This window comes from Amblyraja radiata, chromosome 3 (genome assembly GCF_010909765.2).
Source record: "Amblyraja radiata isolate CabotCenter1 chromosome 3, sAmbRad1.1.pri, whole genome shotgun sequence".
Classification (NCBI taxonomy): Eukaryota; Metazoa; Chordata; class Chondrichthyes; order Rajiformes; family Rajidae; genus Amblyraja; species Amblyraja radiata.
Window position 1 is genome coordinate 64844851 of NC_045958.1, and position 72089 is coordinate 64916939.

Consider the following 72089-nt stretch of genomic DNA (forward strand, 5'->3'; position numbering starts at 1 on the left):
CAATATTGGTGGCCAGTGGGGGGGGGGGGGGGGGTTCTGGAGCGCTAGTATGGGTGTTGTGGGCTGAAGGGACTGGTTTCCAGAGGGTTAGTATGGACATTGTGGGCCGAATGGATTCTTGGGCTGGCAGCTCAGTCACTCAGGCCTAGTGGGCTGGCAGCTCAGTCACTCAGGGCTGGTGGGCTGGCAGCTCAGAAACTGGCAAAAATTCTGCCCAAAACAGGTGAGAGACTGTGAGAGAGAAGGGGGAGAGGGTGGAAAATCAATTTTAGACATTTTTCCATATTTCTTTGCAGATCACAGCAATGAAGGAGGAATGTCTATCCTGGTCTGGATCTCACAGGGAGCCAATGAAGGGAGGGAGAAACATACTAGGGTGAGATTTAATACGTGCAGAAGGAATACTTACTGATGGGCCGAAGGGACTCCTCCTGGACTAGTACAGGCCTGATGGGTCGAATGGGATATTTAAAATTAAAAATCTGTGAAATCTCAGTGAATGGCACTTTTTCTGGACTTTTCCTTGCCTGGCATGGGCGTTTTGGGCCAAAATGCTCCTCCTGGGCAAATAGGGGCATATTGGGCAAAAGGGACTGGTTTCTTGGCTAATAGGGGCCTTGTGGGCCAAATTAGTCATTTCAGGTAGGCCAAACCACTCATTTCATTTCATTTCCATTTCAATTTCAAGCACAAGGCAGGCCAAACAACTCATTGCATTTTCATTTCATTTCATTTCATTTCCATTTCCATTGCAGTTTCTAGCACAGGGCAGGCCAAACAGCTCATTGCATTTTCATTTCCATTTCCATTGCAGTTTCAAGCACAGGGCAGGTCAAACAGCTCATTGCATTTTCGTTTCATTTCCATTTACATTGCAGCTTCAAGCACAGGGCAGGCCAAACAGCTCATTGCACTTTTGTTTCATTTCCATTTCCATTGCAGTTTCAAGCACAGGGCTGGCCAAACAGCTCATTGCATTTTCATTTCATTTCCATTGCAGCTTCAAGCACAGGGCAGCCCAAACAGCTCATTGCATTTTCATTTCATTTCCATTTCCATTGCAGTTTCAAGCACAGGGCAGGCCAAACAATTCATTTCATTTTCATTAAGGACTAACAAATCATTTATTGCAAGTACATTGCGGACTCACAGTTCAGTTGATTCACAGCTTAGAATCACAGTTGTGGCCTCTCCCTCGTGATCTTCCAGAGTGACTGACTCACATCCAGTCATCCAGGGTTTTATAGTCCTGCCCCCCCCCCCCCCCCCCGTAAGGGCCGTTACCTTCATCGTGGCGACTAACAGGTGAGTGGACCAATCAGCTGATCTCAAGATTTTTTTAACACTCATAACTTTTTTTTTTTTCATCGATCAGACAAATCCTCAGGGCTGCCTCAGCAGAGGAGGACTGTGAGTAAGATGGTCAAAAATCATAGCAACATAGTGTAGCGTTATTTTCTAAAATCAATATACAAAACAGACAGGAAGTGGTCAAGATGAGACTTTTAGTTATATAGATATCCTTTCAACCTGCAGTTTGTCATGACCCTGAATTTTATATCTTCAGCTGAATTTTAAATTGCATCTGCTTATATCAAAGTTTGAATCATTTGTGCATGTACATTATTATTGATCCCTAGATCAACACACATTTGATATCAACCTATCCATCTGAAAAAAGTTAAATTAACCACAACTCTTTAGGTCTGTTTTCCAGTTTCCTGCTGCTGAATACGTTTTAGCTTTTCTATCAGTGGAGATTCTTCTCTCAAATGAGAGCCATGTCTCGGTATCACTCCCACCCCTAAATCATTGGGATTGAATTCATTTACCTTTTGCAAACACTATTGTAGAAAGCCACCTGTGACTACATACTTATGGCTCAGATACATTCCTGACAGAAGTCAGATGTGGCTGGTGGTCAGGAGGTCACAAATCTGACCTCTGGCTCCCACCACAGTTTTGATTCGAGGGGCTGAGTCTATCAACATTCTGAGTCACCAGTCTAAATACATTACACCTGAAAAGGGTTGCAAACCTTGAAGGAGATAAGTACAAGTTAAGTTGTTTCTTTACCATTTTTATCATATTCGATAGTTATCTTTTTAACTACTTTCTCGTACTTTAAGAGATTTTAAGTACATTTTTCTTTGTTTAAGCTATTCAAGAATTTCACTTTTGCTGCTAAGTGATTTCATATTTACTTTTTTGACTGAGATCATGAAATTGTAACAGTGGGGTGCAGTGGTGCAGCGGATAGAACTGCTGCCTCACAGTGCCAGTCCTGGGTTCGATCCTGACTTCAGGTGTTGTCTGTGTGGAGTTTGCACATTCTTCCTTGGACCACATGGGTTTCCTCTGGGTGCTCCAGTTTCCTCCCACATCCCAAAGATGTATGGGGTTGTATGGCTTCTGCAGATTGTCCCTTGTGGGTTGGGAGTGGATATGAAAGTGGGATAACACAGAACTAATCGGAAATAGGTGATTGCTAGTCTGCATGAACTCAGTGTACCTGTTTTCATGCTGTAGGTTTCAATCAAGTGTTGACTACGACAGTTGATGTGGGGAATGTCAGGAAGATGATGGGGAGAGTTCAGAGGCAGGAATGGTAGTTTCAGGTTTGCCGGATGTTTGGGGATAGGTTGGGGGAAAGGATGGATGGGCTTGGCAGCCAATGGAGGATCAGATGACATTTTGTAAGAGGTTGGGCAAATGATTGTTGGGCTGATGACTGGGAGAGGAGTCTGACGACTCTGGCGGAGAGCTGAGTGAAAGACGATGGAGACACAGGAGACTGCAGATGCTGTAATGTGGAGTCAAAAACAAACTCTTGGAGGAACTCAGTGGGTCAGGCAGCATCTGCAGCAGTAGAGGGATGGCTGGCATTGGGATGTTGACCATCTTTCTGCCTCTGCAAATGCTGCCTGACCCACTGAGTTCCGCTAGTAGTTTATTTTTTGAGTGAGGGAGAATGATCATTGGCAGTCACAGACCAAAGAGGAAACTTGTTTGGTAGGGAATTGAAATCTCACCCTCAATACCTCAATAGAATGTTAGAGCATTCTCCTTATGCAGGCCAAAGCAAGACTCTTTACAGACCAGATAATGGCAGGCAATGGTTTGTGCATCAGGGTTCTTGGTGGAAGAGATTGTCGTACAAGGAAATTGTGCCACAAAAGCTGACAAGTTGCTTCATGGTGAATTATGAATGGCACATATTACAGCCTCTGAAGGTAAACAGAATGATTGTTCAGTATTATATGATACATATGCAGCCAGAACACTTATTCACTTTTAGATCACCCAGGCTCTAAAGTAGGTAATTAATAGTGTTATTTGCTGAATGTCCTAATGCTTCCATCATAAGCTTTGAAGATCTTGCTCATTTTTCTGCTCCTTAGTTTTCTTAAACAAATCTGATTTTTGCCTGAGCACCGTATTTGTCCAAATGCATTCCCTGTGGCATTATCTCCCCAAGCATGTGGCTGGCAGCTTGTGTGCGGGTAAAGAGAAAAATAGGCTATTGTGCTAATGTGCTGCACCATAACAGTATGGAGCAAACTTGTTTGTGTAATTATCTCACAGTTATCATTCTTTTAATATTGTTGCAATTAGTGCTTAAATTTCCAAATGCACAAATCAAGATAAAAGATTGATTAAATGTAACTGCAAAGGTGAGGAAAGCAACTGCTTCTGCAAACTCTACATGTGGCTGTTGTTGAAATGTTTTTTTTTCCGACTGGATTCATGTACTGGGTGACAACTAACTTTGAATGTAAGTTATTGATATTCTGACCTACTTTCCACTGTTCTGTGACAGTGAAGTCCATTCAGAAGCAGTCAGTATGATAGTTCTGCTGGCGTTTCAAAAAACATTCTGGGAAAGCTCTACATTGTATTACAAAATTTTCTTCAACCTTTTAGAAAAAATAGCCACTATAAATCATTGCAATGTAATATCAGTTTGTCCTCATGTTCTGACATTTGCAGGGTTTCTAAGGACAGAATGATAGAAACAATATTTTTATGGTGACGTGCTGATCCATCTATGAGGATGATTTAAAGGTTTATAAACCTCTCTTGTCTTATATACTGTAAGTGGCAACTAGTGTAATCAGTGGAAATAATGAACAGTTATTCCATACAGCATGGACACATTCTCTTCAGCACAATGCCTTTGCCCAACATAATGCCGAGATATATTCAAAAGTGCCTGCACATAATCCATATCGCACTATTCTGCATATCTATGTGCATATCCAAAAGTGACACTATTGTATCTCCCTCTCCATCACCCTCAGCAGTGTGTTTCAGCCCCCACCACCATTCTGTGCAAAAACCTGCCCTGCACATCTCCTTTACATTTTGCTTTTCTCAAGATATATTCTCCAGTGCTTTATATTTTCATCCTGGGAAAAAAGTTCTGACTGTCTCTCATAATTATATACATCTACCAGGATTCTCCTCAATATCTGACATTTCAGAGAAGATAATCCAGTTATCTAACCTTTCCCAGTAGCGAACAACCTCTAATCCAGACATCATTCAGGTAAACCGCCTTTGCACGCTTTCCAAACCCTCCTCATCCTTCCTGTATTGGGTCGACTAGAAATGCACACAATGCAGCCAAATGCAGCCTAACCAATTTTTTATAAAGCTGCATCATGACTTCCTGACTCTTATACGCAATGCCCTGACCAATTAAGGCAAACATACCATACATTTTCTTTACCATTCTGCGTACATGCATTGCCACTTTCAAGGAGTTATGGACTTGTATCCAAAGATTCCCCTGTACAATGCTGTTAAAGGTCTTGCCACTAATTGTATATTTCCTCCTTACATTCAACCTCCCAAGTCCAGCACCTCGCTCTTGCTCCAATTAAACTCCATCTGCCATTTCGTTGCTAATTTCTGTAGATAATCTATATCCCATTGTATACTTTGATACTCTGTCCACAACCCCAGCAATAACAGTGTCATCATCAAAGTTACTAACCAATACATCTACATTGATGTTCAAGTCAATTATATAGATCACCAACATTTATATAGATCATCAAAATCAGTAGAAATCCCTGCTGGACCACTGGTCACAGCTTGAATGACTCAATTTACAATTTACTACCTTCGCAAGGCCACCAGCATAATCAAGGATGAGTCTCACCCTGGTCACTCCCTCTTTTACCCTTTCTCATCAGTCAAGAGGTACAGAAGTGTGAGATTCATGGACAGTTTCCTTCCAGCCATTATCAGTCAACCGAGTAATCCTATGAACAACTAGAGAGCAGTCCTGAGGTACTACCTACCTAACTGGAGACCCTCAATCTATCTATAATTGGACTTTATCTCGCACTAAACATTATTCCCTTCATGGTCTTTATCTATACACTGTGAATTGCTTGAATGTAATCATGTATAGCCTTTCCGCTGACTGGTTAGCACACAAAAGATTTTCACTGTACCTTGATACATGTGACAATAAACAAAACTGAACTAAACAGTTGGTCTTCTATCAATGCCAGTTCTGAATCTAGGTCACAGGGAGAACGTTCAAACTCCATACAGACAGCATCCGTAGTTGGGATCAAACCTAGGTCTCCAGCGCTGTAAGCAGTCATCAAATGAGTTACTGAAATCCACTGCCCTATCTTTATTGATCACCTTCAACACCTCCTGAAAATACTATTGGAAGGAAAATGAAGAACATATTTCTTCAGGTCTAGGCGATCTGAGACCTGAGCAGGTGCTTGATGTTGGGCCTTCCCAACTTGCCGAGGAATGGTGAAGATATATAACTAACCCACTAGTGTGTGCATGGTTAATATTATTTTTTGCCTTTAATTCTCTGGACAACTACTTGTAAATATAATGATAAGAACATAGAACATAGAAACATCGAAACATAGAAAATAGGTGCAGGAGTAGGCCATTTGGCCGTTAGAGCTAGCACCATCATTCAATTAGCAATGTTACAAAATTTCAAGATTTTAAAAATCAAGTCTGCAATTTATCCCATCAGATAAAGCATAAAAAGAAGTTTAATTTGACATCTAATTCACTTTCATATCTTCAGTATTAAAAAAGTTATGACCATTTTCATACTCGGAAATTAGCATCTTGTTCCCTATTGATTTTCCATTGACTTAACACAAAAACTATGATCAAGGACAGTGAAATGGCCATAACATTATTAAAAATTAAGAGAACTGAAATAAATTTTCAGTTATTATAGATTGAAGCATTCTGAAACAAATATTAAATAATCTTACTTGGATGACCTGAAATTAAAGCATATAATTAGTTAGTTACCCAATTGTAGCTAATTCCAAAATTCAATTACTAAATCTAAACATCTATCGATTTCTTAAGGAAAGATTAACATTTTTAAATAGCCTAAGTGTCTAAAGAACATTCACACAAGAATTCACAATAAAACATGGTTTTTAAATCTCATTGACATTAATTTATAGGCCAAATGGAAGGAAATTAGTGTTCAATGCTGTAAATTAATGGCCATTTAAATCAGCTTTTAAGTGGGATCCTGTGGAACGCGATGGTTTGGAACGTTTCCATTGCAGTGAATTTGTACCCCATATGCCCAGAAAAATACTGCGGGATTTAATGGGCCCCCAAATCAGCTACTCGCAACATAGAATTTTGTATAAAGGGATCTTAAGAAGCGCTTTTTATTGTAAAAATAAACAGCCTACCTTGCCTTGTCCCCAACATGAGATCCGTCCCGTTGTCGGCGGTCGCGGCTTTAGAGGATGATTTTTAACCTACTATAACAATTAAATAAACCATTTTAGTTTAAATATAGCTGCAGCGAACTAATGTCGCAGCGATTTTTCGTCAGCAACTAAGTAGGCTGAACAACTTCGATTTCAATAGCCGAGAGAAAATCGCGCTTTAAACCCGCCCCCCTCTCAAAGGCGCCAAAGTCGCGCACACGGGCAGCGGCAGAACTGCAGCGCCGCTGAAGGTAAGTTTTGCAACATACCTAATTCAATATAATCAGTACCCAGTTCCTGCTTTTTCCCGAGAACAATACTACACTGGAACAGGCACTTCCAAGAGCCTATCCAAATGTCACTTAAACGCCACTATTGTATTTTCCTCTATCACCACCCCTGGCAGTGCGTTCCTGGACCCCATCACTCGCTGTGTAAAAATGTTTTTAATTACCTTAAAAACCTTATAACTATGCCCTTCAGTGTCGAACATTTCCACCTTGGGGAAAAAGGTTCTGACTGTCGATATCTATGCCTCGCATTATTTTCTATACATTCATTACGTCTCCCTTCAACCTCCAACAATCCAGAGAAAGCAATCCAAGTCTATCCAACCTCCCCCCTTTAGCTGAAACTAATCGAGGCAGCATTCTGCTAAACATCCTCTCCACCCTCCAAAGCCACATCTTTCCTGTAACAGGGTGAAAAAAATTGGATGCAATAAAATGCAGCCTAACCAAAGTCCTATTGAGCCACATTATGACTTCCTGACCTTTGTATTCAATGCCCGAACAATCAAGGCAAACATACCATATGCCATCTTAACCACCCTATCACCTTCAGTGACCCCGACAGTCCTTTCAGGTTAAGCAGAGGTTCACTTGCACCTCCTCCAACCTTATCTACTATATCCATTGATCAAGGTGTGGACACTTATACATCAGGGAGCCCAAACATAGGCTGGGTGATTGTTTCGCTGAACACCTTCGCTCAGTCCACCTGGACCTACCTGAACTGCTGATTGCTGAACACTGTCATTCCCCTTCCCATTCCCACTCTGAACCTTCTGCCCTGGGCCACTTCCATTGTCAGAATGAGGGCAAATGCAAATTGAAGGAACCTGTGGCTAGAGAAGAAACAAAGATACTCAACAAGGCCTCCGCAAACACCTTCCTCACTAACCTGCAATAGATCCAATCAGACCCTGGGGACTTATCCACCTTAATGTTCTTCAAGAGACTTAGCACCACCTCCTTCTCAATCTCAAACTGCCCCAAGCATATTTGTGTTCTCCGCACTGATCTTGCTATCCTCCAAGTCTCTTCCCTCAGTGAATACAGATGTAAAGTACTTGTTTAGTACCTCAACATTTGAAACAAGATGGACACAAAAAGAGGAAGATGTACCTCACCTGCATCCTCCGACTCCAAGCATAGATTCCTTCCTTTATCTTTGAATGGCCCAACATTCTCCCTGCTCACCCTCATATTTGTAACGTGTATAAAAAGACATGGGATTTTCCTTAATTTGACTCAGCAATTACATTTCCAGGCCCCTGTTGGCTGTTGGCTCATGGCCAGCTTGAGTTCTTCCCTACTCGCTCTATATTACTCATAAACCCCATCTGATGCCATCTTCTGGTCTGACATATGCTTCCTTTTCCTGACCAAGTGTATAACCTCCTTGGTCGTCCACAGTTCCCTTGCATTGCAGCCCTAATCCCTCCTCCTGCTCAACATGCTGATCCTGCACTTTGATCAGATGGCCTTTAAACGACTTCCACATATCATCTGTGGACTTTCCCAAAGTCAACTGCTCCTAATCTACCCTCCTTAGCTCCTATCTAATAACATTGTAATCTGCCTTGCAATTGTAATTAAGTACCTTCACCCAACATCCAGACCCAGTCCATATTAAAAACAATCTTAAAACATATGGAGTTGAGATCACTATCTCTGAATTATTTTTCCACTACAACACCAGTGTCCTGGTTCACCAGTCACCAGCGTGTTTCCCAACACAAGGTCCAGTATGGTCCCTCCTCAAGTCAGACTATACACATACTGTTTAAGGAAACCTTCTTGAATACATTTAACAACCCTGTGGTTCTTGCATGCTTCCATAATCTATCTACATATCTGATCCTGTATCTCCCACTTGGGTGGCCTGTAATATAATCTCATTGTACCTTTCTCATATTTAAGCTCCACCCCTTAATGTTTAGTAGACGTGCCCTCCAGTTTATTCTGTCTGAGAACTGCCGTGATATTCTCTCTGATTAGCAAAGCAACTCTTCCACCTCTTACCTCCTTCTCTATCATGTCAGAAACATTGAAACCAGGCACAGTGATCTGCCAGTCGTGTCCCCATTGCAACCAAGTTTCCATAATGACCACAACATCATAATTCCAAGCCCTGAGCCAGGCTCTAAATTCATCAGCTTTACACACAATACACCTTGCATTGAAGTAAACACAGTTCACCCCTTCATTATCTCAATGTACATGGATCTCCCCCTGCCTGTCTTTCCTTTGGGACTTACTTATTATAACATCCACTTTCTTATCAATCCTTCCGTTGCTGACCTGCTGCTCTGGTTTCCACCTCTCTGCCATTCTATTTTAAACGCCCTCACGAGTACCACAAGCAAACCTCCCTACAAGGATGTTGGTGCCCTCCACTTCAGGTGCAACAATCCCTCTTGTACAGGTCACCTCTGCCCCAGAAGAGACGCAATGGTCCAAAAATTGGAATCCCTGTCTCCTGCACCAACTCCTCCACCACGTTGTCACATGCTACCCTCACTAGCACATGGCACTGGTAGTAATCCAGAGATTACCACCCTCGAGGTCCAGCATTTTAACCTTTTGCCTATCGCCCTATATTTGCTCGGCAGGTTCTCATCACTTTTCCTACATATGTCATTTGTGCTGATGGTTGTTCACATTCCCCATTGAGAATGTTCTGCAGCCACTCCAAGACATCCCAGACCCTGACACCAGGGAGGCAACAGACCATCCTGGAACCCCGCTTGTACCACAGAATCTCCTGTCTGTTCCCTTAACTACCAAGTCCCCTATCACTATCACTCTGCCTGACTTCACCCTAACCTGCCTCCGAGCCAGGCTGGACACCACAGTCCTGGCTGCTGCTGCTCTCCCCTGAACAGTCATCCCCCCACAGCAGTATCCAAAAAGGTACACGTGTTTAGTAGGGGAATGGCCACAGGAGATTCCTGAACTCTTTTCCTACTCCCTTTCCTGGTGGTCACCCGTTTATTCTCTGTCTGCACCTTAGGAGTGACCACCTCTCGAAAGCTCCTATCTATGACTTCCTCAAACGCCCAGATAAGCCAGAGGTCATCCAGCTGCAGCTCCAGTTCCCTAATGTGGTCTTTAAGGAGCTGCACCTGGACGCACCTCCTATAGAGTAGTCCTCAGGGACATTGGCTGTCTTCCTACATTCCCACATCTCAAAGTCAAGTTGGACTCTGGGATAAACTGAAACTGACAGACCAAAACGTATCCTGAAATCACCCTCGCCAAAGACTCACCACGCCAAAGCCTCAATGTCCCACTCTTACTGTCTCCTCTACCACTATGGCCACTTCACTTAAGCTTGCCTTCCTTTCATTGCCAGTTGTTAATTACTCAATGGAGAGAAGGAATAGGCGACATTTCAGGTCGAGGCCCTTCTTCAGTCTGAAGAAGGGTCCTGACACGAAACATCGCCTATTCCTTCTCTCCATAGATGCTGCCTCACCCGCTGAGTTTCTCCAGCATTGTTTGTTTAACTTCGATTGTTCCAGCATCTGTAGTTCTTTCTTAAATATTTAGTAAATTACTGAGATTGGCATTCTCTTATCTTTCATTTTCAATACTGCAGCACTTCTTCACCGCACTATTTTGTCAGCAAATTTCTGTAATTAGGTCATTGGATTTGATGATTTAAACCTACAACCATCTGACCAACATTAAGCACATGCATCTGAAGTGGCGCCTGACTTTTTTTGCAGTGTTATAAAAGGGCTTTTTTCTATTTCAAAGCAGAGATGCATCTTCACCACTCAAGCTGTTAATTTATCTTAATTTACTTCCAAAGGACCTATTTCCCATTCTGCTAAATTTTATCTGGCTGTGCTTTTGAAATTTCCTAACGTCCTTCCCACAGTAAGTCTCACTTTCCATGTTTTCTCTACATGCAAATTTTGTTTTTGTGTATTGTATATTCATGTCCAACTCTCTACATAAATATAGAAGAGAAAAATCCATCTTATATAAAACATAGATACATCTCATTTCCTCCAGTCTGGAAGCTATCCATTGCCCATGCAGATCTGCCTTTGATCTTTTATCCATCTTTCCAAAAATACTTGCACGATTCTTTAATAGTTTTATAAAGAAAACTGCTTATATTACTGACGAATATGAAATGCACTGCATAATATATCAAAGTTTTCTATATTAAATGATATAAGCTTTGAAGAGCAGACACAATTATAACATGGAAAATACTGCAGCCAATATGTGCACCACAAAACTCACAAACAACAATACGATAATGAAGGAGATGTTGGTTGATGCAAGAGTATTATCTCGGGCACAAATTGACTCTATTCCTTTCCTTGGATTTTGCTGACCTACTGAGTTCTTTCAACACTTTCGGTTGGACAGGCTAGATGCAGGAAGATTGTTCCCGATGTTGGGGAAGTCCAGGACAAGGGGTCACAGCTTAAGGATAAGGGAGAAATCCTTTAAGACCGAGATGAGAAAAACATTTTTCACACAGAGAGTGGTGAATCTCTGGAACTCTCTGCCACGGAGGATAGTTGAGGCCAGTTCATTGGCTACATTTAAGAGGGAGTTAGATGTGGCCCTTGTGGTTAAAGGGATCAGGGGGTATGGAGAGAAGGCAGGTACGGGATACTGAGTTGGATGATCAGCCATGATCATATTGAATGGTGGTGCAGGCTCGAAGGGCCGAATGGCCTACTCCTGCACCTATTTGTCTATGTATCTATGTATATGGGCCAAACACAGGCAGGTGGGACTAGTGTAGCTGGGAAATGTTGGCCGGTGTAGGCAAGTTGGGCCAAAGGGCCACTTTCCACACGGTAAGATTCTATGAGTCTAGGACAGACACAAAGTAGGTATATCATTTCTATGCGACTTTATAATTATAAATTTTCTAATGTTCTCCAGTAAAGACCTTCGCAAGTCTTTTCATATTTACATACTTAGCAAATATATCTCAGTCTGTTTTCAAGTTTCTTGCCGGTCGGCCCTCACATTCTGTCCTGCTTTTTTATATCTTAACTTCTATTTGTCCTTTGCTGAATTCTGAAATGGTCCCAATCCGCTTGTCTACTGAAATTTCTGACAACTTTGTAAGTCTCTTCCTTTGATTTGTTGCTATCTTTAATTTCTCGTGTCAGCCTTGGGTAAATCACTTTTCTTTTTGGGTGTTCAAGAAGGAACTGCAGATGCTGGAAGATCGAAGGTACACAAAATTGCTGGAGAAACTCAGCGGGTGCAGCAGCATCTATGGAGCGAAGGAAATAGGCGACGTTTCGGGCCGAAACCCTTCTTCAGACCCTTTCCTTTTGGCTTATAGTTTACCTTGAAAGATTTTTACAGTTAATTCCATGTCTCTTCAAAGCTAGTCTTTGCCTGTACACACATCAAACATTTCCACGTCCAATTAGCCATGGCCAACTCTTCCCTGATCCTTCCCTTGTTTTCTTTCTTAAGGTTTAAGACTCCAGTTGCGAAGGAATCAAATGAAATTGATAAGGCATGTAGAAACAGTAGGGCAGAGAGAATTGGGAAGATGATGAATAGTGGATTGATCTGCAGAGACACAATGGGCCAAATGGACTTCTTTGTTGTAATAGGTGATGTAATGATTGAACACCACTCTTAACCTCAGTAGAAAATTTCTTTGTTTTACAGTCACTCTTCCGTTTAAGATCCCTTTATAATAAGATTTCTCGTTGCATAAAACAAAATCTAAAATTGCTTCCATCTGTTGAATTTTCAACAAATGAATCAGGCATCAACAACAAGTGACTGATCCAGGTCCAGATTTGATCCCGCCAAATAGCACTAGCAGACAGATATTCATCTAATTCTGTTGAACAATATAAATCATTTGTAGAGCGAGCCGTAGATGCTGATTTACAAAATAAGACACTGGAGTAGCTCAGCACGTTGGGCAGCATTTCAGGAGAATATGGACAGGCGACGTTTTGGACCCTAGTTCAGACTGATTTTGGGAGGGGGCGTCGGGGTGGGAGGGGAAAAGTGAAAGCTGAAAGACTTGTGGGGGATGGAAAGAAAGCTGGATGATTTGGGTGGAGGGGAAGGGGGGGGGGAGAAAGCTGGTAGATATAAATATAAATCATTTTCCTGAACTGTGCAAAACTTTTGATTTTAACCCAGCAGGAAAATCTGACTGCTTGTAACCCTGCAGCAACACTATCACACCAGCAACCTTAGACAGCCATAAACTCAATACAGGGCTGCCAACTCTCACGCATTGAGCGTGAGAATCATGCATTTGATGGAATGCTCACGCACTCATGCTGATGACATAAGTTCTCATGCTCAAAAAATATTTAAAAATAAATACAAATAATTTAAAAAATAACGCCACACTCATCAATGAGAATAGTTTTCTGTCAGCGGGTTCCCCTAAAGAACGAGCAATTTGGCTTAAGCCCGTGGTACACTATTTAAAATGACAATGTAGACAAAAATGCTGGAGAAAATCAGTGGGTGAGGCAGCATCTATGTCTGAGATTTACTCTTCTTCAGACTCAAGCATTTCTCCAGCATATTTGTCTACCGCTCCATAGATGCTGCCTCACCCGCATTCACATTCCCATATAGATGGTGTGATAGGTGAGACACGGCGGTGGTCCCAGAAATGACCATCCCCCCCGGGGCACTGCTCACACCTCCCTCCCTCACCTCCGGCGGCCGCTCTGCCCACACTGCATGGAGTTTTAACCCCGGAGCCAGGAGAGGACCGTGTGAGTGGGGGCGTCGGTGCCGCCTCCGGAGCCGCGGGGATGAATCTCGGGCTATAGCTCCGCTCTGATGCCCGACCCCCAGGGCACTGTCCCTCACCTCCCCTGGGTCACTGACCCTCACCTCCCCCGGACCCCAGCTGGACGCAGAGCACCTGGGCCGGTCCGCATTCCCGGGGAGGGGGCGGGGAGAGAGGGAAATGCTCCCCCGACATCGCCAAGTCTCCGTTCACTCTGGGTGTTGTTGCCGCTCCACTGACACACACTCTCACACACAACTTAACACACACCCTTACACACACACTGGCACACATAAGGTTTAAAGGGATAAGGGCCAAATGTGGATAAATGGGACTAGTTTAGATGGGGCATCTTGATCTGCATGGAAAAGTAGGGATGAAGGGCCTGTTTCCATGCTGTAAGACTATGACACGTTTTAGAAAGGGTGCAATTGCTCTGGAGAGGATCCAGGGGTGGTTTATGAACATATTGGCAGGGCTGGAATTTTTTTTTCACTTTGAAGAAAGATTTGATAACTGGGATTGTATTCTCTGCAGCAACGGAGGTGAAGAAAGGACTAGTTGAGGTGAATAATATTATGAGAATAGGACCTGTTTCGCTTAACAAAGAGTGTAGGAAGGAACTGCAGATGGTGGTTAAAACTGAAGATAGACACTAAAAGCTGGAATAACTCAGCAGGACAGGCTATACTTTCATCACCTATACTTTCTGGAGAGAAAGTATAGGTGATGTTTCGGGTCGAGACCTTCAGACTGAAAAGGTTGAAAACCAGCCATAAAACAGAATGAGTGGACATGTGTGTTATCCAACTAAGGGTAGAAATCAGAAACATGTGTTCATCTTTATAGACGTGACACCATAATGAATATATAACAGAAAAAATAATTTAATGGGGTGGCACGGTGGCGCAGCGATAGAGTTGCTGCCTTGCAGCACCTCAGACCCAGATTAGATCCTGACTACGGGTGCGTCTGTACAGTATTTGTACGTAATCCTTATGACCACATGGTGTGCTCTGGATATTCCGGTTTCTCCCACATCAGAATCAGAATCACACTTTATTCGCCAAGTATGTTTTGCAACACACAAGGAATTTCATTAGCCAGATCAGTCATGCAATTAAAAGTAACAGATCACTTCAAAAACACATTTTCGAAATGTAACAGATCACTTCAAAAACAACATCCGAAAGAAGTATAGGTTTGTAGGTTAATTGCCCTGGCGTGTAGGATACAACTGGTGTATGGCAGATTGCTGGTCGGTGTGGACATGGTGGGCCAAAGGGCCTGTTTCCATATATATGTTTTACATATATGTTTTACATATATATCTTAATTCCATTTACCATATATGGTTGAATATGTGGCATTATTTTTGTCTTGTTTCTATAGTCAAAGGGTGATTGATTTATGTGTGCAGAAGAGTGATGGAAGTCTGACTCCTCTGGCCTTGTTCTTATGTTTTTCTTTCCCTATATATACAGTGGCTTGCAAAAGTATTCATACCCCTTGAACTTTTCCACATTTTGTCACGTTACAACCACAAACGTAAATGTATTTTATTGGGATTTTAGGTGATAGACCAACACAAAGTGACGCATAATTGTGAAGTGGAAGGAAAATGATACATGGTTTTCAAGTTTTTTTACAAATAAAAAACTGAAAAGTGTGGCGTGCAAAAGTATTCAGCCCCCTTTACTCTGATACCCCTAAATAAAATCCAGTGCAACCAATTGCCTTCAGAAGTTTGTTAGAGAACATTAGTGAACAAACAGCATCATGAAGCCCAAGGAACACACCAGACAGGTCAGGGATAAAGTTGTGGAGAAGTTTAAAGCAGGGTTAGGTTATAAAAAAATATCCCAAGCTTTGAACATCTCACGGAGCACTGTTCAATCCATCATCCGAAATTGGAAAGAGTATGGCACAACTGCAAACCTACCAAGACATGGCCATCCACCTAAACTGACAGGCCGGGCAAGGAGAGCATTGATCAGAGAAGCAGCCAAGAGGCCCATGGTAACTCTGGAGGAGCTGCAGAGATCCACAGCTCAGGTGGGAGAATCTGTCCACAGGACAACTATTAGTCGTGCACTCCACAAATCGGGCCTTTATGGAAGAATGGCAAGAAGAAAGCCATTGTTGAAAAAAAGCCATAAGAAGTCCCGTTTGCAGTTTGCCACAAGCCATGTGGGGGACACAGCAAACATGTGGAGGAAGGTGCTCTGGTCAGATGAGACCAAAATTGAAGTTTTTGGCCTAAATGCAAAACGCTATGTGTGGCGGAAAACTAACACTGCACATCACCCTGAACACACCATCTCCACTGTGAAACAGGGTGGTGGCAGCATCATGCTGTGGGGATGCTTTTCTTCAGCAGGGACAGGGAAGCTGGTCAGAGTTGATGGGAAGATGGATGGAGCCAAATACAGGGCAATCTTGGAAGAAAACCTGTTAGAGTCTGCAAAAGACTTGAGACTGGGGCGGAGATTCACCTTCCAGCAGGACAACAACCCTAAACAAACAGCCAGAGCTACAATGGAATGGTTTAGATCAAAGCATATTCATGTGTTAGAATGGCCCAGTCAAAGTCCAGACCTAAATCCAATTGAGAATCTCAGGCAAGACTTGAAAATTGCTGTTCACAGACGCTCTCCATCCAATCTGACTGAGCTTGAGCTATTTTGCAAAGAAGAATGGGCAAAAATTTCAGTCTCTAGATGTGCAAAGCTGGTGGAGACATACCCCCAAAAGACTTGCAGCTGTAATTGCAGCGAAATGTGGTTCTACAAAGTATTGACTCAGGGGGGCTGAATACTTTTGCACGCCACTTTTCAGTTTTTTATTTGTAAAAAAATTTGAAAACCATGTATCATTTTCCTTCCACTTCACAAATATGCACCACTTTGTGTTGGTCTATCTCATAAAATCCCAATAAAATATATTTACGTTTGTGGTTGTAACATGACAAAATGTGGAAAAGTTCAAGGGGTATGAAAACATTTGCAAGCCACTGTATATAGCAGCATGAATATAATCTGATTTCCATACATGAATATACTAAGGTCATTCATGTGCTGCACCTGTTGATCAGAGGCTGGCTCTACTGTGGAATGTAATTAGGAATGTAATTTAGCCTAGCCTTACTCATATCTAATCCAATTTGAAGCATAAATGTTGCATTCAAGTGTTAGTTAAAAGACTCGCTACAGTATGCACCAGATTGCACAATTTCAAGCTGAAAAATGCAAAAGCTCCCTACCGTGGGAGACATGTCCTACCGATGCTATCTGACCTATTGACTAAATCCTGCAGTTTGTGTTTTGCTCATGATTCAAGCATCTGCAGATACTAGTTTCTCTAGCACTGTACTGTTCTTTGTCCAGCTCAATCACAATAGATTAAATATATTACATTACAATACCGTTTATTTGTAATTTGAACCTCACATGAAGTTCAAACGAAATTTGGTTTCTGCAGTCATACAAGAAAAGAACCAAGACACACACCAACACAATTTACATAAACATCCATCACAGTGAATCTCCTCCTCACTGTGATGGAAAGCAAAGCCTTGTCTCTCCCCTGCTCTCCATTCCTCTCCCGAAGTCAAAGTCAAAGCCCCTGGCGGGCGCTAGCAAGTCCCACGGCCACTTAAAGCCGCGCCGGGCGATGTAAGGCCCTGCTCCGGGTCCCGATGTCGGAGCCCCCGGCGGGCAGTGGCAAGTCCGCGGCCATTTAAAGTCGTGCCGGGCGATGTAAGGCCCCGCTCCAGGTCACTCTCAACCCCGCAATTCGAGCGGGAGAAGTCGCCGTTGCCGGAGCCCCGCAAAGCGGTCTCCCACCGGGGACCCGCGAGCTCCCGGTATCACCATCCACCGGAGTCGGGTCGCAGCAGCGCGCCACCACAGCTCTCCACGCTCCGAAGCCGGCCAGCTCCACGATGGTAGGTCCGCAGCTCCGCCGGCTCCGTGACTTGAGCTGTCGTTCCGGTTGGAGGCCGCTCCACGGTTCTAGGCCCCAACGGCAACGGAGACCCGACAGGGAAAAGGTCGGGTCCCCATACAGGGAAGAGAGCTAAATGTTTCCCCCACCCACCACCCGCCCCCCACACATACACAGTCAAAAACCCACCACAAACTGTACACTCAACAGGATTACAACGGCATAAGGAGCTCGTCGTAGATAATCAAAAGGCTCTGATCTCATTGTGAACGCAATTCACCAAGCATGAGACAGGATACAACAGTCTGATCTGACCCATAGCAGGCTTGTCAAAAGCAGGCAACATTATCAAACAAATTCCATATTAGAAGTTGATCAATCCCAACAACATGTTAGCTGATTCCAATCTGGACTCAAGAGCAGATGAATTAGACAAGTAAACTAATCACAGTGGTAATCTAATCACAGTGATAAACATGCATAGCCAAACCTCTATAAGGAGAAGGTACACAAAATTGCTGGAGGAACTCAGCGGGTGCAGCAGCATCTATGGAGCGAAGGAAATAGGCGACGTTTCGGGCCGAAACCCTTCTTCAGATACTGTACATGGTGTTATATTTAAATCAGATATAGATTACTTATGTCTAGCTCACTGTTTGCAAATTATGCCAATTTTTAGCTTATTTTTCTTTCTCTCTATGCAATCTGCTGCATACAAATCAACATTGTTTTTGAATATACAGATAATTATGCTGCAATTTTTTAGGTTATTGGAGAAAAGAGTAAACAATTGTGTTTCATCTTTTATATTAACCGGACAGCTTTGTAAGGTAGAAACATTGATTCAATTTATTTTTTACATGTGAAGACGGATTTGTCTGCAGTTAACTATGTCTATTTTTTATTTTTTATAACTCTTTATGAAAATAGGCACGACTGTTTCCAATAGATAACAGCTTTTCCCATACTCTCTCAAGGAGAAAAATGAAATTAAGTTGTTAGGAAAGTGCAGAGGACTAATTGAATGCCACTATCAAACAGGCAGGACAGGCATGTTGGGTAGATATGCTTCCTAGATGCCTGATTCGAGATTCCATGCATTTGGCCATTGGCTGACTCTGACCCATCAGAATATTTTATCTTGCCCCTGATTTGCTTCTCATGTATCTTGAAGTACCTTCCATGGGGATTTCTTTATTAATGGTAAAATAGAAGAAAATAATTCAAGGCTCTAAACCAGTCCCTTTTGATCCATTAATAATGTCTGTGTAGTCAGTGTGACTGCAGTGAAATAGTTACATAAAATCCCATTGGTGAGTTGCCGCAGGCTAATAGGCTTCCTTCTCTGAGGCGGAGAATGTTATCTGTCTTTCACTCACTCTGATAGTTTCCTCTGACACGTTTAGCTCCTCTAAATATATATTTTCAAATAAGTCAACAACTTCAATTGACCTCATTATTTGGGTCTTGAAGTGTCTGCTAGTTTCCAGAATACGGTTGTACAATATTTTGTTCAATTTGCTGCCAACCGATAATCCAATCAAGCTAAGATCAGCTATCATTTGCTTTAATGAATTCAGTACGTGACTTTAGACTTTAGAGATACAGCACGGAAACAGGCCCTTCGGCCCACAAAGTCCACACTGACCAGAGATCACTCCGTACACGAACACGATCCTACACACTCGGGACAATTTTACAATTTTTACCGAAACCAAATAACCTACAAAACTGTACATCTTTAGAGTGTGGGAGAAAACCGGAACACCCGGGGAAAAACCCACACGGTCATAAGTTCATACATTCTTGGAGCAGAATTAGCTCATTCAGCCCATCAAGTCGATTCCGCCATTAAATCATGGTCGATCTCTCTTTCTCTCTCAACCCCATTATCCTGCCTTCTCCACATATCCCTTACTAATCAAGACACAGGGAGAGTGTACAAACTTTGTAAAGACTGCACTGGTAGTCAGAAAGAAACGACCTTCATTGACTTGCATTCATAGAATAGCTTGAACAAGGAAGCAGCATAAACAAATCATCTGTGAAAAGAAGTACCTACTACATCATGTGTAGGAAGGAACTGCAGATGCTGTTTTATACCTAAGATAGACTCAAAATGCTGGAGTAACAGGCAGCATCTCTGGATAGAAGGAACACTTCATGTGGAGACCCTTCTTCACACCTCAGGCAACATCTATCACCAAGGATTCCCAGCACCCACTGAAATGTACTATGATGTAGTAACTTGTCTGGAAAGAAGGAATGAGTGACTTTTCGGGTCAAGACCCTTCTACAGACTGAGGGTCTCAGACCTTCTTCAGACCTCAGTCTGAAGAAGGGTCTTGACCCAAGACATCACCCATTCCTTCTATCCAGAGAAGTTACTACATCATAGTTCATTTAAGTGGATACTGGGAATCCTTTGTGATGGATGTTGCCTTTGGGAGGCATCGCCTCATGTAGTTGCTTTTGATGGTGGGAAGGGCTGTGCCAAAGATAAAACAAACTGAGACTACCACTCTCTGCAGTCTCAGCCTGCGTGCTGCAATTATTCAGGACCAAGAGGCCCTATGTAAACTAGTCCCACTTGCTCATCTTTGGCCCATATCTCTCAAAAGCTTTTCTATTCATGTGCCTATCCAAATGTATTTTAAATGCTGTTATAGTACCAGCCCAGCTACTTCATCTGGCAGCTTGTTCCATATACCCACCACTCTCTGAGTGAAACAGTTGCCTCTTAGATTCCTATTAAATCTTGCCCCTCGCAACTCATCTATGGTTGAAGGTAGCAACTCTCTGTAATCCAGCCATGTGTGCTACAGCCTTGTGTAAAGTCTTTCCATGTGTCATGTGTAACTCGGTTTTCTAATGTATTTGTGCATTGTCAATACTTCATTGCCATACTATAGCCATTATACCAGTGAGCTCTGTCAGCCACATATATGAATTCTGTTCTGGGGTGAAATGAAAAATACTTAATTTAATACTTACCCTTCTTCCCCATTGCTTAGACTTCTGCACTAATCACCTCTTTCATACCTCCTTCCCAGAGGAGCTGCCCCATACTCTTACTCTTAATTCAGTCCCAAGCAGTTATTCCATAATTGTTCTTCATTTTTTTTTGCATTGTTTAAGATTACACCACAATCTTGCACCATTCTGCTTTTTTGCACTCATCGCTGTATTTATTGTTGTATTTATATTAGTGTTTGCATACTGTTTATTCTGTGAGCTTCATTTGAGCAAGAAATGTCATTGCATCCTGGTGTAGATGACAATAAGATAATCTGAATACGAATCTGAATTCCCATCATCTGTAGTGTTGCTTTTGTGTTGGTGATCTTCACACACGCAGTGAAGATCAATCTTTATTCCATAGGCAAACAGGAATGTTTAAACAGCCAGCCATTCTCATCTAGCTCGGCGTGGCTTGTGAGCGAGAGAGAGAGAGAGCCGACTGACCTTGCTAGTGTAAAGCTGTGTAGTACTGTAATACCATGTAAAGGGTGGCATGCACATTTTTGTAATGGAGATTATAAATGGCATGGATTAATAAGGGTTAATTTACATCCTTCCTCTTAAAGAAGCAAAGCGTATATAGAGTGGTTAGTGGAACATATTGTAAAACACCTGCATAAGGTGCGGCATTTATTATTTTACGTGTACATGCTTGTGCATATATGAGCACATAAAACAAGACAGATCATGCACAGTTCAAGTGTAGCCGGTGAATTTTCCAATGAGCGGGTTTGGCTTGCAGACACGACCTGCACGTGTACGGTAGTAGCCGTCATGCGCCTCATCCTTTTCTGAGGGAGCAAGTCCCTTATCGGGTGAACGCGGAGGAAAAGACACAGATGGAGATGGAGGCACCGGGGAAGGCAGGGATGGTGCTGGCACTGGCTGAGGAATCACTGGAGTGGCATTCGTGGAGCAAGAGAGAAGACCGGCGGGCTGGTCCGGGTAAGGATGTGGAGGTGCCGGTTCATTAACCGGGAGGAGGTGTTGGAGGGTTCGCTGATAGATGCCATTGTCAATACTGACCAAGTATGAGCGTGACTCTGCGTTTGACCCCAGAATGACTCTGAGGCAGTCATAACCTTGGAGTGACCATAAGCGGACAACTTGTCCCTTGTTGAGCGGTTGAAGCGGAGAACTGATTTTATCGTAGTATTTTCTTTGTATGTTGCAGCGGCATTAGAGCTGGGATTGGATCACCAATGGTGCACGAACTTGTGGTTCTAGTAGTTGCTTGGCCAGCGGCAGGGTGGTGCGGGTTTGCCATGACATAAGCCGCTCGGCTGCTGGTGATGTGGTGAAAGTCCCAGCATTTCGCGAAATCCCTGAAGAGCTGACTGGAGAATTGAACCTTGCATGACCCGTCTTGTTGGCTACGGGGAAAAAACTTGTGGAGCTCCATGATAACGTTAGTGCGGAGTTTGCACAGGTCTCTGAACTTTCGGAGAAGGCAGTCGGGGTCTCTGATGGACTCTGCCGAGGTCACAACATGTGTTACCGCATCGGTATGTTCTAGGGCGTAGAGGGAGGCCTGGTGCCCCAACACAACCCGTTCCCCAACATAATATTTTACCACTCACCCATAGGTCCCACAGGAGGTCTGGTCCCCCAACACAACCCGTTCCCCAAAGCAATATTCCATCATTCACTAATTTCACCAACGCAACCCATTCCCCCAAAGTGACATTCCACCACTCTCCCATAGCCCCCAACTGCACAGGAGCTGCTCATTTCACCTTATTCACCCTCCCTCCTTTTTAAACAAAAAAAAAATACAATTGCACTTGCTAGCTAGCAGAATTCAGTGTACTGTGACGTTAAGAAAAATGCATTTGCACCTGCTAGAGCTAGCAGGACTCAGTGTACTTGGATAGCAACAATGTTGTGAGCAGGGCTACAATCCCATTGTGACGTCATAGCTGTAAGCACAGGGAAGACATTTTTCCCAAATTGGGGTTTTGTAAATCTAAAAATGTCAATAACCTGAAATATAGCATCAATCTGAAGGAAACTGGAGGCGAACAGCCACAGGACAATTGTGATTAAGTTAGTGCAAAAATTTTAGCGCTATCGTGTATCGTCTTGATGTAGGTCCAGGATCACAAGGGGGATAGATAGATAGATAGATAGATAGATAGATAGATAGATAGATAGATAGATAGATAGATAGATAGATAGATAGATAGATAGATAGATAGATAGATAGATAGATAGATAGATAGATAGATAGATAGATAGATAGATAGATAGATAGATAACTTCCGGTGGCGCTATGGAGGCTTGAGTCCAGCGCCAACTAGCTCCGTGCCGAAGAAATTAAAAACGGGAGAAAATCGGGTTTTACCTGCAGCGATCGCGATCTGAACGGCTGCCTGCGTGACGTCATCAGGCGCGCGACTTTATGGTATGTCGTCGCTACAACGTACCCCCCCCCCCCGTGGGACACAAAAAAAAACCGGTAAAGGGAAACCGCAGATGGAAGAGGAAGGCCCTACAGAGGCCTCGGCCTCAGTTACACCGACGGCCCAGGAAGACCCTCTGAAGAAAATGAAACAGAAAAGGTCTGAAATGGAGGATCTTAAGATCTTTCTCGCTGCCGAAATGAAAACCTTTCGAGAGAAGTTTGGAGAGAAGTTTAAAGAGGAACTCGACTCTTTTAAGGTAGATTTTAAAGCAGAAATGCTTTCTACCGTTCAAAAAATGCTGGAAATCTGGAAGAGGACGAGGGAGGAAGAGATCAAGGATCAGATGGAAGTGCTGGAATCCAGGCTCGTTTCGGTGGAAACGAAGGTTAAAACGGAGGTGGACCCCATTCATCACGAACTTGATCAACATAGAACAGCGATAACCGAACTTGAGAAATGGGCGACGACAAGTGAGGAAACTGTAAGTCGACTCCTTACTGAAAACCAACGCCTCTCCGATATGGTGATCAAATTAAGTGATAAGTGTATTGATTTGGAGGGGCGTCAAAGACGTAAGAATCTAAGAATTGTAGGGGTGAAAGAAGGAAGTGAGAAGGAAATGGGCACTCGGGATTTTGTGGCAGACCTATTACAAAAAGCCTTAAAATTGGATCACAAACCTTCACTCGGTCGAGCTCATAGAGCGCAGCAACGTCGTACACAAGATGATGTCCGTCCAAGACAAATTATCGTAAAGGTGCAATTGGATCATGAATTTGATGATATAATGAAGAAAATTGTTCGAGGCGGACAGCTCCTTTTTGAAGGTATGAGATTCAGTATTTACCGAGATTATCCGGCAGAAGTCTTCAAGAAAAGAGCGCTGTTCACTGAGACAAAGAGAATACTGAAGAATGTACCTGATTTGAAATACAGCTTGTTTTACCCCGCAAGACTAAGAGTCTTCTACAAGTCCAAGGAGCACTTTTTTACAGACCATGAAAAAGCACTGGAATATGCCAAAGAAGTCAGTAACATGACCATAGACTGAAGAATTTACATTACTCCTTAGGAGTCAAGCCAGATCTAAAAGGACCTTTAAAGTTCTTTTAAGAGCTTTAAGGACATTCGGAAACCGAAATGGACGGAGGACATTGGATAAAACCATGATCTTTGTATTTTTGTTTATTAATCAATATTATTATCTGTATATTCATGCCTAACTATATATGTAACAACTAATACTTATTAAATATCTATATTACCACTAAAATTATTAACATTAACATTTCTCATAAAAATTTAATACTGTATATGATTGATAACAATGATTAATAATTAATAGTCTTCGATTAACGTAGAAATGAATTACATACTTATATTATATAGGAAGATATGCAAGAGGTAAATTAGCTTACGTCATTAAAAAAGTTTAACGGTTTTTCTCTTTTTTTTTTTGATTTAAAATTAAATTTATAGATTTAGCGAAAAAATTAATATGATATGTGAGAATAATAACGTTGTGAATTTTTGCTGTTTTTGAACTTTTCTGCAGGGTTGCGTGCTTATGTATGTATACATATGGGTATATATATATATATATATATATATATATATATATATATATGTGTGTGTGTATATTGTGTGTATATTGTGTGTATATTGTGTGTGTGTATGTATGGATATGTAAATAAGTTTGTTACTCCCAAAGAAGTTATTTGAATGTTAGAAATAATCTTTTTTTTTTTTCTTCGGGCACGGAGCTGGAAATTTTTTTTTTACAAAGGCTACGGAAGTCTTTAGAATTCTAGCCACGTTAGTGTGGCTATCACTAACTACACTAATTGTAGATGTAGTTCTTTTTCTTTCACCCTATACTAACCAACTCTATCACTTTTTTCACTTTAAATATTTTTATAACTTAATGTTTGAATGGAAAAATAAGACTAATACAAGGAGATGTGTTCGGAAGAGCGATGTATATGATTTTAAATTCATCTATTTGAGGTTCGGGAGCAGGGTCAGGTACTATGTGTTGTACCTTCTGCTCGGTTATAGACCACCTTAGAAACAAGATGCAAGATGTTAATATGACAAGAGGGGGTCAGGAAATAACATTTTGTAGTTGGAATGTCAAGGGAATTAATGAACCAATTAAGAGAGGTAAAGTTTTGGCACATCTAAATTTAATCAAAACAGATATAATATTTCTGCAAGAAACACACCTTAAAAAGGAATCTCAACATAGACTTAAAGCTAAGTGGATCGCTGAATCATATCATTCCTCCTTTTCCCATAAGTCCAGAGGAGTTGCAATACTAATTCGTAAAGGAATACCTTTTAAGAACTCTTCAACAATAGTGGATATTGATGGTAGATATATTATATTAGTTGGAGAGTTAAATGGAGAAAAAGTGATTCTTCTTAATGTTTATGGGCCTAATTTTGATAACCCCAAGTTTTTTAATAAAACATTTAATAAAATTCCTGAATTTACACAATATAAATTAATAATTGGAGGAGACTTCAATTGTACATTAGATCCATACTTAGATAGATCATCAAGGCAAAAAAAAGTAAAATCTCAATCAAGTGTATTTCTAAATTCATTTATTAATACCACTAATATTAAGGATGTCTGGAGAATAGAAAACCCAACTGGACGGGAATATTCATTTTACTCACCAGTACACAAAACATACTCAAGAATAGATTATTTTTTAGTTGACTCTATGTTTATCCCATTTATTTATAATTCAAAATACCATAACATTATAATCTCAGATCACGCACCTGTAACATTCATGATTAAATTAAATGGAATGTCCGAGAAACAAGCATATTGGAGATTTAACCCACAAATTTTGAACGAAAGATCATGCCAGGAATATATTATTAAACAGATTCAAATATTTTTTGAGGTAAATGACAACCCTGACACACCTACTTCTCTTATGTGGGAAACGTTTAAAGCGTATGTTCGAGGTACATTAATTTCTGCTCAAGCATTTTATAATAAAGAGAACAGGATTAAGCAACAAACATTGGAAATTGAAATCAAGCAACTAGATATAGAAAATGCGAGAATGCCATCTACTTTAAAACATAATAAAATTGCTGTATTGAAATATAAATTAAATAAAATGTATTCAGAACAAGTAATAAAACTTTATCAAAAAACCAAACAACTACATTTTGAATTTGGAGACAAACCACAAAAATTATTAGCACGTCAGTTACGAAAAATGGAAGGGGAAAAAACAATTCATAAAATTAGAACAGAGACAGGAGAATTATTAAAAATGCCCAAGGACATAAATGATAGATTTCTCCAATACTATCATAACCTTTATTCAACTAAAACCGTAGCACAATCAGAAGGAATAGCAGATTTTTTAATAAAATGTAATTTAAAAGGTTTAGATTCAAACGATAGAGAATTATTAGAAAGGGAGATTACGATAAAGGATATTGAGGAGTCTATTGGCTCTTTAAAAAATGGTAAAGCAGTAGGACCAGATGGTTTAGGTTCCGAATTTTATTAAAAAAATTATGATTTGCTTAGCCCACGTTTACAAAGACTGTATGAGTATATATATACTCAACAGAAACTTCCAGACACTTTAAATGAATCAATAATAACACTTATTCCTAAAGCTGATAAAGATCTGGAAGACCCGGGATCATACAGAGCAATTGCACTTTTAAATACAGATCAGAAAATTTTAACTAAAATACTAGCGTATAGATTAAGTACAGTGATGAATAAATTAATACACCCTGACCAAACAGGCTTTATTCAGAAACGATACTCATATTATAATCTAAGAAGATTATTTAATATTATATATTCCAAGAGAATTATTAATGAAGATCTAGCAATAATTTCACTTGACGCTGAAAAAGCATTTGATCAGGTCGAATGGCCTTATTTATTTTCGGTGATGGAAAATATGCAGCTAGGGGAGAAATTCTGTACATGGATAAAACTGTTATATACAAATCCCACGGCTAGAATATTTACAAACCAAAGGTTGTCACCTAAATTTAGCCTATCTAGAGGTTGTAGACAAGGATGCCCATTATCTCCATTATTATTTGCGCTTGCTATTGAGCCACTGGCAGAAAGAGTTAGGGGGCATCCGGAAATACATGGGTATAACACAAAGGACACAGTGAATAAAATTTCTCTATACGCAGATGATGTATTAATTTACATTACAAAACCAGAAATTAGTATTCCAAACTTATTAAAGCTAATAACCCAATTTGGTTCACTTTCAGGATACAGAATAAATTGGAATAAAAGTGAAATTATGCCAATAAGGGAACTTAACAAACAGATAATACAACAATTTCCATTTAAAATAGTAAATGAAAAATTTAAATATCTAGGTATTTATGTAACTAAGATATATACATCATTATTTAAAGCAAATTTCCCCCCATTACTGAACAAACTACATAAGAATATTCAATACTGGAAAACACTTCCTATCTCAATGGTAGGCAAAATCAATGCCATAAAAATGATTTTTTTACCGCAAATATTATATCTTTTTCAGACAATTCCGATATATCTGGCAAAAAAATTTTTTTTTAAATTGGACTCTATTGTTAATGATTTTATCTGGGATTATAAGAATCATAGGATAAACAAAAGACACTTGTGTAAATCAAAAATAAATGGAGGCTTGGTTTTACCCAATTTTTTGTTTTATTTCTGGGCAGTTAACATTAAAAATATGAATTTCTGGTTGGAAGAAATAGATCATCAACCAGACTGGTTAAAAATGGAAAAGGAAGATTGTTTACCTTTTGATATCGGTTCGATATTATTTGCTACGTCTAAATTAAACAAAAAAATTTATAGGGAAAACCCTATAATATTTAGTGCTATACGAATTTGGAAACAATTAAAAAAGACATTAAAATTAGATAATTTATCACTTTTTCTTCCAATTGTGAATAATCCTTTGTTTAAGCCTTCATGGTTGGACAGGGGTTTTACACAATGGAAGAATTATGGAATTAAAAATATGGGACAACTTTACAAGGAAGGCACTTTTCTGACATTTCAGGAATTGCAACAGACTTATGGACTTCGAGGAAATGATTATTTCAGATATCTTCAACTTAGAGATTATGTAAAATCGAACTCCCAAAATTTTCGAATTAGAAATTCAGAAATTCTTGATGAATGTTGGAACAAACATCCTAATACAGAAAAATTAATATCTTATATATATAATATCTTATTAGACAGTGACATTCCTTCGACGGACTTACACAGACAAACATGGGAAAAAGAATTAAATCAAGTAATAACGAAAGATACTTGGGAAGAAAGTTTGCAACACATACATCAGTGTTCACTAAACGCCAGACATTCTCTAATACAATTTAAAGTAATACATAGGTTACATTATTCAAAAACAAAATTACATAAAAATTTTCAACATATCTCACCTATATGTGATAAATGTCAACATTTAGAAGCTACATTATCTCATATGTTTGCAAACTGTATAAAAATTAAAAAATTCTGGGTAAATATTTTTAGTATAATATCTAAAGTAACCAGCACACAATTGGACCCAGATCCAAAATTAATAATACTCGGAATATTAGAATTAAATCAAACACTTAGAACAACACAAAGAAACTTTATTGATTATAGTTTAATAACAGGAAAAAAATTAATTCTAAAATTTTGGAAAGGCCCTACGGCCCCCACAATCAAAATGTGGATTATAGAAATGACGGAGACCTTAAACGTGGAAAGAATCAGATTTTCCCTGTTGGACAAACAGGAATTATTCGTTGGAACATGGTCTCCTTTTATTGATTACTTAAAGGGTCAGAATGGTTCAGCACAGGAACCTGACTAGCACGCGGGCTAAAGAATGGATGAAATACTATACTCTGAAATGTACGAATATATCTCGAATGAAGTCTTTTTTATTTTAATAAATGTTTCCATTCTTCTTTAACTATCTTTTTCCCTTTTTTTTTTTTGTTTTTTTGTTTTTTTTTTGTTTTTGTTTTTGTTTTTCTTCTCTTTCTTTTCTTTCTTTACTTCATCTATCTCTTTAGTTCTATCTAGTTTAAAAAAAAAAAAGGCAAAAAGTATTGGAGACAATGTAATAATAATTGACAATATTATCAATTTAAAAATGTAAGACTATGTAATGATGTAATTAGGTTATGTACCTATCTCCAATAAAAAATATTTTCAAAAAAAAAAAAAAAGATAGATAGATAGATAGATAGATAGATAGATAGATAGATAGATAGATAGATAGATAGATAGATAGATAGATAGAAACAAACAAACAAACAAACAAACAAACAAACAAACAAACAAACAAGATGAGAGCTTTAGTAATATATAGATAGATAGATGTGAATCGACACCCATTTGTCAAAAGAAAAAGCACTGGCTCAGCCAACAGTGTTAAAAATAGTAATTACTGTTTTTAGGGAGTATTTTAAGGGAATATGCTGAGAGCAAAGTGGTAGCTATTGTGCTTTAATGATTGCAGTTACAGAACTTCAAAACCACTTTCAGTGATTATTCAGCTTTTTGGGGCATGATGTGATCTTTGAAGATGAGATCGTGCTTCTCGGAAATTGCTTGAGTTTAAGAGTTTCAATAAAGTGACTAGATTAAAGTAACGTACGTTTGTTTTTAAATTGGTAAATAGAACATAAAATTATTTGGTTCATGTGGTTCGTTTGGATCGGGTTTTCTTCCACCAACCTGCACAAAAGTCAAAGCCAATAAGGGAATAACATTAAGCAATGCGACTGTTAGTTTAGTTTAGATTATTGTCACATGTACCGAGGTACAGTGAAAAGGTTTTGTTGCATGCTAACCAGCCAGCTGAAAGACAATACAAGTTTACAATCGACCCATTCACCTAGTGTACAGATACATGGAAAGGGAATAATGTTTAGTGTAAGGTAAAGCCAGCAAAGTCCGATCAAGGATATTCCGATGGCCCCCGATGAGGTTAATAGTAGCTCAGGACTGCTCTCTGGTTGTAGTAGGATGGTTCAGTTGCCTGATAACAGCTGGAAGAAGATGTCCCTGAATCTGGAGGTGTGCGTTTTCACATTTCTATACCTTCTGCCCGATGGGAGAGGGGAGAAGAGGGAGTGGCCAGTGGGCGACTTGTCCTTAATCATGCTGCTGGCCTTGCCGAGGCAGTGTGAGGTATAAATGGAGTCAATAGAATGGAGGTTGGTTTGCATGATGCTCTGGGCTGTGTCCACAATTTACTGCAATTTCTTGCAGTTTTGGATGGAGCTGTTCCCAAACCAAGTCATAATGCTTCCTAATAAAATGCTTTCTACGGCGCATCTGTAGAAGTGGTGAGACTTGTTGGGGACATGCCAAACATCCTAAAGCCTTCTTAGGAAGTAGAGGCGTTGGTGTGCTTTCTTGGTTATTGCTTCAATATAGATGGTCCAGGAGAAGTCAATGGTGATATTTGCTTCTAGGAATTTGAAGTTTTCAACCATCTCTACTTTGGCACCGTCAATGCAAACTGGGGTATGTGTACCGCTTCACTTCCTGAAGCCGATCACTAGCTTTTCTCGACACCAGGACACGAGGTTCTCAATCTCCTTCTTATACGCCGACTCATCATTATTTGGAAATCTGGCCCACAATGGTGGTCATCTGCGAATTTGAATAGTTAATTAGATTTATACATGGCTACACAGTCTTGGGTGTACAAGGAATGAAGCAGGTGGGTACCCCAGAACGGAGTAGGGTGACATGAAAGATGTCAGTGAACCGCTAGTTGGTCCATGTAGTTTCTAAGGACGTGGCCAGAGACTCCGTCCAGACCAGTTGCTTTCCAAGGGTTTTCCTTCAGAAAGGCCGATCTAACATTTGCAAAAGGGATCCTGGGAAGAGACACGCTTGAGTTTGACGGAACGGATGGTATCGCCCTGTTGGCCTTCCACTCAAAGCGAGCATAGAATGCACTAAGTTCATCAGGTAGGGCCGCACTATCACCAGTGATGTCGCCTGACTTCGCTTTTGCAACCAGTTATATTATTCAGACCTTGCCACATTCTGCATGTATCTCAATGATTATACTAGAACTCAAGTTTGTCCCGGTATTGTCTCTTGGCACTCTTGATGGCTTTAAGATCATAGCGAGCTTTCTTGTGCCACTTGGGATTGTTTGATTGCATGCAGCAAACCAGGCCTTCACCTGTCAATGTACCTCATGGCTCATCCATGGTTTCCTGTTGGGGAACACTCAGATTATTTTCTTAGGTAATCTCCCCTTACATTCATTTTCCCAAATGCCTCATGCTTGCTTGGGTTAAACGCCATCTGCCATTTCTCTGCCTATTTCTGTAGCTGATCTATATCCAGCGGTATCTTCTGACAACATTCTTCATTATCTGCAGCTCCTCCAGTTTTGGTGTTGTCAACAAACTTACTCACCAGCCTATCTATATTTATATCTATGTCATACATACTCACACACATGCATGCATGTATGTATGTATGTATGTATGTATGTATGTATGTATGTATGTATGTATGTATGTATGTATGTACGTACGTACGCACGCACGCACGCACGCACGCACGCACGCACACACGCACACACGCATACACACACACATAATATATAAATCACAAAGAGCAGAGGTTCCATCACAGATCCCTGTGGAACTCCACTAGTTACAGATCTCCAGCCAGAATATCCACTTTTCACCACGACCGTCTGTCGTCTATGAATAAACCAGTTCTGAAGCTTTCCCAGGTTATTGAGAAAGGCAGGAAAGGAGATTGCAGCAGCCTAGACAAAGATCTTTGCATCTTCGCTCGCCACTGGTGAGGTCCCAGAGGACTGAAGAGTAGCTAATGATGTTCTTTTATTGAAGAATCAAAGAAAATAGAACTTAGGGATTTATAGGCTGATGAGCCTCATGTAAGTGGTAGGAAAGCTATTGGACAGGATTCTGGAGTAACTCAGCGGGACAGGCAGCATCTCTGGATAGAATGAATGGATGATGTTTCAGGTCGAGACCCTTCTTCAGACTGAAGTCCATTCTCCCCTATTTTCTATGCTGCCTGTCCCGCTGAGTTACTTCAGAATTTTGTATCTATTTTTGGTGTAAACCAGCAACTGCAGTTCCTTCGTTCACATGGCCTTGTACATGGCACATTGGGACTTACTAATTCAATTGAGTTTTTGAGGAGGTGACGAAGGTCATTGATGATGGTAGGGCTGTGGATGTCTAAATGGATTTTAGTAAGGCATTTGATAAAGTCTCCATGGTAGGCTGTTCCAGAAGATTAAGATAAACCGGATTAACAGTGACTTGGTCGTTCAAAGTCATAATTGGCTTACTGCTAGAAGACAGCCTATTGCGGTGGAAGGACAATATTCAGGCTGGAAGTCTGACCAGTGAAGTTCCACAGGGATCTGTACTCAGACCGCTGCTCATTGTGATATATATATAAATGACTTGGACATAAACGTAGATGTGTTGGGTAGTAAGTTTGAAGATTACACCAAGATAGTAAGATTAAATGAGAACTTACCAGTTTGAAGTTTGATCTTTATTTTATGAGGAGTAACATTGAGGGATTACGTGAAGTCCCCGTCCAGTACGCATGCGTGTCAATCTTCAAAGCAGCGGTGTGAAATCACAGATAACGTCTATAAGGCTCTTAGGAACCTTGACATACTGGTGTAAATGCGTGATCACACGCAACCCAAGGTCCATGGGATATGCAACATCTAGTTTGGTCTTGTGTCCCTGTCTAATCTGCTTGATTAATCATAAACAAAGCATGTTATTATAGCCCGCAGATGTGATCATCCTATCCAGTGTTGCAATGACTGGACCCATAGCGCTGTACTCAGTGCCATGGCGTAATCACTAGTACGTGAGTATGACCATGGACAGGGATGTTGCTGGTGCCCATCGGTGAAGTGACGTAGTACAATGTTAACAACCCATATCTCTGCGTCCCTAAGCCTGGGAGGTTTTAAGCTGATGATACCTTCATATTCTGGATATCAGAGGGTGACCGGACAGAGTGGTTTATGTACTCCTCAGCCAAATGATGAGGAGGTACTTAAGGCACAGTAATGGAATAGTAACTTAATATTATAATCCCATAAAACTGAATTTTAATGTATCAGTCATCCGTGCCGAGTTAAACATAAGGAAGCATAAACAATGCTTCCCATCTACTATGCAGATTGCTGCTATTTGGTGCTATCTCTGCAATCTGTAGTGAGCACTCTTAATGCTTATGGTTTGACAACCCGAACCGCAGAAACGATCTCTCAGAGTCTGTAAGTCTATGAATTGATTTTACTTCGGAGTCACGTGAGTGACTATGTGAAGAACCCCGCCAGGACGCATGCGTGGCTTATCGCTACACGCATTGCAACGAGTCACAGCAGGGGGAACGACGTTCCCTTAGCGGAACAATTTGAAAGCCGGGAACAGCAGGTAAGGAGACTCTGCGTTCCAGAATTTGAAAGTCGGGAACAGCAGGTAAGAAGACTCTGCGTTCCTTCCACTTACCTTTTAGGTGGAGACATGGACCGGATCCACGAAGGCTGCGGGAAAGCTGGCGGGGGAGAACCGCGGAGTTGCGGGCAGCCGGCAGCAGCAGCCATAGGCACGCTAATCTCCCATAATGGGAACAGCTGTGCCCGACTTCGCTCCCGCCGGTGCGGGAGAGGGAAGCAAAAACTAACAGGGTCGTTGACTCCGAGGAGTCCGACTCTGAATAGCCGCGAGCGGCCAGTGCCCGTGCGCATTGGGGCCGGTTGGAGCGGCTTTAGGAGCAGCCGCGAGCGGCCAGTGCCCGTGCGCACTGGAGCCGGTTGGAGCGGCTGGGAGCGGGGAACAAAGCAGCCGCGACGGCCAGTGCCCGTGAGCATTGGAGCCGGTTGGAGCGGCTGCAGGAGGAGCAGCTTCAAGCAGCCGCGACGGCCAGTGCCCGTGAGCATTGGAACCGGTTGGAGCGGCTGCAGGAGGGACCAGCTTCAAGCAGCCGCGACGACCAGTGCCCGTGAGCATTGGAGCCGGTTGGAGCGGCTGCAGGACGAACAGCTTCAAGCAGCCACGACGGCCAGTGCCCGAGAGCATTGGAGCCGGTTGGAGCGGCTGCAGGAGGACCAGCTTCAAGCAGCCGCGACGGCCAGTGCCCGAGAGCATTGGAGCCGGTTGGAGCGGCTGCAGGATCAACAGCAGCCGGGAGTGGCCTATGCCCGAGAGCATAAGAGCCAGTTGGAACGGCTGCTGGAGGAAATACCCCAAAGTGGCAGGAGATGGAGGCTAGCCACAGTGGGCAGGTAGTAAGCCCCACAGCAGTACCTCGTGTAGGGCTGCACAGTGTTTCTCCCTCATCAGAGGGGAACACCGAGGGTCAATCCTGGGCTGACTGCAGGAGCTGGAGCAGGAGCGGCTTCAGGAGCAGCCGCGACGGCCAGTGCCCGTGAGCATTGGAGCTGGGTGGAGTGGCTGCAGGAACTGGAGCAGGAGCGGCCTCAGGAGTAGCGGCTTCAGGAGCAGCCGCGACGGCCAGTGACCATGTGCATTGGAGCCGGTTGGGTGCCCGAGAGCATCGGAGCCAGCTGGAGCGGCTGTTGGAGCAGGTAAGTGGCAGGCTCCGGGAGATGGAGACTAGTCACAGGGGGCAGCTAGTAAGTCCTACAGCAGTACCTCTTGTAGGGCTGCACAGTATTCTCCCTCATCAGAGGGGAGTATAGGGGGTCAATTCTGGGCTGCACCTGAACAGGGGTGTAGAACATACCCCTAGTGCACATGGGGTGCAGAAAACCTATTGGAAGACACTTACCATCAGGGAACTGCAAAACACTGAATGTTCCCAGTATCAACCAGTGTATTTGAAAACATGGCAGGGCAGGGACTTGAAACGAAAGAATGTTCCAAAAGTCCTAACAGCGGGACGGGTTCGCCCGCACAATAAACAAAAAGACATGACACTAGATCACCAGGATGCACTGACCTTATTTTAAAAACTACTTCCTGGGGAATGCGCTAACCCTCAACACAGACCCAACTACAGATCCAGACACCAGCACCTCAACGACCACGGAGGATGCCGAAATAGTAACAAACCTACTAATAGTAACCATGGAGGACTGTATAGCAAGCATATTTTCACTGCGCCGCCACTTCCGGAACTTCAAATTACTGAGCGCAATCATGCGTCACTCAAAAATTATGGGGGTCATTCTGACAGACCCATGAAGCTACCACCAGAGGCCACTATGGTACTAAAATGGTGGAAACATAACATTAGGCATTGTTCCAATCCACACATTAACAGCTACCCGTCTATGGAACTACATACTGATGGGCACTTGGATTGGGATGCTACTAATTCCATCTCCAGCTGTGGGGGAGATGGAATGCACAGGGGGCATCATTACAAACGCTGGGCATAAATACCTGGGGAAGTGAGTGCATGCCATGGATTTAAGTCATATTGTTCTGGGTTATATCACCAGTATGTTAGACTACAAATTGACTACACCACCGTGGTAGCATATGTCAACCATATGGGTGGAAACATATCAACATCATGTGACTATCTGGCCAACACAATTTGGCAATAGTGTATCCAGATAGATATTTGGATATCAGCTACCAACTTACCAGGTAAACTGAATTTAGTGGCAGACAACAGGTCACGCTAAGTCTAGAAACACTGTATGGATGTTGGATAAAAATTGTATTGCTGGAACAGCACGGTATGGAACACCAGATAACGACCTATTCACATCCATGCTCTTACCAGTTATCGAATTATGTTCTTGGGAACCAGAACCTGGGGCAGTGGCTACAGATGCATCTTCGCTGCTTTGGGGGATCATTTATGCATTCTCTCCTTCTGCCTCATCAGTCGGGTATTTAGGAATAAACAGTAGACTCCGCGTCTGGTATTTTGATAGTACCTGATTGGCCTACTCAACCATGGGTCCCGGTGATATCAACATGGTTTTAGAACCATGCATCACCATCCATCATAGACCTAATTTACTGGTTCTTCCCGCTACAAGGGGAGTTACCCATGTCATAATTATATATAAACATTAATTTATAGAGTTGAAAGCACCTCTTCTACACCTGGGACTGACGGACCGAATGTGGAATTATTTCAGCGGGCCACAGACAGTCCACCAAAAAATCAGTACTTGGTGTCATCAAGAAATGGGAAGTACTGTCACAACAATAAACATCACCCACAGATCTAAGCACATCCCGTCTGTTCTGGAATTCCTGGCAAGCCTCCATTACGATGAGAGGCTGAGTCATAGTGCCATCAACTGCGCCAGAAGTGCTCTGTCAACATACCTGTCGCAAGGAACAGAGCGGCATTCTGTTGGGACACACCCTGGTAACCAAATTCATGAGGGGCATTTTAATATTAATCCCCCAAGAACCAGGTACTCCCAAATATGGGATGTGAGCATTGTACTGACCATGTTAAGAAACTGGTCTTCAGCTACAGCTCTGTCCCTACAGAAACTGACTATGAAAACAGTCATGCTGATGGCCTTGGTCATGGCACAAAGGGTCCAGTCACAACAGAAACAAAGGTTGGACAACATGATTATTCATCTGGAAATTTAACTTTTCACATCTATGAAATAGTCAAACAGAACAGACAGGGGTCAGCAGGCCTAAAAACAGAATTCAGGGCCTACCCGACAGATGGTCGTCTCTGTATTGTAACACACTTACTGTTATATATGGAGTATACTAAGATCATCAGAGGGAAGATATGTCACTTTAATCAGCTACAAACAGCCACTCAAAACAGTGACAGTCCAGACCATCTCTAGATGGCTAAAACAGGTCCTAATAAAGGCTGGAGTAGACACTAACATTTTTAACTCTCACTCCACCAGGGTTGCAGCTACATCAGCAGCTATGAAGGTGGACGTTCCTATGGACCAAATCCTCAAGACAGCAGGATGGTCAATGGAGGAATCTTTCCAACGACTTTATAACAAACCAGTCATTGAACCTGGAACATTTGCAGAAACAAATTTAAGTTCTGTAATATCATTTACCCCATAAATAGGGGCAATAATTGGTGTTAATATTTTTATCGATGGGTTCTCAATATCGTATTGATGTCTAATGATGTTAACTCTATTCTCCCCATAATCAAGGCAGATGTGATGCATGGACTCGTTTCCACGGCATGAAATCACAGAGCTTTAAAGTCTTCACGTAGTCACTCACGTGACTCCGAAATAAAATAGTAAGATTAAACGAGAACTTACCAGTTTGAAGTTTGATCGTTATTTTATGAGGAGTAACGTTGAGGGAATACGTGCCCTCCGCTCCCACCCTTGATCATATACTCAACTGGTATCTCTTCTCTAATCTTACTATGTTTAGTCATTACAGTTATCTGTGATTTCACACCGCTGCTTTGAAGAATGACACGCATGCGTCCTGGCGGGGTTCTTCACGTATTCCCTCAACGTTACTCCTCATAAAATAACTATCAAACTTCAAACTGGTAAGTTCTCGTTTAATCTTACTATTATATCATGCAGAGGATGGTTTCAACATCACAACTGAACCAGCATCTTTTTATCCGGAATTAACCATGTAAGGTTTTATGTTAATTCTTCGCCTCAGCAGGAGCCATAGGTATATAACCCAGGCAGGCACTATGAAAACCCGGAAGCGGGAATCTTGCTGAATTTTGCAAGACCCGTCTATTGAGGCCAAATGGAGGAAGACATAAAAGAACATTCCTTCCTAGTGTAGCGAGAATGCACCATTCGCCACTGTATGCCTCGTTCACTGTTGATTGAAACTGGATGCAAGCAACTCAATAGTTAGTGTTCTATCAATCCACATTGTCATTAAATACTTTGTAATCACACATTCATTCTGTGTTGTCATTGATTTTGCATTATAATACACCAGTGCTAAATGCGGTTTGGTAAAACTATCACCGGATACTTTGATTTGATTGTACCTTTGTGATTAACATATACCATCACCAAAGTGTATCACCTTGGACTTGTGCATGCCGTATATGCATATCCACACACCCTTTAATGCACAGAATGCACCTGGTGTCCATTGGCAGTTGATACCATGACTGAACACTTGATAACTCATGCTAATCCTATCTGCCTCCGTAACTAGAGATGGTATTAGTAAATTACCCATCTTTGGGCAATAGCATCAGTTTGAAAATGACTGAAGATTTACGGATAAGAGGTTTTAGTGGAGCAAAGCTGTCCATCATTGTGACTTTGATTGTTTCAGCTAAAAATAGCAGAGGTCTAATTTTTTGTCTCAGAGCTGATCCCAGACCAATAAATGGATGATTGTATCCCAATAATCAATAGTTTCAGTTGGTATCAACTTAATTTAAATTTAACTGGACGGGTGAGAACCAATTCCTCAAATACAGGTGCACAACCTTTTATCCAGAGTTCCGGAAACCGAAAAACTCCGAAAACCGGCCATTTTTTCCAGGATGTCGTCTGCATACCAAAGCTCGCGTTTGGCGCCAAACTTGACCCGAAACGACCCACGGTCAACCCAGGTCTGTACTACTGTAGCGGCTGCCTCCACCCCGGAGACCGGGGAGACACTTAAACATCTGTAAATCATTGCTTAAATGTTAGTCAGTTAGTTTGGAGGGCTTTTATGTGAAGGGGGAAACTTTAATTCTTAGTCCCCTACCTGGTCGGAGAGGCGGGGAGCGGTCAATGCCTTACCGGGTCGCCGTGCAGTAAGCTCCGGAGTGCTGTGGCCGCCGACTCCCAGCTGGGGCTGCGGGCGTTCGGCCGCGGGCGGTGCCGGTTGTAGCTCCGAGCCCGGCAACTCTACCACTGGCTGCGCGGTGCTCCAAATCCAGCGCGGCCCGCGGCCGGACGCCCGCAGCCCCAGCACCGCTGTGGCCGCCGACATGTTGTGTGTCGGCAGCCACAGCGCTCCGGAGCTTACCGCACGGCGACCTGGTAAGGCATTGCCCGCTCCCCGCTGGTATCCCAGCGCTGCGACGCCGCCGACTCCCAACATCGCGGCGCTGGGGCTGCGGGCGTCCGGCCGCGGACCGCGCTGGATTTGGAGCGCCGCGCAGCCAGGGGTAGAGTTGTCGGGGTCGGAGCTCCAACCGCGGCCGGATGCCCGCAGCCCCCAGCTCCGCGATGTTGGGAGTCGGCGGCCACAGCACTCCGTAGCTTACTGCACGGCGACCCGGTAAGGCATTGCCCGCTCCCCGCCTCTCCGACCAGGTAGGGGACTAAGAATTAAAGTTTCCCCCTTCACCCCCCCCACCACATAAAATCCCATCAAACTAACTGACTAACATTTATGCAATGATTCCCCGGTCTCCGGGGAGGAGGCAGCCGCTCCAGACTTTTCAAGCCGCCCGCGCTACCTACCTAATCTACGCTAAAAATCTTCCATTCGGAAATCCGAAAAATTCCGAAATCCGACAAGTGTCTGGTCCCAAGGCTTTCGGATAAAAGGTTGTGCACCTGTATAGCTATGTGGCTGATAAGGCTAATTTAGTAAAATACAGTATGTTCAATATCATCCAGATTGGCCATGCTACTTATTTGTTAGCTCTGTGCAGCCGAAGCACTGATAGTAGTGAATTGGTTAATAATCTGGAAACTGGATTTAGCCCATTTTGTAACGCTCCTGAGTGTATCGTTGCCTCACCCAGTTAAATTTCAAATATCTTCAACCCTGTGAGCGGAAATGATCACATGGAAGTTATTCAGAAAAGTCTATACTGCACATGCGGGTTGAGGCTGTTGACAATGATCAGTCCACATCCCATTCTTGTGAGCCTTTCTTGACAAGCAACTCCAACCATACCTGTGTGCAGTATAAACTAATCTAATGTTATCCCAAACCAGTGTAAATATTCAAACCAGTTTAATATTACCAACTAGTATCCGTGACTGGAGACATCATCGATGAGGTTCCATACCTTTATCCGAATGGGAGGACTTATGTAACCCGACCCAGGAGCTGCCTCAAACATGTGTGCATGATTTTACATCTGCTCCTGGGTAGAGGAGCTCGAGTATGAGGTTGGCACATCTTCCAGGAAGGCCGTTCTAGGCTGTGGCCTAAAAAAGACCTTTGTCCTGGTTGTACGGCCTTCAAGCTTTCACCAGCTTCAGTTCATCGTGGTTTGCTGGTGGGTGCGTAGGGGTGCTGCCGTCGAAAATGTGAGGTCTTGCGTGATGATGTGGCCTTCCTGAACCCGACGGCCACTCGTCGAGCACCTGCTTCTTAAAAGTGTCTCCACTCCTTCTCCCCCCTTCTTTCCCCTTCTTTCCCCTTCTCTCCCCTTCTCACCCCTTCTCACCCCTTCTCTCCCCTTCTCTCCCCTTCTCTCCCCCTCACTCCCCCTCTCTCCCCCTCTCTCCCCCCGCCCCCCCCTCAGATAGCGCTCCCCCGCTTTCCCTGACCCCCGCCTTTGCGATATGTTTGTGTGTGTGTGCGCGTGCGCAGACGGTCAATCCGGCTCGCGGTTTCATCGCTGACGGTCGATTCAGCTCGAGGTTTTTCAGGCAAGTGCCCTCGAGCTTGAAGGTCGAAGATAGTCGCTGAAAAGTCGCGTCAGTGGGACAGTCCCTTTAGTCTTGACATTATGTTCAGCACAGATATTATGGGCCAAAGAACCTGTTCTTATGTTATACTGTTCTATGTTCTCTAAACAACCAGCCACTAACACACATCACCCCAGGTAATCTGTTACCATAGAAACTGAGAGAATTTTGATGATCCATCTGTTCTCTGCACTGAGGAAAAGTGAGAATATTCCAGAATTTTCTGAACTCAAAAAACTGGATATTTACATTGTGGTAGTAATCTGAACCGAGCACAAAAAACGCAGGACCACTAACGGAGAGCAGTCAGTCATAGTGCAGCCAGTCCTAGAGCAGCTTTTCTTTCACTACAATCACTAATTATGTAAATATTAATAAAGGATAAAGTCAAGTCAAGTCAAGTTTATTTGTCACATACACATACGAGATGTGCAGTGAAATGAAAGTGGCAATGCTCGCGGACTTTTGTGCAAAAAGACAAACAACCAAACAAACTATAAACACAATCATAACACACATATACCTTTACATAATAAATAATGGAAGGAAAAACGTTCAGTAGAGTTAGTCCCTGGTGAGATAGGCATTTACAGTCCGAATGGCCTCTGGGAAGAAACTCCTTCTCAACCTCTCTGTTCTCACCGCATGGCAACGGAGGCGTTTGCCTGTCCGTAGCAGCTGGAACAGTCCGTTGCACGGGTGGAAGGGGTCTCTCATGATATTGTTGGCTCTGGAGTTGCACCTCCTGATGTATAGTTCCTGCAGGGGGGCAAGTGAAGTTCCCATAGTGCGTTCGGCCGAACGCACTACTCTCTGCAGAGCCTTCTTGTCCTTGGCAGAGCAATTCCCAAACCAGATGGTAATGTTCCCGGACAAGATGCTTTCCACCGCCGCTGCGCAGAAGCACTGGAGGATCCTCGGAGACACTCTGAATTTCCTCAATTGCCTGAGGTGGTAAAGGCGCTGCCTTGCCTTACTCACGAGTGCTGAGGCGTGTGATGCCCATGTCATATCCTCGGAGATGTGGACTCCCAGATATTTAAAACAGTTCACCCTATCCACAGGATCCCCATTTATCCTCAATGGAGTGTACGTCCTCGGAGTGTACTAAAAATAATAGGTTATGCACCTTCCTTTAATTGTGTTTTAATTCAACAATTTTTCAGAAACCCTCTAAATGAAATTAATTTAAAGATTTAAAAATGAATCCTATGCCAAATAAAATATTCTGATGGGACAGTATCTGTGAATTTACATTGAAAGAGTATGATGATAACAGCATAGAACCAGTTTAGGTGTGCAAGGTTTAGGAGCATAGAATCGCAAAGTTGGAGAGCACAAAGGGGCCATTCATCCTGTTGTGCATGTGCCAGCTCTTTGAAAGAGTTTATTAATCAGTTCCTGTCCTTACGCTTTCATGCAGGCCATGTGTATTTCTGCCCTTCAAGATCCCATTTAACTTACTATGGAAACTGCTTTCTGCACCTTATCAACCAACAAGCATAGCTGCTCATATCAACTCACTTTTTTTAAACAGGATTGTTGTGATTCCTTAGCCACAAGAGCGAAAAGCAGCAAACCTCTAGCTCGGAGAATAGGTCAGAGAATGTGTTCAAAGCAGAGGAGAAACTTTAAGTGATGACACTGGTATAGGAGATAAGGGGAAATCCAGCAGTCTCCATAGCAACTGTTGGGGCAGCACCAGCATGTTATAAGTGAACTCTTATTCTAAACAACTTGCCTGAGTAGGTTTGTTAGCCACCAATGCAACATTGGGCCCATAATGTGGAGCTGGAGACTAAACATTGTTGCGTAACACACCTCCATTCCTGGCCTGCCGTTTAAATTGTAAGTGGTGGAAAGGACATCTGGCAAGGTTATAGTGGAGTAACAGTAACAACAGATTACACAAAAATGAGTGCTGTAGTGGACAGTGAATAAGACGATCTAAAATTACAACAGAATTAAAACAAACAGGACCGTCCACTTTATTTACACCTCATAACTGTAAGGATGTCATAAAGCTGAAAATGGTGCAGAACAGCCTCACAAGAATGTTACCATGACTGCAGGAGTTAAAAGGAGAGGCTGGATAGGATAGGCTGGTGCTCTTTTTCCCTGGAGTGTAGGAGGTTAAAGCAGATACGTTACAGAGGTATATACATTTATGATATGTGCAAATAAAATGAAGGTAGACACAAAATGATGGAGTAACTCAACGGGACAGGCAGCATCTCTGGAGAGAAGGAATGGGTGATGATTCCGGTCGAGACCCTTCTTCAGGCTGAATCGGATCAGTCTGAAGAAAGGTCTCGACACGAAATGTCACTCATTCTTTCTCTCCAGAGATGCTGCCTGTACCACTGAGTTACTCCAGCATTTTGTGTCTATCTTCGATTTAAACCAGCATCTGTAGTTCTTTCCTACACATACTGTAAATAAAATGGATGGTCACAGTATTTTACCCCATGTAGGAGAGTGTAAAACTGGAGAGAGTACAATTAAGGTGAGAGGGCAAAGACTGAAAGGGGACCTGAGAGACTAGTTTTTCACACTAGTAGTACTAAGTATATGCAACAAGCTGCCAGACGAAGTTATAGTGTCATACACAATTATAATATTTAACAGACACTTGGACAGATTTAGAGGGATATAGGCCAAACAAAGGCCAATGTAATAGTTCAGACAGACATCTTGGTCAGCTTGAATTAGTTAGGCTGGAGGACAAATTTCCATGCTGTACAACTCTGTGACACTATGACTAACAACATGAACACTGCATTTAAAACACATTGTTAACATAACAAAACATCCGAAAAAGCATCACAGGAACGTGTCAGCATTTATGATACATGAGGGGGCATTGTCAGTTAGGAAATTGATGACATTTGTTATGAGATTATGACACGTCAATAAAAGTTTAGGTCAAGGAAAGGGATGGAGATGGTGCCCAGAGAACAACTTCAGGATAGGATTCACTCACATTTGTAGTGGGATCATTAGCATGGCTTTGTCAGCATGGCTTTGTCCATGGCAGGTCATGTCTTCATAACTTGATTGAGTTATTTTCAGGTGGTAAACTTGGTAGATCCAGAAATTTAAGATGCATAGGATCCATTGAGACTTAGTACCTTGGATTCAGAATTGGTTTCCCCATTGAAGACAGAGGGTAGTGTGGAAGGCTGCTATTCTGACTAGAGATCTATACCCAGAGGTGTTCGGCAGAGATCTGTGTTGGAACCTCTTTTGTTATGATATTTATAAATGACTTGAATGCAAATGCAGGTGGTTTGATTAGTACGTTTGCAGGCATTATCAAAATTGGTGGAGTTAGGGACAGTGTGGAGGGCTGTCAAAGGATACAATGGGATTTAGATCTGTTATACGAGGGCACGGTGGCACAACGGTAGAGTTGCTGCCCACAGCACTTGCAGCGTCGGGGAACCGGGTTCGATCCCGACTACGGGTGCTGCTTGAACGGAGTTTGTACATTCTCCCCATGACCGCGTGGGTTTTCTCTGAAATATTCAGGTTCCTCCCACTCTCCAAAGACATACAGGTGTGTAGGGTAATTGGCTTGGTGTAAGTGTAAATTGTCCCTAGTGTGTGAAAGATAGTGTTAATATGCAGGGATCGCTGGTCAGTGCGGACTCGGTGGGCCAAAGGGCCTGTTTCCTTGCTGTACCTCTAAAAACAAATATTAGGTGGAGAAATGGCAAATGCCGTTTAATCCAAGCAAGTATGGGGTATTGCCTTTTGGGAAGTCGAATGTAAGGGAAAAGCATACAGTCAATGATAAGAGCTGCAACAGCATTGATGTACAGATCTTGGTATCGAAGTCCACAGGTCCCTGAAAGTGGAAACACGTAGATAGAATGATACAGAGGCATGTGGTGTGCTTGCCTTCATTGGTCGAGGCAATGAGTCTAAGAGTCAGGAAGTTTTGATGCAGCTTTATAAAACCTTGCTTATGCTGCATTTGGAGTATTGTGTGCATTTCTGGTTGCCTCTTTTTAGGAATGATGTGAAGGCTTTGATTAGGGTGCAGCAGAGGTTTAGCAGAATGCTCCCTGCCTGGATTAGTGAATTTTAGCTATAGGCATTTGGATTGTTTTCTCTAGAGCATTGGAGATTGTGGGGAGACCAGATAGATCAAATTAAACGTATGAGAGGTATGAGAGGGTAGTCAGTCAGAATTTCTTTTCCCCAGAGTGAAAATGTCAAAGTCTAGAAAGTGAAGCTTTAAGGTCAGAGGGGCAAGTGTGCAGTGCAGTGCAAGTTTTTTACATAGTGTAGTGGGTGCCAGGGGTGGTGCTGACTGCTGATATGATGCTGGCATTAAAGAGGCTTTTAGGGAGGCACACGGATATGCAGGGGATGGAGGGATATGGATCACGTGCGGGCAGATGAGATTAGCTTAACGGCATCATGGTCAGCACAAATATTATAAGCTGAAGGGCCTGTTCCTGTCCTATGCTCGCAGTTTGTTTTGGGCAATTGATGGGTTGGATGGAGAGTGGGAGTAAAGAATGAGAGAGATTACCATTTAGAAAAGTTCTTGACAAGAGAGCAAACAGTTCTTAATTACTTTGTGATTCCAATCCTACATGAAAACGTGGAAAGAATAATACAGATTAAAATGCAGAACTTTAGCTCCCATGTTGGTTTGCCTATATTCAAGCCTGGGCATGCTTCAGCAACTGGAAGGAAATGGAATTAATCTCCGTAGCTTCAGTTTAAAAAATGAAATAATCAATATGACAGTGTTCATTCACAGCATTACCTGGTCGTTCTGCTTGCGAGCCTTGCGCTGCAATTATGTTTGCGCTAATGCTATCAATTAATAGGAAAGACAGGGCTTGTATTCACTGGAGTTTAGAAGGATGAGAGGGCATCATAGAAACGAATATAAGATTGTTAAGGACTTGGACACACTAGAGGCAGGAAACATGTTCCCGATGTTGGGGGAGTCCAGAACCAGGGGCCACAGTTTAAGAATAAGGAGTAAGCCATTTAGAACGGAGACGAGGAAACACTTTTTCTCACAGAGAGTGGTGAGTCTGTGGAATTCTCTGCCTCAGAGGGTGGTGGAGGCAGGTTCTCTGGATGCTTTCAAGAGAGAGCTAGATAGGGCTCTTAAAAATAGCGGAGTCAGGGAATATGGGGAGAAGGCAGGAATGGGGTACTGATTGGGGATGATCAGCCATGATCACATTGAATGGCGGTGCTGGCTCGAAGGGCCAAATGGCCTACTCCTGCACCTATTGTCTATTGTCGAGAATTTACCATTTTTTAGCTTTGAAAAACTCCTTTGTTGCTTTTGCCGTATGTTTGGGATCATTGTGTTGCTGTAGAATGAACTGCCGGCCAATGAGTGTTGAGGAATTTGTTTGAACTTGAGCAGATAGGATGTGTCTATACACTTCAGAATTCATTATGTTACTACCATCAGCAGTTGCATCATCAATGAAGATAAGTGAGCCAGCACCTTCTGCAGCCATATATGCCCAGGCCACAACACCCCCACCACCGTGTTTCACAGATGAGGTGGTATGCTTTGGATCTTGGGCAGTTCCTTCTCTCCTCCATACTTTGCTCTTGCCATCACTGATATTTATTCTTGATTCTCAGTCTCATAATGGCTTATTTGACTTTCATTGGTACAACTTTCATCCTCACATTGATAAACAGCAATAAAAGTTTCCAAAGGTGATGGAAAGACATAAATGAAGGACTGGGTGCTGAGAGTTCTCTTATACCTGCATTAAGGAGGCAATTAAACGCACCTGAGCAATTGAACACCTGAACGCCTGTGAAGCCATGTGTCCCAAACATTATGGTGCCCTGAAATGGGGGTCTATGTATAAACATGACTGTTATTTCTACATGGTGAAACCAAAATGTATAGAAATGGCCTTTAATAAAATCTGACAATGTGCATTCTATCATAAATCTCAAATTCTGGAGTACAGAGGCAAATAAATAAATGGTGGGTCTTTGTCCCAAACATTATGGAGGGCACTGTAGATAGAACTCTAGGGGCTCGTGGAATCAAGGGATATGGGGAGAAGGCAGGCCCGGGTTACTGATTGTGGATGATCAGCCATGATCACAATGAATGGCGGTGCTGGCTCGAAGGGCCAAATGGCCTCCTCCTGCACCTATTGTCTATATTTCTAAGTGATATTAAATAATGAAGTCAAAACTATTAATTTCATTTTCTCTGAAACGTAATATATTTTACCAAAAAACACTATGTATGAATGCCACATCTATACTTCACCAAATAGCTTTGGAACTAAGTCTACTTTGGAGGACAGTGAGAAGGCAACGTAATTGCTGCTAATTTGGAAATACATGTAGGCTGGACCAGCTAATAAAGGCATATTTCTACCTCTGAAAAAGTGAATGAGTACGGTGGGTTATTGGGACAATCAGCCGCTTCATGGCCTCCATTATTAATATAAACCTTGTTTTCTAAATTAACTGAACTTAAAATTCCCCAGTAGCTAAAGTAAGATTTGTTAGTTTAGGAATCCAGGAGGCAGTCCAGTAATATAATCAGTAAAATACAATCTATATAACTAAAACTCTGATCTTGACTGCTTTTGGCACACTGTGCTGCGATTTCCAACAGAACACCGCCACCTACGGCCGTCATTTTTGGCCACCTCGCTCAGAGCCCCCCTCCGCCTTACGGGAGTGGAGGATTTTTCCCATCAATGACAAATCAGAGAGATATTAATGTTTTTAAAAAATCACCATTCTCTCTGCTGCCCCTGCTGGAGGGAGAGGGGGGGGGAACAAAAAACCAGGAAGTGGTGTGCCTCACACTGTCTCTGCAAGATGGATGAAGCCAAGGGTCACGTCTCTCTGAGCAACTGAACAATTGCTGTGAGGGAGCACCGTCTCCGCCCCGCACCGGGCCGCCCACACGGCAGCGTCTCAGCCCCGCACCGGGCTGCTCCCACAGGAACGCCTTCCTGCCGGGAGCCGGTCCGCCCTCACCGGAGCGCCTTCCAGCCGGTAGCCAGGCCACCCACATGACAGCGTCTCAGCCCCGCACCGGGCTGCCCCCACGGGAGCGCCTTCCAGCCGGGACCCAGGCTGCTCACACGGTGGCTTGGGTGCTTTTGCTTGAAGTTGAAAGGCACTACTTACTGCAAATGGTGGCGGGTGCTTTGGTTTGAAGTTGAAAGGCACTATTTACTGCAAATGGTGGCTTGGGTGTTTTGGCTTGAAGTTGAAAGGCACTACTTACAGCAAAGGGTGGCTTGGGTGCTTTGGCTTGAAGTTGAAAAACACTACTTACTGCAAATGGTGGCTTGGCCGCTTTGGTTTGAAGTTGACAGGCACTACTTACTGCAAATGGTGGCATGAAGTTGAAAGGCACTACTTACTGCAAATGGTGGCTTGGGTGCTTTGGCTTGAAGTTGAAAGGCACTACTTACTGCAAATGGTGGCGTGGGTGCATTGGCTTGAAGTTGAAAGGCACTACTTACTGAAAATGGTGGCATGTAGTTGAAAGGCATTACTTACCGCAAATGGTGGTGTGGGTGCATTGGCTTGAAGTTGAAAGGCATTACTTACTGCAAATGGTGGCATGAAGTTGAAATGCATTACTTTCTGCAAATGGTGGCTTGGGTGCTTTGGCTTGAAGTTGAAAAGCACTACTTACTGCAAATGGTGCCTTGGGTCATTTGGCTTGAAGTTGAAAGGCACTACTTACTGCAAATGGTGGCTTGGGTGCTTTTGCTTGAAGTTGAAAAGCACTACTTACTGCAAATGGTGCCTTGGGTCATTTGGCTTGAAGTTGAAAGGCACTACTTACTGCAAATGATGGCTTGGGTGCTTTGGCTTGAAGTTGAAAGGCACTACTTACTGCAAGTGGTGGCTTAGGTGCTTTGGCTTGAAGTTGAAAGGCACTACTTACTGCAAATGGTGGCTTGGGTGCTTTGGCTTGAAGTTGAAAGGCACTACTTACTGCAAATGGTGGCTTGGGTGCTTTGGCTTGAAGTTAAAAGGCACTACTGCAAATGCACTTACTTCCTGTTTGCACTGTATATTGATTTTAGATAAAACGTTACCACTTCCGGCTGTGATTTTTTGCTATTTTACTGAGTCCCCCTCCGCTGAGCAGGTGCAGAGAATTCTTCCCATCAATGAAAAATAAAAGTGTTATTAGTTTTTTTTTAAATGTTGAGAATCTCTCTCCTGTCAATCACGCCATGAAAGCCACACCTTTTCCGGTGGAGGGGGAGGGGTTATAAAATCTGGAAGTGTCGGTGTGGCTCAGTCTCTGCATGATGGGGGAGGGAGGGGTCACGACTGTCTGAGCTGTGAATCAACTGAACACACTGAATGTCTACTGAAGTGTGAGTTTGGTGTTTTGTGTGGCTTTATGGTGGTTTCACCCGGCATTAAATGGTATGAAGCTGCATTTGAATTTGGTGGCCTTGAACCCTGCTTGAAATGGAATAAAACTGCACTGAATTTGGTGGCCTTGCACCATGCTGAAAGTGGTATGAAACTGCACTTGAATTTGGTGGCCTTGCACCCTGCTTGAAGTGGTAGGAAACTGCACTTGAATTCGGTGGCCTTGCACCCTGCTTGAAGTGGTGGGAAACTGCACTTGAATTTGGTGGCCTTGCACCCTGCTCAAAGTGGTAAGAAACTGCACTTGAATTTGGTGGCCTTGCACCCTGCTTGAAATGGTAGCAACATGGATTTGAATTTGGTGGCCTTGCACTCTGCTTGAAAAGGAATTTCAAGGAATAGCAATGAGTCAACTGCCAGTCCACCAGCCGTGAGTGAGCTGCCAGCAGATCAGGCTTGAGGGACTGAGCTGTCACCCCAAGAACCCATACCAGCACTCCAGAAAGCCTCTCCACTGGCCACCAATATTGGAATTTGTGGAGAGGTGGAATATTGTGCCGGGGGACCAGCCCTTCCGTGTGAACATGGGACCCAACGGGTCCCACTTAGTCTAGTCCTTCATATAATGGGGAGGCCAGGTCTAAAGGAGCATGTTAACAGAAGATAGTCAAAACTCAGCAGGTGAGGCAGCATCTATGGAGAGAAGGAATAGGTGACTTTTCGGGTCGAGACCCTTCTTCAGACTGATGTCCGGGGGGGGGGGGGGGGGGGGGGGGGTGGGTGGAAAACGAAAGGAAGAGGCGGAAACAGTAGGCTTGGGGGAGAGCTGGGAAGGGGAGGGGAAGGAGGGAGAAAGCAAGGACTACCTGAAATTGGAGAAGTCAATGTTCATACCGCTGGGGTGTAAACTACCCAAGCGAAATATGAGGTGCTGTTCCTCCAATTTGTGCTGGGTCTCACTCTGGCAATGGCGGAGGCCCAGGACAGAAAGTTCAGAGTCGGAATGGGAGGGGGAGTTGAAGTGCTGAGCCACCGGGAGATCAGGTTGGTTATTAATAAAGAAAGGACATAGGTGGATGGGAAGATTGAAAATAAAAATAACAATTTCAAATCTCATCAAAGTCCAAATCACTTATTTTTCCTGCAGTCAACATCACCAGAACCAATTAACCGGTCATTAAAATATAGCTCTTTAGTGAACCATGTTTTGCGCAAGTTGTTCAACAAAGCCATTGAAATCTTTGCAATACAAAGTGGTGAGAACAAAGTGCATGTTGGTTATATCCCTGGTTATCCACATCAGGAAAATCACATTCTGTTCTGGACCACACTGTCAGGACAGCACAGGAACAGGCCCTTCGACCCATAATGTCTGTGCCGGACATAATACCACGATAAACTAATCTCATCTGCCTACACATGATCTGTGCCTCTCCATTCTCAGCATATTCACGTGCCTATCTAAAAGCCTCTTAAACTGTACCATCGTATCTGCCTCTACAATCACCTATTGCAGCACTTTCCAGGCATCCACCACTCTCTGTGTAAAAAAACTTGCACTGCATATTTCCTTTAAACTTTGTCCATCTCACCTTAAAGCTATGCCCACTTATCTTTGACATTTCCTAACTGGGAAAAAGTTGGTACATTGGGCTTGAAGTTGATAAAGCACAGACATATTAGAATGATACAGATAAAAGGCAGACTTATGAAAACTGGTTGCACAGACAAGTTCCAGACTTGTAGACATTACTGTATGAAAGATTAAAGGGCGATCTAATTGAAATTTCCATTTAAATGAAATTGAATTTTAGAAAGTCATACAGTGATTGTATAAATTATTGATTTTGTGCTCTGTAACTGAGTCAATCAGTAATTTTAACATGGAATGTCAAATAGAATATGGGTTTCTTTGGGAATTCATACTGATAATTACATTAAATTATTAATCAATGATAGGCCATATCAGTAAATATTTTGTGGAAGCAGTAAATGTAAAATTGGTCCATTTAAAAATTTAAGGTGATTATGAGAGGTTGTGCAGCAGCAGCTGTTGAGGTTTCTGAGAAATGAATTAATAAATAATTACTTGTTATACATCTTGGGTAGCAATTTTAGTTGGTACGCAGGGGACAAATGCTTTGAAATGAATTTGCCCATCAACAATTAAGAAGGCTTCACTTAGCTCAGGTTAACCACAAGCCCATGTCCACAGCTTTGGAAAGCAGAATAAATGAAGTGTCTGATAGATTTATAGCAACTTTCTGAAATAAATGGAAGAATCAACTATGCAGTTCTATAAAACAGAATGAAACGTGGATGTATACTGCAATACCACACAGTTTATCCATGCAGGAAATATGTCAAAAGTTATATCAATGATAGTAGCTCTTTCTCCAAAATAGTAATATATTTTATTAGTTGTAGTCTAACAGAGAAAAGGGGGTAATTGACTTGCTTAACGCAAAGTCTCATGACCAGAAATGAGATAACTAACATATCTTTATATGAAGGTTAAATGGTGGTCTGGTATTGAGTACTCCCTTTATTTTATTCAAAACTGGTATATTCTGATGGATAGCTTTGCAAATGGAAGCAAAACTGATTAAAGTACTGAATGCAGAAATGTCTAATACTTTTCCAATACCAAAACAGTGACGTTGCTTCAGAGCTGTCATTCCACCTTGAGAAAGACTTTGAAACAACATGGATAGGCAACGATTTGGGTTAGAACACATCTTCAGACTGATTGTAGAGGCGGGGGGGGGGGGGGGCTGCTAGAGGAGAGGAGGGGCAGGACAAAGTGTGGCAGATAATAGGTGAACACAGACGAACGTGTGTTTTGATAGGCAGATGGATGGTCATAGGCCAGATATGATTAAAAAAAAGGGATGAGACAAAAGGAATGATAGATGGATGGACAACAAAACAGTACATTTCAAGAATTAAAAGTTGAATTGTCAAATGCACCAGGAACAGAACAATGACATTTTTAGATGTAGAAACATGGAACAGTGGATGTTGGTTTACAAAAAAAAACACAAAGTACGATAGTAACTCAGCGTCAGGCATCATCTCTGGAGAACATGGATAGGTGATGTATTGGGTCTGGACCCTTCTTCAGAATCTTCTAGCATGACATTATTATCTGCTGCAGCTTTATAGGCATATTAAAGTAACAACACAACAAATTGATATACAACAATCAATAATACAATGTCAACAGTAATACTAGGTACCCAAAAAATGTTGAGCATTATTCATGATTTCTTTTTGACCTAAATTATTTTACAAAAAAATTATTACTTTTACGTACTATGATGCAGGAGTTACAACTACCAATTAGGACTGGAAACTTTTCTGAGGCAGCAATGTATCTGAGACAAGTTAATCTGTTAACTTGGTGAATTATGATTTGGAGTTAAATGTCGCATAACAGACTGGAAGAATTTTTCTGCTATTGATCAAAAAAATGGTCTTGTCAACCCAGAAAATGACATCTCCAACACTCCCTCAACACTTGATTGCCACGATGGATTTTGTTCTACTAGTTATGGAAAAGAACTAGAACGCATGACATTCTGACTCGTGCACCTGGTGCTACCATTACTGTAACTGCAGACACCCTTGGACAATATGGATCACAGAAAACTATTGGAATATCTATGGAGTTCCCTCTCTGGTGTTGCTATGTGTATGAGGTTACAGAAAGGAGGCAGGTAGATGGTGCTAATGTCTCACATGGACTTTACATAAGCAAGCCCTCCTTATGGTGATTTTAGCTGGCTGGGCAGTATTGGATGAGAAGCTTACCATACCTACCCTGAAGAGATCAGTATCACGTTCCGAGGAGGTGGGCAATGTTCAACATAAAATGTTCAGCTCCTCTGATGGATAACATTAAGGTTAATCCCAAGAGATTTTATAAATACATAGAATAAGACTCCTAAAGAATCAAAGCGTGTAGAGCCATTGGAGATAGAATAGAATAGAATAGTTTCTTTATTGTCATTGTAACATGAACCATGTACAACGAAATTGTAAAATGTCAGCCAGTCAGTGCACCATTCAAACATTTCTAAAAGCTAACGATACATACAAGGTAAAATATTTAAAAAAAGATAAACAACTAAAATAAATATCATGAAAATAGCACGCATAAACACCCAGCCCTACATCCTTCTGTCGATTTCACAGTCTCTTATTATGTATCGCCCCTGCGTTCCTTGGCGGCTACATTTAGTGCCTTTATAGCAGTGGGGTAAAAACTGTTTTTAAGTCTGTTTGTCCTTGTCCTTGTAGATCTGTACCGTCTGCCTGACGGTAACAGTTCAAACAGGGAGTGTCCGGGGTGGGAAATGTCCTTTATAATACTCTGGGATTTTTTGATGCAGCGGGAACTGTGTAAGTCCTCCAAGGTAAGGAGAGGGCAGCCGACAATCCTCTGGGCGTTGTCAATGGCCCTCTGGAGCGCTTTCCTCTGAGCCGCTGTGCAGCTGGTGTACCATACGCATACACAGTATGTTAGGATGCTCTCAATGGAGCACCGATAAAAGGACAGCAGCAGCCTCTGAGTGATGTTATTCTTCCTGAGCACCCTCAGGAAGTGCAGTCTCTGCTGGACCTTTTTCAGCAGCGCAGAGGTGTTCACGCTCCACGTCAGGTCCTCCTCAATATGGATTCCCAGGAAGCGGAAATCCGCCACCCTCTCCACACAGTCCCCTCTGATAGTTAATGGTACCATGTCCGTTTTATTCTTTCTGAAGTCTATTATTATTTCCTTTGTCTTTAAGGTGTTGAGGAGCAGGTTATTTTCTCCACACCACACTGTCAGCTGCTCCGCCTCATCCCGGTAGGCGTACTCGTCCCCCCCGGAGATGAGTCCCACCACCGTAGTGTCATCCGCATGGTCCAGGTCCTCAAATATTTCTCCTCTGTTTTTACTGTGGAGAATGACATTAGGATTGGGGAACTTGGGGCAGTCAATGGAAGTGTCTTGATAGCAGTCAGTATTACAGTCGAGGAGGTACTGAAAGTCCTGACACCCGGAAGATTGAAGGGTGACAAATGTTTGACTTCTGTTCAAGAAAAGCAGCAGGGAAATTAATAGAAAATTGGCTTCATAGAAGGAAGCAGAATGATGGTGGAAGGATATTTTTCGGACTGGACTCCTGTGACTAGTGGTGTGCCTCAGGGTTCGGAGCTCATCAAGGGAGGCTATTTGGGTGGAACTGAGAAGTGGGAAAGGTGTAGCAACACTTATAGGGGTGTATTATAGACCGCCAAATGGGGATCGAGAATTGGAAGAGCAAATATGTAAGGAGATAGCAGATATTAGTAGTAAGCACAAGGTAGTGATTGTGGGAGATTTCAACTTTCCACTCATAGACTGGGAAACACATTCTGTAAATGGGCTGGATGGTTTGGAGTTTGTAAAATGTGTGCAGGGTAGTTTTTGCAGCAATACACAGAGGTACCTACTAGAGGAGGGGCAGTGCTGGACCTCCTGTTAGGAAATGAGACGGGACAGGTGGCGGAGGTATGCGTTGGGGAGCACTTCGGGTCCAGTGATCACATCACAAGACTGACGCAAAACTGCATTTCGTTGTACCCATACTCAGTATTTGTGCAATGACATTAAAGTTGAATTGAATTGAATTGAATTGATCACAATACCATTAGTTTCAATATAATTATGGAGAGGGTCAGAACTGGACCTAGGGTTGAGATTTTTGATTGGAGAAAGGCTAACTTTGATGAGGTGCGAAATGATTTAAAAGGAGTGAACTGGGACATTTTGTTTTATGGGAAGGATGTAGAAGAGAAATGGAAGACATTTAAAGGGGAAATTTTAAGAGTACAGAATCTTTATGTTCCTGTTCGGTTGAAAGGAAACAGTAAAAATTGGAAAGAGCCCTGGTTTTCAAGGGAAATTGGACATCTTGTTCGGAAAAGAGGGAGATCTACAATAATTATAGGCAGCATGAAGTAAATGAGGTGCTTGAGGAATATAAGGAATGTAAAAAGAATCTTAAGAAATAAATTAGAAAAGCTAAAAGAAGACATGAGGTTGCTTTGGCAAGTAAGATGAAAGTAAATCCAAAGGGTTTCTACAGCTATATTAATAGCAAAAGGAAAACGAGGGATAAAATTGGTCCATTGGAGAGATAGAGTGGACAGCTATCTGCAGAGCCAAAAGAGATGGGGGAGATATTGAACAATTTCTTTTCTTCGGTATTCACCAAGGAGAAGGATATTAAATTATGTGAGGTAAGGGAAACTAGTAGAGTAGCTATGGATACTGTGAGTTTCAAAGTAAAAGAAGTACTGACACTTTTGAAAAATATAAAAGTGGATAAGTCTCCAGGTCCGGACAGGATATTCCCTAGGACATTGAGGGAAGTTAGTGTAGAAATAGCCGGGGCTATGGCAGAAATATTTCAAATGTCATTAGAAATGGGAATAGTCCCCGAGGATTGGCGTACTGCGCATGTTGTTCCATTGTTTAAAAAGGGTTCTAAGAGTAAACCTAGCAATTATAGACCTGTTAGTTTGACTTCAGTGGTGGGCAAATTAATGGAAAAGATACTTAGAGATAATATATATAAGCATCCAGATAAACAGGGTCTGATTAGGAACAGTCAACATGGATTTGTGCCTGGAAGGTCATGTTTGACTAATCTTCTTGAATATTTTGAAGAGGTTACTAGGGAAATTGACGAGGGTAAAGCAGTGGATGTTGTCTATATGGACTTTAGTAAGGCCTTTGACAAGGTTGCTCATGGAAGGTTGGTTAATAAGGTTCAATGCAGGAGTAGCAAGATGGATTAAACAGTGGCTGAATGGGAGACGCCAGAGGGTAATGGTGGAGGGCTGTTTGTCGGGTTGGAGGCAGGTGACTAGTGGGGTGCCTCAGGGATCTGTGTTGGGTCCTTTGTTGTTTGTCATGTACATCAATGATCTGGATGAAAGTGTGGTAAATTGGATTAGTAAGTATGCAGATGATACCAAGTTGTGGATATGAAGAGGATTTCCAAAGTCTACAGAGTGATTTAGGCCATTTGAAAGAATGGGCTGAAAGATGGCAGATGGAGTTTAATGCTGATAAATGTGAGGTGCTACACCTTGGCAGGACAAATCAAAATAGGACGTACATGGTAAATGGTAGGGAATTGAAGAATACAGTTCAACAGAGTGATCTGGGAATAACCGTGCATAGTTCCTTGAAGGTGGAATCTCATATAGATAGGGTGGTAAAGAAAGCTTTTGGTATGCTAGCCTTTATAAATCAGGGATAAATACTTTGAGTATTGAAGCTGGGATGTAATGTTAAAATTGTACAAGGCATTGGTGAGACCAAATCTGGAGTATGGTGTACAATTTTGGTCGCCCAATTATAGGAAGGATGTCAACAAAATAGAGAGAGTACAGAGGAGATTTACTAGAATGTTGCCTGGGTTTCAACAACTAAGTTACAGAGAAAGGTTGAATAAGTTAGGTCTTTATTCTCTGGAGCGCAGAAGGTTAAGGGGGGATTTGATAGAGGTCTTTAAAATGATGAGAGGGATAGACAGAGTTGATGTGGACAAGCTTTTCCCTTTGAGAATAGGGAAGATTCAAACAAGAGGACATGACTTCAGAATTAAGGGACAGAAGTTTAGGGGTAACATGAGGGGGAACTTCTTTACTCAGAGAGTGGTAGCGGTGTGGAATGAGCTTCCAGTGGAAGTGGTGGAGGCAGGTTCGATGGTATCATTTAAAAATAAATTGGATAGGCATATGGATGAGAAGGGAATGGAGGGTTATGGTATGAGTGCAGGCAGGTGGGACTAAGGGAAAATAATTGTTCGGCACGGACTTGTAGGGCCGAGATGGCCTGTTTCCATGCTGTAATTGTTATATGGTTATATGGTTATAACATTGAATGTCAAGAAGTGATAGACACAATAGTGTAACTGGTGCAGCTGCTGCCTCACTGTGCCAGAGAACCGGGTTCAACCCTGACCTCAGGTGCTGTCTGAGTGGAGATTGCACGTTTTCCCTGTGACCATGGGGGTTGATCTAGTCCAGTGACCTCACACATCCCAAACATGCAGGTTTGTAGGTTAATTGGCCTCTATAAATTGCCTTTAGTAGGTAGTGAATGTGTGTGAAAGTGGGATAACATAAAACTAATGTGAATGGGTGAATGATGGTCATCATGGACTGGTGGACCGAAGGGCCTGTATGTACTAACTTTCAATCAGTCAATTAACTCTTTGTTCATGTAGGTAGTTACTACTTCCATTTATACATTGGGAGATATATTACAACAGTCAGATGACAGTTTTCTCCCTGATGCTCACTAATTTCAGTTTTAATCAAGGCTCCTTGAAGTTACACTCTGATAACCATATAACCATATAACAATTATAGCACAGAAACAGGCCATCTCGGCCCTACAAGTCCGTGCCGAACACTTATTTTCCCCTAGTCCCAGCTACCTGCACTCAGACCATAACCCTCCATTCCTTTCCCGTCCAATACCTATCCAATTTATTTTTAAATGATGAAATCAAACCTGCCTCCACCACTTCCATGGGAAGCTCATCCACACAGCTACCACTCTCTGAGTAAAGAAGTTCCCCCTCATGTTACCCCTAAACTGTCCCTTAATTCTGAAGTCATGTCCTCTTGTTTGAATCTTCCCTACTCTCAATGGGAAAAGCTTGTCCACATCAACTCTGTCTATCCCTCTCATCATTTTAAAGACCTCTATCAAGTCCCCCCTTAACCTTCTGCGCTCCAAAGAATAAAGACCTAACTTGTTCAACCTTTCTCTGTAACTTAGTTGCTGAAACCCAGACAACATTCTAGTAAATCTCCTCTGTACTCTCTCTATTTTGTTGATATCCTTCCTATAATTGGGCGACCAAAATTGTACACCATACTCCAGAATTGGTCTCAACAATGCCTTGTACAATTTTAACATTACATCCCAACTTCTATACTCAATGCTCTGATTTATAAGGCTAGCACACCAAAAGCTTTCTTTACCACCCTATCTACATGAGATTCCACCTTCAGGGAACTATGCACAGTTATCCCTAGATCCCTCTGTTCAACTGCATTCCTCAATTCGCTACCATTTACCATGTACATCCTATTTTGATTTGTCCTGCCAAGATGTAGCACCTCACACTTATCAGCATTGAACTCCATCTGCCATCTTTGAGCCCATTCTTCCAAATCGCCTAAACCTATCTGTAGACTTTGGAAATCTGATGCTGCATTGCTGTAGAAGAAGTCTCTCTGACCTCATTTTGGCAGTTCAGTACTTCTGTCAACATTTGAACCAAAGTTGTAATAGCATTTGTGATCTTTACAGATTTGTTCTTTAGTACAATGGTGGAGATATAGCTGTGATCCATCACCTTTCTTCCATTCAGTGCATCCATTGTATTCAGTGCATCAGTTTCTAGATAGAATATGAAATCTGACTTCTAGGAACGCATCATTTGGAGGTCCAGATAATTCATCCATTTGCAACTTCTATTCGAGGCACTTGCAAATGCTTCAGCCTTTTCTTTTGTTAAAATTTTTATTCTGCTGTCATTAAGTACGGAAATAGAGGTGAGGAATCTTATTTTCCAGTTGGTCGTTTAACTGTGCACTTACATTCAGAGCTTTTATTTGATCTGATGATTGTGTATTACCTAGACCATTATTATCATAATGATTTCATTGTATAATCTGCATGTAGTTCTGTTTGGTAGCTTCACAAACACAGCACCTCATTTTTAAATATGCCTTATTGGCCTCCTGTCAGTCTACTCTGGTCAATAAAACCAGGTTCCATTTTCAGGTGCTGCTAGATCGCTCCTTATATGGCACAATGGTGGCACCATACATGATGAACATTTTATCAGTGATAAGATGCAACTTAATGTTTACAAGAATTGTGGGCTGTTCTCTCTTCCTAATAATATAATAGACAGATGTCTCTGCAACAAATAGATTGGCAAGGACAAGGGCACAGATTGTGATGAATATATCTGCAATGAGCTGACAGAACAAGTAGTGGAGGCAGAATCAATTACAACGTTTAAAAGGCATTTGGAAAGACGGTGCGAGAGATGACCAGGGTAGATGGGAGGAGAGAGAAATGGACAGAGAGGGTGCAGGTTATCTGAAATTGGAGAATTCAATGTTTATGTCTTTGGGTTTTGGACTACCCAGACAGATTATGAGATGATGTTCCTTTATCTTATACTTTGACTGTGGGGAAGACGGGGAAAAAGCAAGTCGGGAGTAGTTCCTGAGGATTGGAGGGTAGTTAATGTAACACCACTTTTTAAAAAGGGAGGGAGAGAGAAAACGGGAAATTACAGACCAGTTAGTCTAACGTCGGTAGTGGGGAAACTGCTAGAATCAGTTATTAAAGATGGGATAGCAGCACATTTGGAAAGTGGTGAAATCATTGGACAAAGTCAGCATGGATTTATGAAGGGTAAATCATGTCTGACGAATCTTATAGAATTTTTTGAGGATGTAACTAGTAGATTGGATAAGGGAGAACCAGTGGATGTGTTATATCTGGACTTTCAGAAGGCTTTCGACAAGGTCCCACATAAGAGATTAGTATACAAACTTAAAGCACACGGCATTGGGGGTTCAGTATTGATGTGGATAGAGAACTGGCTGGCAGACTGGAAGCAAAGAGTAGGAGTAAACGGGTCCTATTCACAATGGCAGGCAGTGACTAGTGGGGTACCGCAAGGCTCAGTTCTGGGACCCCAGCTATTTACGATATATATTAATGATTTGGACGAGGGAATTGAATGCAACATCTCCAAGTTTGCGGATGACACGAAGCTGGGGGGCAGTGTTAGCTGTGAGGAGGATGCTAGGAGGCTGCAAGGTGACTTGGAGCGGCTGGGTGAGTGGGCAAATGCATGGCAGATGTAGTATAATGTGGATAAATGTGAGGTTATCCACTTTGGTGGCAAAAACAGGAAAGTAAACTATTATCTGAATGGTGGCCGATTAGGAAAGGGGGAGATGCAACGAGACCTGGGTGTCATGGTACACCAGTCATTAAAAGTAGGCATGCAGGTGCAGCAGGCAGTGAAGAAGGCGAATGGTATGTTAGCATTCATAGCAAAAGGATTTGAGTATAGGAGCAGGGAGGTTCTACTGCAGTTGTACAGGGTCTTGGTGAGACCACACCTGGAGTATTGCGTACAGTTTTGGTCTCCTAATCTGAGGAAAGACATTCTTGCCATAGAGGGAGTACAGAGAAGGTTCACCAGACTGATTCCTGGGATGTCAGGACTTTCATATGAAGAAAGACTGGATAGACTCGGTTTGTACTCGCTAGAATTTAGAAGATTGAGGGGGGATCTTATAGAAACTTACAAAATTCTTAAGGGGTTGGACAGGCTAGATGCAGGAAGATTGTTCCCGATGTTGGGGAAGTCCAGAACAAGGGGTCACAGTTTAAGGATAAGGGTGAAATCTTTTAGGACCGAGATGAGGAAAACTTTTTTCACACAGAGAATGGTGAATCTCTGGAATTCTCTGCCGCAGAAGGTAGTTGAGGCCAGTTCATTGGCTATATTTAAGAGGGAGTTAGATGTACGTCCTATTTTGATTTGTCCTGCCAAGATGTAGCACCTCACACTTATCAGCATTGAACTCCATCTGCCATCTTTGAGCCCATTCTTCCAAATCGCCTAAACCTATCTGTAGACTTTGGAAATCTGATGCTGCATTGCTGTAGAAGAAGTCTCTCTGACCTCATTTTGGCAGTTCAGTACTTCTGTCAACATTTGAACCAAAGTTGTAATAGCATTTGTGATCTTAACAGATTTGTTCTTTAGTACAATGGTGGAGATATAGCTGTGATCCATCACCTTTCTTCCATTCAGTGCATCCACTGTATTCAGTGCATCAGTTTCTAGATAGAATATGAAATCTGACTTCTATGAAGAGGAACGCATCATTTGGAGGTCCAGATAATTCATCCATTTGCAACTTCTATTCGAGGCACTTGCAAATGCTTCAGCCTTTTCTTTTGTTAAAATTTTTATTCTGCTGTCATTAAGTACGGAAATAGAGGTGAGGAATCTTACTTTCCAGTTGGTCGTTTAACTGTGCACTTACATTCAGAGCTTTTATTTGATCTGATGATTGTGTATTACCTAGACCATTATTATCATAATGCTTTCATTGTATAATCTGCATGTAGTTCTGTTTGGTAGCTTCACAAACACAGCACCTCATTTTTAAATATGCCTTATTGGCCTCCTGTCAGACCTTTCTACTCTGGTCAATAAAACCAGGTTCCATTTTCAGGTGCTGCTAGATCGCTCCTTATATGGCACAATGGTGGCACCATACATGATGAACATTTTATCAGTGATAAGATGCAACTTAATGTTTACAAGAATTGTGGGCTGTTCTCTCTTCCTAATAATATAATAGACAGATGTCTCTGCAACAAATAGATTGGCAAGGACAAGGGCACAGATTGTGATGAATATATCTGGAATGAGCTGCCAGAACAAGTAGTGGAGGCAGAATCAATTACAACGTTTAAAAGGCATTTGGAAAGACGGTGCGAGAGATGACCAGGGTAGATGGGAGGAGAGAGAAATGGACAGAGAGGGTGCAGGTTACCTGAAATTGGAGAATTCAATGTTTATGTCTTTGGGTTTTGGACTACCCAGACAGATTATGAGATGATGTTCCTTTATCTTATACTTTGACTGTGGGGGAGGCGGGGAAAAAGCAAGTCGGGAGTAGTTCCTGAGGATTGGAGGGTAGTTAATGTAACACCACTTTTTAAAAAGGGAGGGAGAGAGAAAACGGGGGAATTACAGACCAGTTAGTCTAACGTCGGTAGTGGGGAAACTGCTAGAATCAGTTATTAAAGATGGGATAGCAGCACATTTGGAAAGTGGTGAAATCATTGGACAAAGTCAGCATGGATTTATGAAGGGTAAATCATGTCTGACGAATCTTATAGAATTTTTCGAGGATGTAACTAGTAGAGTGGATAAGGGAGAACCAGTGGATGTGTTATATCTGGACTTTCAGAAGGCTTTCGACAAGGTCCCACATAAGAGATTAGTATACAAACTTAAAGCACACGGTATTGGGGGTTCAGTATTGATGTGGATAGAGAACTGGCTGGCAGACAGGAAGCAAAAAGTAGGAGTAAACGGGTCCTTTTCACAATTGCAGGCAGTGACTAGTGGGGTACCGCAAGGCTCAGTTCTGGGACCCCAGCTATTTACGATATATATTAATGATTTGGACGAGGGAATTGAATGCAACATCTCCAAGTTTGCGGATGACACGAAGCTGGGGGCAGTGTTAGCTGTGAGGAGGATGCTAGGAGGCTGCAAGGTGACTTGGATAGGCTGGGTGAGTGGGCAAATGCATGGCAGATGCAGTATAATGTGGATAAATGTGAGGTTATCCACTTTGGTGGCAAAAACAGGAAAGTAAACTATTATCTGAATGGTGGCCGATTAGGAAAGGGGGAGATGCAACGAGACCTGGGTGTCATGGTACACCAGTCATTAAAAGTAGGCATGCAGGTGCAGCAGGCAGTGAAGAAGGCGAATGATATGTTAGCATTCATAGCAAAAGGATTTGAGTATAGGAGCAGGGAGGTTCTACTGCAGTTGTACAGGGTCTTGGTAAGACCACATCTGGAGTATTGCGTACAGTTTTGGTCTCCTAATCTGAGGAAAGACATTCTTGCCATAGAGGGAGTACAGAGAAGGTTCACCAGACTGATTCCTGGGATGTCAGGACTTTCATATGAAGAAAGACTGGATAGACTCGGTTTGTACTCGCTAGAATTTAGAAGATTGAGGGGGGATCTTATAGAAACTTACAAAATTCTTATGGGGTTGGACAGGCTAGATGCAGGAAGATTGTTCCCGATGTTGGGGAAGTCCAGAACAAGGGGTCACAGTTTAAGGATAAGGGGGAAATATTTTAGGACCGAGATGAGGAAAACTTTTTTCACACAGAGAATGGTGAATCTCTGGAATTCTCTGCCACAGAAGGTAGTTGAGGCCAGTTCATTGGCTATATTTAAGAGGGAGTTAGATGTGGCCCTTGTGGCTAAAGGGATCAGGGGGTATGGAGAGAAGGCAGGTACAGGATACTGAGTTGGATGATCAGCCATGATCATATTGAATGATGGTGCAGGCTCGAAGGGCCGAATGGCCTACTCCTGCACCTATTTTCTATGTTTCTATGTTTCTAAGTCATTGCGGGTAAACAGAATGAGGGGTTCTACCCAAAGCATTACCCATTCCTTCTCTTCAGAGATGCTGCCTGTCCCGCTGAGTTACTCCCGCTTTTTGTGTCTAGAATAAATAAGAATGCTGGTTAACAAAAAAAGACACAAAGTGCTGGAGTTACTCAAGGGAAGCATCTCTGGAGAACGTGGAGAGGTAAAGTTTTGGGTCGGGGCTGAAGAATGGTCCTGACTCTTAATTCAGTTTGTTAATGTGAAACGGAATGGAAATGGCTGCTCGGCGAAGCAGTCACCTGCTCTGTGTTTGGCATCACTAACATATAGGAGGCCACATCGAGAGATCATATGATCATAAGATCATAAGTGGTAGGAGCAGAATTAGGCCATTCGGCCCATCAAGTCTACTCCGCCATTCAATCCTGGCTGATCTTTCTCTCCCTCCTAACATAATTCTCCTGCCTTCTCCCCATAACCACTGACACCTGTACTAATTGAGAATCTATCTATCTCTGCCTTAAAAAATATCCACTGGCTTGACCTCGATAGCCTTCTGTGACAAGGAATTCCACAGATTCACCACCCTACAGCTCCAAATACTGTAGATGAGGCTAGAGGAGATGCGGGTGAATCTCTGCCTCTCCTTGAGGGTTGCTTAGGTCCCAGGATAGCCTTTAGGAAGTGTAGAGACAAGAATTCCAACCCCTACAGTTGCTGAGATAAATGTCTAAGAGAGGCACCTAAACTTGCTAACATTAATCTGTCATTAATAGATAAACTGAAGATCCTTGATGAGTACCAATAGAAACAACAAGTGTAGTTTATAGTACCAATTTTCTACTCACGAGTCACGATGGTAGTGTTTAAATGACAGTTGTACAGGAACAGAACAATCAATGTTTTTACTTGCAGCAGCACAACAGGTTTGTGAACACAGTACTCAATAGATAACATAAAAAACAAACTCTTAAAAAAATCAATGAATGAAAAACCCAATTAAAAATGAGAGAAATGACAGACATGTGCAACCAAGACAGCTCATAGTTTGAAGTTTAGTTGGAGATCATAGTGTTCAAAAGCATGATGGTTGTTGGGAAGAAGCTGTTCCTGAACCTGGATGTCACAGTTTTCCGACTCCTGTGCCGTCTTCCTGATGAAATGAGAGCATGGCCAGGGTGGTGTAGCACAATAATTGGTCCAATCATCGTGCCAATGATTGTGCCATCTTCCATGTTCTTTCATTTTTGTAAATAGTCTTTTGTTCACAGTATTTAAATAATTCCCTTATCCACCACAATAATAGTCTAAAATCTGCTTGGAATGTCTTGAGCCAGTTAGACAGAACCTTCACAAATCCATTGTAATGCTATCTCCGATCGCTTTATAGTTGAAAGGGTGATCAATCCTTGATAAAAAGATTTGAGGAACCCCCCTCCCCACCACCCCACCCCAGTGCAAATTTTTAGTTTTAGAGACACAGTGTGAAAACAAGACCTATAGCCCACCGAGTCCGCGCTGACCAGCAATCCCCGCACATTAACTCTATCCTACACATACTAAAGACAATTTACACATTCACCAAGCCAATCGACCTACAAACCTGCTTTTACTCCTCCCACTTCCTCCAAGGCGCTGCCCTGCAGCTGCGGCTCGCCTACAGTCCGTTTGTCGTTTCTTTTTTTATTGTTTTCTTTTGTCCTGTTGTTTGAGTTTATTTCAGTTTATTTTAATAGTGTACGTGTGGGGGGGTGGGAGAAACTTGTTTTTAGTCTCTTCCCTCGGGGGGATGCGACCTTTTCTCGTCGTATCCCCCGTCTCCGTCTGCGCTGAGGCCTAATCGTGGAGCTGGCGGCCTCCAACTGGAACCGACCTCAAGGCTCCGGAGGCAGAGCCAGGACTTACTTACCAATGCGAGGCTGGCCGACTTCAGGGCTGTGGTGGCATTGCGGCGGCAGCAGCCCAACTTCGGAGCCTCGGAGGCTCGGCCACGGGGCCAGTGGACCTGGCCGCGGGCCCAGTGGACGACATCGTTGGGAGCTTGCAGGTACCAGGTTGGTGACTGGTTCTCCGGAGCTCCCGCAACAGCGGCTTCGTCCGCTGGACTGGAGGGCGGCAGCTTCGGCAGCTTCGGCCGCCCCGGGCCGCGGAGTTTGAATTGGCCCATTCGCGGAGCTCAGATTCAGCCGTGGGACTTACTTACCATCACACGGCAGGGCCCCAACAACGGAAGCCTGGATCGCCTCAGCACAGAGGGAGAGTAAGGAGGGAAGAGACAAGGACTTTAAGACTTTTGCCTTCTATCACAGTGAGGAGGTGCATGGCAGACTCACTGTGGTGGATGTTAAATCTGTGTTTATTGTGTGTTTTGGTATTTTATTCTATATTATGACTGCAAGGCAAAACAAAATTTTGTTCAGACTGAAAAGTCTGAATGACAAAGGAATACAATACAATACAATAGTAATGGGCACCCATATGGGCCCCAGCTATGCCTGCCTCTTTGTAGGGTATGTCGAACAGTCCCTGTTCCAGGTGTTCCCTATCCCCGAACTCTACCTCCGCTACATTGATGACTTCAGTGGTACCTCCTTAACCCATGCAGAACTCATGGACTTCATCAACTTCATCACCAATTTTCATTCTGCAGTCAAATTTACTTGGACCATTTTTGACACCTAACTCCCCTTTCTTGATCTCACAGTCTCCATCACAGGAAATAGACTATTGACTGACATCTATTACAAACCCACAACTATCACAACTACACTTCAACCCTGTTTCCTATTCTATCCCCTACTCCCAATTCCTCCGTCTACGCCGCATCTGCGCCCAAGCTGAGGTGTTCCATACCAGAACATCCAACATGTCCTCACTATTTAGGGAATGGGGGTTCCCCTCTCCCATCATAGATGAGGTCCTCACTCGTGTCTCCTCGATACCCCGCAGCACCGCCCTTGTTCCCTCTCCCCTTAGTCGCATCAGAGACAGAGCCCCCCTAGTCCTTATCTTCCACCCCATCAGCCGTCGCATACAACACATAATCCTCCAAAATTTCCGCCACGTCCAACGGGGTCCAACTACTTGCAACATTTTTCCATCTCCATCCCTGTCCGCCTTCCGCAGAGACCGTTTCCTCCACAAAACCAAAAGGATGTTTAACTCATCCTTTCCCACCAAAACCAGCCCCTCCCCAGGTACCTTCCCCTGCAACTGCAAAAGATGCAACACCTGTCGCTATACCTCCTCCCTCGACTCTGTCCAGGGACCCCGACAGTCCTTTCAAGTTAGGCAGAGGTCCACTTGCACCTCCTCCAACCTCATCTACTATTTCTGTTGTTCAAGTTGTGGACTCTTATACATCGGCGAGAGCAAACGTAGACTGGGCGATCGTTTCGTGGAATACCTTCGCTCAGCCCGCGTGAACCTACCTGATCTCCCGGTTGCTGGAAACTTTGCTGGAAATTCTCCTTTCCATTCCTACACAGACCTTTCTGTCCTTGGTCTCCTCCATTGTCAGAGTGAGGCTAAATGCCAATTGGAGGAAATTGGAGGACCAGCATCTCATATTTCGCTTGGGCAGCTTACAACCCAGTGATGTGAATTTTATTTCTCTCAATTCAGGCATTCCCTCCCCCACCCAAGTCGCAGTAGCTTCTCATTTTAACCCTACAAACAGCAAACAATGGCCTGTTTCCTTTATCATCATTACTTTTTGGATATCTTTTATTCATTGTTCTTTATCTCTCCACATCATCGTCTATATCTCTCGTTTCCCTTATCCCTAACCAGTCTGAAGTAGGGTCTCGACCCATTCCTTCTCTCAGAGATGCTGCCTGTCCCGCTGAGTTACTCCAGCTTTTTGCGTCTGTCTACAAAGCTGTACGTCTTTGGAGTGCGGGAGAAAACAGATCTCGGAGAAAACCCACGCGGTCATAGGGAGAACGTATAAACTCCGTACAGACAGTACCTGTAGTCGGGATCGAACCTGGGTCTCCATTGCTGCAAGTGCTGTAAGGCAGCAACTCTACTGCTGCGCCACCATGCTGACTGTAAATGTTGGATAAACAAACCTATGATGTCTGCTTTTCCTCTCCACTCCCAACCATACCAGTTCTCTAAAATAAGGAAGTTGTATCGGTAATTTTCCTAATAAAAAGAGACAATTTTTTAATCCAATGAGTAGGAACAAGCAGTCATCATGTTTCATTCAGTTCTAATGTCCATGAAACTACCCTTACCTTAGCAGAGGTTTTGAAGCTTACTGTCATATCTGCTGCCTGGCAACCCATCAAAGTTGAAGACATTGGAGAACCTGTCTGTTCCTGGTTGCTGCTGGTTTTCTTGCTCAAATTGCCCTGAGGTATCACTTCATTACATGACAGGCGTTCCGCTTCTGTGAATTCCCAAACTAATCAACATCATATTCTCTGCCAGGAGAGTAACATGGTTTGCCAATCGAATCTGTACACAAGAGTATGGCTGGTGTAAAAAGAAGAGCAAGGCAGTCTGTCTTACCAATTTGTGTCCGATTTACTCAGAGGAATTTCTGCGGTTGTTGTCAGTGACCTTTGTAAGGACAATATATGTTGGGCTATGTGCAGAGTAACAGACATATGTCTTCCTCCGAATTAAAAAGTGCACATGATTGACCAGTGATTGAAGCCTACCTGGACCTGGTGTGCTAGACACATACCAGCAGCACCAGTTTCCTATAATCATTTGTGTCCTGGACCTGTTGTCAGGGCAAAAGGCTGCAAGATGATCCTATTCACATCACTTTCTTATACATATGTTTAATGGTTTTGTAAACTGGTATAAACAAAGTGGGAACTGATCAATTTACTTGGGTGGTTATGATCAGATTATTTCGCACTCTAATTCTTGTATTCTTTTCTAATTGATCCTGCAATTGAGCTTCAAATGTTCTATCTCTTATAATGTCATCTTAAATAATTGTTTGCTGCATAACTATAATAGCACTTTCCATAAATTATAAGTCTAATCACAAAGTTGTCACATCTTTACATCCATTTACTAAAAACAGAATGGGTCACGGCAGCTAACCTGCCAAACGATGCTCAGAAATTGCCACCATTTTATTTTCTATTTTTAACCAAGTCTGAAGTTTCCTTCATTAAGAGTAGAGTTTGGCTAATCCAATGTGGTTTTCTGCGCTATTTGAACAAAATGAACAGTGTCCAATTTTTGAAAGTTAATGTGCACCATAGGGACATCCCCATTTAATGTTTGGAATCTGGATACTTCTACTTTCTTGTGTTTGCCAAATCAAATCATTATGTTTGCAATTGTTTGGCAGTCAGGTATATTTGTACTTTCATCTGCTTGAGGGGTAAAAATAAAACATTATAAACTTGTGCAGAACTCTGTTCAGTATATATAATCAGAAAATTATGATAACATTGGGGTATGGTGACATAATGGGTGGTATTTTGGTTCTGTAATGTTATGCAGTGGGTCCATGAGCATTTGTTTTTTTAAGTTTCAAGAGATTTTAGTTTTTATATACACATGAGGATGGCGGTAGATAATGTCTGATTTATTCTGTAATAATTGTAAATGATAACATCCTCAGTGTTAATTCTTCTACAAAATTAAACGCAATTATTCTGGTTATTTTTCCATTAAATATCTATCCAATTCACTGTTGACCATTTTTTACCACACCTCCCTACGGATTGTAAAATATGAGAGTAAGAATCTGCACCATGGCACCTCTGGCACAGTCATTTATTTATCATATGAATTAACAATTTAAAATAACATACTCTCATGAAGATAAGAGTGTTTAACTCTTATCACTCATGGCCCATAAATTGCTGATGCAATATAATTTGGTAGCCTTCAGATTGCATCAGGTTTACTTTGCATATTGCTAGGATCATGAGTTAGTATCTCAGCATCAATAGTGCGTATGCATCAGGGATCTCATACATACTGTGATGCTCAATAGTCTGCCTTCTTACGTCTGCCTTGAGGATACAAAAATAATTAGTAAATATTATAGAGGAAGTGAACTACATTTAATTGGAAATTAAAAGAGGATAAAGGTTAGACAGATAAAGGAGAAATAAAAAGTAAAGAAAAATGTTAAAGAAGCACAGGAGGAAATTGTAACCTATTTGTGTTTGGGAATGGTACTGATCATTGAATACTTAAGAATGAATAAATCACAGTTACAGATATTCTTTCTCAAAATATTGAACAGATCCTATCTAATTTGTATTTCTGGGTAACCTGATGACGGCAACAAGGAAGGACATGACAGTGACAAAAGGCTTGACAATATTAATTGGAAGATATTTAAGAAGGGTTTTAGAAAATATCTGAAGCATTGGGGTGTTTGGCTTTATTTCCTTTCTGTGCTTTCACAAATAAAAAGGTGAGAAAAAGAAATCACTAGTTTAGACAAAGTGTTTTTGCAGACTCTAATCCTAAATAATTTATAAACAGAGCATCGAACAAGTTAGAACAGGAACAGGCCCTTTGGCTGTGAAGTCTATACAGAACATGACACCAGGTTAAACCGATCTCCTCAGCCTGCATGTGATCTATATCCCTCCGTTCCCAGCATATCCATGTACCCATCTAAAAGTCTTTTAAATGCCACTCTCGTATCTGCTTCCACCACCTTCCAGGCACCCTCCAATCTCTGTGTAAAAAACTTTGACATTTGCTATTCCATCCTGAGAAAAAGGTTCTGACTGTTTACCCCATCTATGGCTCGCATTAATTTATATACTTATATCAGGTCTGCCCTTAAACTCTAACGTTGCAGAGAAAACAATCCAAATGTATTTATTGAGTTATATTTTGTAATTTAACAACATCTTCTCATTGTAGAACCAGCAATCACTGAAAACCACTTGGCCAAAAAAATCTTGCCTGATCAATAGAACTAAATATGCCGTACAGTAGTACATAAAAAACAGCAGTAGTACGTAAAACATAACATACTACAGTACCTACTGTAAATAGCCAAAGAATACAATCTGAAGTTCAAGATCATCTTTAATCAGTACCCATATTATAGCGGTACAGCAGGTCGTTAGTTGTTAGAACATCGTGACCGCTTCCAAGACTGACCAGTGTAGGATGTGGGTGTTAGTATAAATCGTACAGTAGGGTGGGGTTAGTGATGCTATTCTACTATGATTGGTTCTCATGCATAAACCAATCAACTACCATGCAGTAGAGCATAGAAATATTATAAATCATACAAAAGTACGTTTTTCAAGGTACTGTATGTGCACTGACTACAAAGATGCTCTCATTGCTGCAAAATCTGCCTACCTCTCCTCCATATTCACCAATCCCTGCTTAAACCACAGAACCCTCTTCTGCACAGTGGGCAACCTCCTCAAGCCTCGAGCCAACACTCTCCCTACCTCTACTCCGGTTCTCTGCAACTCATTCCTCCACTTTTTCGCTGATAAAATCAGCACCATCTATCAATCTTTATCCCCTGTACCCGACTCCCCAGCATCTACTCCACCACCTACCAAGGCCCCTCCTTTCAACATCTCCACTGACCTCCTTACCCCTCCTCCACACTGCTTCCTCTCCCAGTTTGACCTGGTCACCCCTACTGAAATCTCCAAACTCATCAGCTCTTCCAAACCCACTACCTGCTCCCTCGACCCTCTCCCCACTCCCCTGCTGAAGTCCTGCCTCACCGTTCTCTGCCCCACCTCACTAATCTCTTCAACTCCTCATTGTCCCAAGGAATTGTCCCCTCCGCTTTCAAAACTGCTGCTGTTACACCAATCTTAAAGAAACCTGGTCTTGATCCCTCCTCTCTCATTAACTACCGCCCAATCTCAAACCTCCCCTTTCTTTCAAAAACCCTGAAGCGTATCGTTGCGTCGCAACTTCATTCCCACCTCCTTGCGTATAACCTACTTGAACCCCTCCAATCTGGCTTTCGCCCCCTCCATAGCACAGAAACTGCTCTCCTCAAAGTCCTCAACGACCTCCTCGCCTCTGCTGACACTGGTTCCCTCAACATCCTCATCCTCCTCGACCTGAGCGCAGCCTTCGATACAGTGAACCATAACATCCTGCTCACCAGACTCAAAGACCTAGGCATTGAAGGCTCTGCACTCAGCTGGCTCCGTTCCTACCTTTCCAACTGATCCCACTTCATCTCTCTCCACAACCACACCTCTGCTACAGCCACAGTCACTCAAGGCGTTCCCCAAGGCTCCGTACTCGGCCCCCTCCTCTTCATCATCTACATCCTCCCCCTTGGTCAGATACTCCGCCACTTCAACCTGGACTTCCACTGTTACGCCGATGACACCCAGATCTACCTCGGCACCAAATCCCCCCACAACCTCCCCCCCCCTCTCCCATATCAACTCCTGTTTGTCAGCTATAAAAACCTGGATGCAACATAACTTCCTCAAACTCAACAGCGATAAGACAGAATTCCTCCTCATAGGCTCCAAAGCCACACTCAGCAAAATCAATAACCCCACTCTCACCATCGACGGCACCACTGTCTCCCCATCTCCCCAGGCCCGCAACCTTGGTGTGATCTTTGATTCCACCCTCTCCCTTGAGCCTCACATCCGCCATGTCATTAAAACCTCCTTCTTTCATCTCCGCAACATCGCCAAACTCAGACCCTCTCTCACACCTC